This window comes from Telopea speciosissima, chromosome 1 (assembly GCF_018873765.1).
Source record: "Telopea speciosissima isolate NSW1024214 ecotype Mountain lineage chromosome 1, Tspe_v1, whole genome shotgun sequence".
NCBI classification, from domain to species: Eukaryota; Viridiplantae; Streptophyta; class Magnoliopsida; order Proteales; family Proteaceae; genus Telopea; species Telopea speciosissima.
In genome coordinates this window covers 20,590,694-20,662,192 of record NC_057916.1, presented here as the reverse complement: position 1 = coordinate 20,662,192, position 71,499 = coordinate 20,590,694, and the positions used below count along the sequence as shown (strand labels likewise).

At 39.8% G+C, this 71,499-nt stretch overlaps 5 protein-coding genes and 1 long non-coding RNA gene across 9 annotated transcripts; 2 read left to right on the top strand and 4 right to left on the bottom strand.

The window, feature by feature from the left end:
* Positions 1-8,958: 8,958 nt before the first annotated feature.
* LOC122667343 (putative receptor protein kinase ZmPK1) lies at positions 8,959-11,576 on the bottom strand. The gene has a single exon (XM_043863639.1). The coding sequence runs from the start codon at positions 11,416-11,418 to the stop codon at positions 8,959-8,961; it is 2,460 nt and encodes an 819-aa protein (XP_043719574.1). The 5' UTR covers positions 11,419-11,576.
* A 2,350-nt stretch (positions 11,577-13,926) lies between these two features.
* LOC122649039 (putative receptor protein kinase ZmPK1) lies at positions 13,927-16,433 on the bottom strand. The gene has a single exon (XM_043842387.1). It carries the CDS (start codon positions 16,421-16,423, stop codon positions 13,964-13,966), a length of 2,460 nt encoding a protein of 819 aa, XP_043698322.1. The 5' UTR covers positions 16,424-16,433; the 3' UTR covers positions 13,927-13,963.
* A 5,886-nt stretch (positions 16,434-22,319) lies between these two features.
* Positions 22,320-24,811, bottom strand: LOC122652191 (putative receptor protein kinase ZmPK1). The gene has a single exon (XM_043845873.1). The coding sequence runs from the start codon at positions 24,800-24,802 to the stop codon at positions 22,343-22,345; it is 2,460 nt and encodes an 819-aa protein (XP_043701808.1). The 5' UTR covers positions 24,803-24,811; the 3' UTR covers positions 22,320-22,342.
* Positions 24,812-28,732: 3,921 nt separating this feature from the next.
* LOC122648511 (periplakin) lies at positions 28,733-58,009 on the bottom strand. Of its 3 annotated transcripts, none has more exons than XM_043841716.1 (15): positions 57,845-58,009; positions 57,676-57,760; positions 57,537-57,574; positions 56,421-56,510; positions 56,269-56,322; positions 55,840-55,917; positions 55,688-55,756; positions 55,453-55,608; positions 55,263-55,368; positions 52,775-52,815; positions 51,509-51,598; positions 51,302-51,406; positions 45,652-45,831; positions 29,026-29,135; positions 28,733-28,914 (listed from the first exon to the last, which is right to left on the bottom strand). In XM_043841716.1, the coding sequence occupies exons 1-15, from the start codon at positions 57,878-57,880 to the stop codon at positions 28,824-28,826; spliced, it is 1,329 nt and encodes a 442-aa protein (XP_043697651.1). In that variant the 5' UTR covers positions 57,881-58,009; the 3' UTR covers positions 28,733-28,823. The 3 variants fall into 3 exon arrangements, with proteins under 3 accessions (XP_043697651.1, XP_043697652.1, XP_043697653.1); XM_043841717.1 differs by having other exon boundaries at positions 29,026-29,129; XM_043841718.1 differs by lacking the exons at positions 51,302-51,406; positions 51,509-51,598.
* Positions 44,989-45,611, top strand: LOC122648512. The gene is made up of 2 exons (XR_006331092.1): positions 44,989-45,213; positions 45,402-45,611. It is a non-coding gene; the product is annotated as an uncharacterized LOC122648512 (long non-coding RNA).
* A 3,639-nt stretch (positions 58,010-61,648) lies between the features above and the next one.
* Positions 61,649-71,121, top strand: LOC122661666 (protein NEDD1). 2 transcript variants are annotated; one of them, XM_043857154.1, is made up of 12 exons: positions 61,649-61,739; positions 62,094-62,291; positions 62,430-62,542; positions 62,787-63,047; positions 63,164-63,268; positions 63,441-63,506; positions 63,675-63,896; positions 68,531-69,112; positions 69,669-70,292; positions 70,414-70,596; positions 70,689-70,826; positions 70,903-71,121. In XM_043857154.1, the coding sequence occupies exons 2-11, from the start codon at positions 62,132-62,134 to the stop codon at positions 70,794-70,796; spliced, it is 2,424 nt and encodes an 807-aa protein (XP_043713089.1). In that variant the 5' UTR covers positions 61,649-61,739; positions 62,094-62,131; the 3' UTR covers positions 70,797-70,826; positions 70,903-71,121. The 2 variants fall into 2 exon arrangements, with proteins under 2 accessions (XP_043713089.1, XP_043713083.1); XM_043857148.1 differs by having other exon boundaries at positions 70,689-71,121.
* The last annotated feature ends 378 nt before the right edge of the window (positions 71,122-71,499 follow it).

The window sequence follows — 71,499 nt, the reverse complement described above, 5'->3', positions numbered from 1 at the left end:
ACCTTAGGGGTGGTATGTGTAAATTTCCCTAAAATATATTATATCACTTATTATCTTTATATATAATATATTATATAACAGAATGTGAATGAAGTTTAAAGTTTATAATATATATATTATATCAATATAAATTTTGGGAAGCAGTTTTCAGTTTTCTACACGGGAGTGTGGCCTACGCCAGCACTCCCATGTGTCTATCTCTCTCCTCCTTAAAACAAGGAGGCAAATGTGTCTTTTCACATGGGGAGGAGAGAAATAGACTCATGGGAGTGCTGGCGTAGGCCACACTCTCGGACAGAGAACTTTTCCCAGGGCCTCAACCCTGGCCCAATCCGACCCTAACCTAGGACTAAAAATTTCTAGTCCTCACCCGCCGTTAGGGCCAAATATCTCAGCCCAGGCCCTGTTCGGACTTAGGACGGGCCACCGCGGATTGGGGCCAGGGCCAAACTTGCACCCTAATACCATCCTCTCCATTCGAGTACTGGACACAGCCGCTAATTTCAGTAAAGCCAGCTGGGTGCCCAACCCTCTCTAGGGTTGGTGTACCTCAAGATTTTGCATCTTTGCCTGGTTTGGGGAAAGCAAAGTTGATACGTGGCAGTGTTGTTCGAAAGAATCTTGAATATTGATTCACCCCTGATACTGATAAAGTCCCTTGCGATCACATATATAAAATCTGATAGTTTAGAGATTGCCTCGGGTCTTCTATGGGATGTAGATTTGGGGTCTTCGTGCAAGTAGGATCCATTGCAATGTGAAGCTTGCGGAGAGATGAAGCTTTGGCCTTGCATGCTCGAACCAACAAATGCAGGGAATTACATAATATGGCAGATACTTAGAAGCTTCTAGAAGGTCAGGCACTACAAAACTTCGCTGGTTTTATTTAATTTAAAATTAAAAAGATATATATACTCATTGGTGTTTGTTGATGAATTGGACCCAGAGATAGAATAGCTCCATGCTTTGTTGGTCCTGTTGTCAATGGAGATAAAAGTGAGAGGTTATGTTCCAGAGCCCAGTGTCCCTAGACACCAACTTCGTGCTCTATGAGCTTGATTAGAAAGAAAAGTAACAAATATACAAGGGTATCGCGAGAAGTTGGCTCATCGACAGTAGTAATGGTCAGACAATCCCAATCACCAAGAACCTGAGATTATATGGAATTTATTTCCAAGTTTAGAAAAATAGAAATTCTTGCTGGTTCTCCTTTTTTTTTTTTTAATTAGGCTTGAATGTCGTGAAATATCTTGTTGGAGCTAACAGAATTTGTGATGTGGAACTTCGCAATCCCAATTTCAATCAGGAAGTGGGAGTTCAACATCAGAGATTTAGGTTTCTACTGATAATCCCCTCTTATGAATAATTTTATGTGTTTTGTGATCATATTGGTTTGACATCACGGATATTCTACTTTATGGGGTGCATATGCTAGTTTATATTGACCATCAAATTGATTGGTTATCAAATGAAGTGCATTTTTGCTCCTGTTCTCCTTCATATAGATGATCATATTATTAACATTGAGATTTTTGTTATCTACAGTATTGAACATAATCTATGTACTGTATGAAAAGTGAGAATGGAATTTTCTGTTTCCTAGTTTACACTATCAACAACAACAACAACTCAGCCTTATCCAAACTGAATGGGGTCGGCTACATGGATCCTTGCAAAGACAAAAACAATTAAACATACTAGTAAAAAGAAAAGAGCACAACAATATCAACAAAAACTCAGAGATATCCCACCTAAATGGGGTCATCGTTGCCCTCCAATCTGCTTTATTCGAAGCCATATTTGAGACAAGCCCCAAACCATGCATGTCTTTCCTCACTACTTCTCCTAGGGTCATTTCAGGTCTGCCCCTAGCTCTTTTAGATCCTTCAATCTGAATAAAATCAATCCTTCGTATTGGTGCATCCCAAGGCCTCCGTTGAACAATGACCATGCCATCTCAAATGACTCTCTCGTAGCATCTCATGTATAGGGGCTACTCCCAACTCAGCTCTATTATGGTCATTCCTTACTTTATCCCTCCTGGTCTTGCCACACATCCATCTCAACATCCTCATCTCCGCCACACTTGGTTTATCTACGTGCCACTTCTTAACTATCCAACATTCTGCACTACACAAGTATGGCAGTACTCTAAAATTTTCCTTTGAATTTTTAAGGAATACGCTGATCACACAATACGCCGGTTGCACACCTCCACTTCATCCATTCTATCTTAATTCTTTGGGAAACATTATCCTCTACATCGCCTTCTTTACTTACAATAGAGCCTAGGTATCTAAAATAATAACTTTGAGGTATCCCTTTATCATCGATATTGGCCACCTCATTAACCGTCGTAGTGTGGCTAAAGTTGCACACCATGTACTGAGTCTTTGTTCTACTAATCTTAAGACCTTTTGATTCCAAGGTAGATCTCCATAACTCCAACTTGGCGTTACTCCTTGCTTTTGTCTCATCCACCGACACCAAATGTGGGTGACATATAAAGTTTATAATATATAAATTATATCAAGATATATATATATATATATATATATATATTTTAATAGTATAACTTAAAACAGGGTCGGGCCGGGCAGGGCCAGGCTGCAAGGCCTCAACCCTGGCCTGACCCAACCCTGACTTAGGGCTAGAAATTTCCAGCCCTAACTCGTCCTCAGGGCCAAGATATCTCAGCCCAGGCTCTGTTCGGGCTCAGGGTGGGCCAGGGCGGGTTTGGGTCGATAGGGCCAAACTTGCACCCCTTGATTTTATACGGTTCCTGTAAAAATCTGAGAGAAAAAAGTATGGGCTTATATTTACTATGCAGTACACATGTAGGATTTTAAGCCAAAAAGAGCTTAAAAAGCCTCTTTTTGATTGATTGAAATCAATATTCAAGGTAAAGCAATGTTGCATAGAAAGTGTGTTTCTACACATCCACACAAAGAAGTACTTATATTGTCCCATGAATCAAGCAGTTTTGAAAAATTGAGGGAGAAGAAATGTCGGGAAAGCTCTTTCGATGCACGTCCTAGGTGTCAAACACTTGACCTCCCTGCTTTGATACCATGTTTGCTACCGTTTCGCCTAAAAGCTCGAACTGTTAGGGAATGGCAGCGTTAATGATGCAGATTCATCACCAAATAGGGCTTGTTTCATTGAGAATAAGTCAAGGGTTAGGTTACATACATGTTGCGCCTTTGATCCCATAGGTTTTTAATGTAATAGACCACTTTTATGGGCCTAAAATATGGGTATATAGGTTGCATACGGGATTAGCTCAATACTTAGTTTATTTTTATGCTTTTTAATTGAACCGGTTCAAATTGGTTGCATCCAATTGGTTCAATTTAAGTGATCATGTGACTTGGTTAAGTAGTCATGTGACAACTTAAGTGGTCATGTGATGTAAGTTGGGCTGGATTAGGACTCTATAAGTCCAACCATGTTTTGAGTCTATTTCCTTTAGTATTCTAGTTTCCTAGTCAGTTTAAGTTACCTAATAGGTTAGGGATAGGGTTAGGCCATTCCTTTTTAGTGTCTAAGTCTATTTTTGAGTCTTCTATATAAGTTTGTAAGGGAGGCCAGCATTACATACGAATTTGATTAATAAAAATTAGCTTTATGCTTGCTGCCATTGCTGCTGCTCTTTGTGAGTGTATATCCTTGTAGATCTCAAGGTGGATAGGGTGGGTGGACTCCTGCGACTCCTTGCATTGTGAAGATCGGGAGGTTCTCTCAAGTCATCAAGCTGCTGCCATTGTCCTGCAATACAGTGAGTTTGAACCTGTTTTCTTATTTTAAACCTTCTTCTATCATCCTTTATCTTCCCTTAGACCTAATCCACATTCCCCTCCATCCATCAAGCCCTAATCTCCATTAAACCTGCAACTCCTACCTCAACTAGGACTCCCCCATAACTCTAGATTTAGCCTTCACTTTCAAACCCTACTTCCAGCCTACATTCCCCACATCATTCCCCACACTCGACCTTAACCCTAGCCCTTAGTCTCCACTATAACCCCTCCATTCCTCCACTTCATTAAAACCCAAAATCTGCAACTCAATTCTGTCCAGAATTACAGAATTTTAAAACCTTCCCAAATCCTATTATTTTTATACCATATTGACCCCCTAGGCCTGCCCATTAAAGCCATATAAGACCCATTCCCAAATTCCCATCCTAAACCCTAGAATTAACCTAAAACCTAGTGATGTCCATTTGAACCAGCAACCCCTTTTTGCTATTGATCCTGTTATCTGGCTCCTAGTAGGTCTCCTACCTATCTAGGACTACATTAATTGGTATCAAAGCTATGGCGGAGGGAAGCTCCAACCAAGCCTCAAAAGACCCACATCCATTCATTTTCAAGACCCGAGTTCGTCTACCCAATGGGAGTACAACCATATTAGTTGTTGATGAAAGGCGACGTAACAACATTATTTCACAATCCATGGTGGATATGTTGACCCAATTAGGAGAGATTTGCATCATGCCTACAGGTAAAGTCTTTGTGCAATTTGGGTGTTCTTCATACCATGATGGTGCTTGGTGTCAGCCGGTACCACATTCAAAGAGTTTTATTGCAGTAGGTGGTGATTGGTTAGACACGCGACAAGGTTGGATTGAACCTGAAAACAACTCGTGTGTCCTACCTGATTGACACCGTCTATACCATTGTTTTATTCTAAAAGGGTTACAACCAAAGATGACCACATCGACTGTACAGCCACAGGGACTGCCGAACATGTCAACTCAAACGCAAGTGGCATCGACTGTGTTTGAAGTTTCACCAATGGTGGATGCACCAACAGAAGATTCTACTAAGGCAGTTTGTGTTGAAGAGATTCAAGAACCTATAGCTAAAGAAACTCAAGTAGACCAAGCTGCACCAGTAGCTAAGATCATGGTTGAGAAGCTCAGCCATCAAATTGATGTGGAGGTCCAAAACACAATGGTAGAAGAAACTACTGAAGAGAGCAAAGTATACAAGGCTGAGGACATGGAAGATGAAGTGGTGGTTGAGAGTACTCCACAAAAAATTATTGGCATTCAAGATGCTGTTTTTTAAGAGGTGGAGCTTGTGTCTCAAGTATTAGATGCGAAGGTTGCTAACACTGAAGACTCTATGGATAGGACATTCATAGTTGCTGCTGATTCAGAAAACGAACACATAGAGTTTGTTATGCTACCATGGTTCTTCGAAGAGAAAGCTCCACACCTTAGAGATTTTATCCCCAATGTTCCTGCTTCACTGGAATTCTGTTTGGGGATGGTCAAAGCTGGTGATCACATGTTGATTCCTCTTCATCACTACAAAATTCGAGGACAAATTTTTTCAAATTGGGGAGAGTTGATGCAGATTCATCACCAAATAGGGCTTGTTTCATTGGGAATAAGTCTAGGGTTGGGTTACATACATGTTGGGCCTTTGATCCCATGGGTTTCTAATGTAATAGGCCACTTTTATGAGCCTAAAATATGTGTATATAGGTTACATACGGGATTAGCCCAATACTTAGTTTATTTTTATGTTTTTTAATTGAACTGGTTCAAATTGGTTGCATCCAATTGGTTCAATTTAAGTGATCATGTGACTTGGTTAAGTGGTCATATGACAACTTAAGTGGTCATGTGATGTAAGTTGGGCTGGATTAGGACTCTATAAGTCCAACCATGTTTTGAGTCTATTTCCTTTAGTATTCTAGTTTCCTAGTCAGTTTAAGTTTCCTAATAGGTTAGGGATAGGGTTAGGCCATTCCTTTTTAGTGTCTTAAGTCTATTTTTGAGTCTTCTATATAAGTTTGTAAGGGAGGCCAACATTACATACGAATTTGATTAATAAAGATTAGTTTTATGCTTGCTGCCATTGCTGCTGCTCTTTGTGAGTGTATATCCTTGTGGATCTCAAGGTGGATAGGGTGGGTGGACTCCTGCGACTCCTTGCATTGTGAAGATCGGGAGGTTCTCTCAAGTCATCAAGCTGCTGCCACTGTCCTGCAATACAGTGAGTTTGAACCTGTTTTCTTACTTTAAACCTTCTTCTATCATCCTTTATCCTCCCTTAGACCTAATCCACATTCCCCTCCATCCATCAAGCCCTAATCTCCATTAAACCTGCAACTCCTACCTCAACTAGGACTCCCCCATAACTCCAGATTTAGCCTTCACTTTCAAACCCTACTTCCAGCCTACATTCCCTACATCATTCCCCACACTCGACCTTAACCCTAGCCCTTAGTCTCCACTATAACCCCTCCATTCCTCCACTCCATTAAAACCCAAAATCTGCAACTCAATTCTGTCCAGAATTGCAGAATTTTAAAACCTTCCCAAATCCTATTATTTTATACCATATTGACCCCCTAGACCTGCCCATTAAAGCCATATAAGACCCATTCCCAAATTCCCATCATAAACCCTAGAATTAACTTAAAACCTAGTGCTGTCCATTTGAACCAGCAACCCCTTTTTGCTATTGATCCTATTATCTGGCTCCTAGTAGGTCTCCTACCTATCTAGGACTACATTAGTTAATGTATACATCAACGCACATCAATGGGAAACACTCTAGAGCCTTAGTGTTGGGTTATCTTTTTCTCGTGAGTTTCCACCTTTGCAACTCTAATTGGTGAAGTTCTTCCGCGTCAAGGAGGAGATGAAAATTATCTCTGCCGCACGGATCTAAATTTTACTCTCAGTTGGATTTCATCATCTCTTCAAACTAATGTTCAATCTATCTGAAAATAGGGCCTTGGTTTTGGGTCTTTGAGAGAGAGCTTTAACCTCTGCAACTCTGGTCGGTGAAGTTCATCTGACCAATGACAACAACTTCAACAGCCACTCTCTCTCTTTCTCTGCTGCAACTGCAAATCCCCTTCTCCTTTACCGACCATCAGCAACGGAACCAAATCCCCTCCTTCACCGAGTCAGTTGGCAAGCCCTTCACTACAATGGCTTGATTTACCAAGTACCACCATGTTATCCTCGGGTTCACATGCCTTGTGAAGCTCGGATGGAGAGGGAGAAGTTAGACGGAGAGTGTTTTTTTTCCAACAAATGGATTGCAGATATTATACGTACATAATACGGGTCTCCATAATAGATGTGATTTTTTCCTTATTATGGAAAAATACGTTTTTTGAAAGATATTTATAGCTATGCATGTAATACACGAATTTACTAATTGGGGGAGGGGATAGAGAGATTTTGTACTTGGTCTATTTTGCTGGACAATCTGAAGGGTACATCTACGTCAATAACATGTTTTGTATTCTTGCTATAGAGAGATTTTGGACTTGGTCCATTGTGGCGGACAATCTGCAGGTACGTCAATAATATGTTTTGTATTCTTGCTGTTAGAAAAATAAATAAATAAAAGAAGAAAGACGCACACATCTTTTTATTTTGGGCACTACAAAACCCACTAGTGGGGCCAGAAGATGGGATTGGGTGCCCAATGGGGCCGCCCTTAGAGGATGGGGGGGGGTGGTGCAACCACGAAACAGGTGCACTTTGTGAGGATTTGATCCACTGACCAAACCTCAGGCATGCTCTTAAGTCAGCAGAGTCAAACAGCCCGGGCAAGCCTGGGTATGCCACATATTCACTCATTACGATACATTTCCTTCCAGTTTCTTAATGGTTGTTGTTAATGTGTCACTGTGAACAGCAATTCATTGGGGAAACTGTTTAATCAGTCATGAAAGAAAAAGAAAAAAAAAGAGGAAAAGTTATTTGCAGGTCGTTTTGTGAAGATTGGTAAAACTGTATGCATTGTATTCATTTAGATGGGAATAAATACAGAAGAATTGGATCTATACAAGGTAGGGGAACGGAAGGAGGGGACAGAAGGAGGTGCTTGCGGGTTAGAATTTGCAGGGGCAACAGCAGCACAAGGGGGAGGTGCTTGCGGGTGGGAGTTGCATGGGTGGGTTGCAAGGAGGGCAGGTGCGCAGGAGTGGGTTGCAGGGAGGGTGTGTGTGTGCAGGGGGGTGCAGGGAGAGAGGGACTGGTATGCACAGGGGGTGCAGGACAAAAGGTGGTAGGTTGCAGGGATGGAAGGAGGTGCTGTGCGTAGGGGGGGGGGGTTGAAGGGGATTTGTGGACAACCAGCAGGTCTAAGGAAGTAAGGAGTGGTCCAACGTATGTTTCAGGGAGGATTTGCTGCACTCAAAGGGGGTTTCGGGAAGGATTTCATGTGGAGTTTCAGGGAGGGTTTGTAGGATTGGAGTGTGATGGCATCGAACAACGGCAGCAGAGGGACAGCAAACAGCGACAGTGTTGAGGGCAGATAGCAGCAGGGATAGCTTGGGCTTGCCGATGATGGTGGAAGTTTCATCAGGAATGGCTCGGGGGTTTGACAGGAGAGTATGAAGGCAGAGATGCTTACAACCAAGATTCTCACGGCTTTGATACCATGTTAAGATTGATAATATTGTATGCATTGTATTCATTTAAATGGAATAAATACAGAAGAATTGGACCTATATAGGGTAGGGCTTCACAAGGAAAGAACTATACAAGCCAACATAAATATTACAGAGAACTGTAGAAGGAAACAGAAATATTACAGAACGCATAAAGCTAGCAGTTTAAATATAGATATGAATTGTTATTAGAAGATGTTTTCTGTATGGGCGTATGACTCATCTTCACATTCTAATAGAGCTTACAACAGGAATGGCTCGGGGATTTGACAGGAGACTGTGAAGGCAGAGATGCTCACAACCAAGATTCTCTTGACTCTGATACCATGTTAAGATTGGTAAAACTGTCTGCATTGCATTCATTTAGATGGGAATAAAAACAAAAGAATTGGACCTATACAGAGTAGGTTTTCACAAGGGAAGAACTATACAAGCCAACATAAATACTACAGAGAACTATAGAAGGCAACAAAAATATTACAGAACGCATAAAGCTAGCAGTTTAAATATTGATATGAATTGTTGTTAGAAGATGGTTTCTGTGTGGACCTGTGGTTCATCTTCACATTCTAGTAGAGCTTGAACTACTGCATCCATGGTCGGTCTCTTGCTTCTGTCCTCCTCTACACAGGAGATCCCTATCTTGACCATCATAGTTGCCTGGTTCCTGTTGAACTTTCCCTTCAATTGTGGATCCACCACATCCTCCACACAGAAGTCTTCTCCATTTCCAATTTTCCTTTTCACTTCCCTGAGAAACCTTGTGAGCCCTGTCATTTCTACATCCTCATCCCCCAGAACCCAACTGGAGAGCCGAATGCCATTGACAATCTCTAAAAGCACAACTCCATAGCTGTAAACATCAACCTGTGCAGTGATAGGAAGGTTCAATGCCCACTCTGGAGCCATGTACCCCTTCGTTCCTCGGATCCTAGAGAACTCAGAACCAGATCCTCCTCTTTGAGACAGTTTTGCAAGTCCAAAATCTGCAATCTTTGGTTCAAAATCACTGTCCAATAGTATGTTTTCAGGCTTCACATCACAGTGAATTACCCACTCAAGACACTCATGGTGAAGGTACGCCAGACCCTTGGCTGTCCCTATAGCAATTCTGAACCTCTCCTTCCAATCTAGCGAAGTAGATATACTAGAGCTGTGGCTGTTACTCGTAGAGACATTGGAGAACAAGTGCTTATCCAATGAACCATTCTCCGCATACTCATATACCAAGAGTTTGTGGACCCTTCCTGAACAGAACCCCCATGTTCTCACTAGGTTCATATGGTTGATTCTCCCAAATGTAGTCACTTCTGCCCAAAACTCTTCCTCTCCTTGGATTACATCTCCCAATCTCTTCACTGCTACTACTCTGTCATCCCTTAAAACTCCTTTATAAACAGCCCCTGAGCTTCCCCTTCCCAATTCATCTTTGAAGTTATTGGTTGCTTTCCTCAGCTCTTTGTAAGTGAACTTCCTGAACTGACTGGATATTGCTTGGTATCCATCCTCCACTGATGTTGGCACACCATGTCTCCTAAAAAGAAACCACCAACCCGAAGAAACAAAAAGAACTTCAATTGCACCAATGGCCAGGGCAAATGAGTATAGATATACCCAATTTGTCCTTCCACTCTGTGTGCCATACATTACAGAAGAACCCAAAGGAATTTCTGGTTTAATGGATCCACAAGTGGGATCAGATACTTTGGGGGCAGAGTCTTCTGATGTATCCAAACTTGTGGGCACTTTCAAATAAGTGTTTTCTGGGACGTCTGGAGAGTTGTACCCATTGAAGAGTATATTCTTAATATAACATTCTCCATCCCCTGTTAACCGGTACACAAAAGCCTGACAATCACAACTATTCATGCAGAGGTTCATGCAAGTTTCAAATGATACAGATTTTTCGAAATGAAGGTCATATCCAAAGAAATCTGTTTGTGGTATCTTCATGAATCTTACTTTCTGAGTTTGGTTGCAGCTCTGGTTGAACTTAGCCTTGCAACCTTTGTTCCAGTCACGTGGGTCAGATATCTCATAACCTGGGGGACATGAACACTGGGCTTTTGGTGTATAGGTACAAATTCCATTTCTGCCACACAGCCCATGCACAGAGCACTGCTGTGAGAAAGCTTCCCATGATACAGCCCAAGACATGGTTGACTCGTTCAAGCTATAGAGTCTCAGATTACCATCATAATCCATCACAAGTCTCCTCCTAATCCCAGTCCCCATATCAGAAGCAGAAAATCCAATTCCATCACTGGATAGAAACCTACCCATATCATCAAGAATGGCTATTCTGCTACTATTATAGGTTGTTCTCCCATCCTGAATTACTGTATATGTAGGATTGGGCCAATATATACTAGAAATCTCAGGCCCATCATATATTAACTTTAAAACATTGTCATTGTCAAAGAAAAAACTATAATATCCTGAAGAATACATACCTTCTCCCTTTGCGGAAATCAGCTTCTTAGTCTTTGTGATTGGTTGCATAGGGAGAAGTGTATCTGTGGGAGAATCAAAGCTTTGCCATAAGATTTGGCCTTGTGGATCTGTTAGGATGAGGTTTCCAGAGTTCAAGAGCTCTGCCTTTTGCACATTAGTTCTGGTGGTGTTGGTGGACCAAACACTTGTGCCGTCAAGATCGGTTAGGATCATTGTTCCATCTGTCTGCAGCGAAATTCTCGAGCCTCGGCCATTAACAGGCCTTTCTCGATTAGCCATCCATACGACGGTTCTGTTAGCCATATTGGTGAACCAAATTGCGAAACTGAATGCGTTTGTGCCAACTGGGTGGAATCCACAAGTGAAGGATTTGTCTGGAGAGATGAGGATATTTGAATCATCTTCCACTGACAAAGAGGAGCCTCTGTATAAAGAATTCTGGGGAGTTGAAGATACAAAAGAAAAGAGAATGGACAGAAGGAGGAGCAGAGAAGGAAAAGATAAAACTGAAGAGCTACGGAGGTGTCTCATGCTTGCAGAGATGAGAGAGGTGGATTGTTGTTTGAACTTTTAATTGTTCATTTAACAGTTACCTTCTAGTTATGCATATATAGAAGATAGAAAATAGTATATGATGAAGAGGCTGCTAAATCCCATTACGTGTTGGATCGAACTGAAGCAAATGAGCTCATTGAGTCTAGATTCAGGACAGTCTCTACTAAATCTCTTTCTGTTTTGCTTGTACAATTATATCCCATCAGGAAAGGATGAGGTGGGATCTCCTTTTCATTTCACATTGCTTCGGTTTGATCTCCTCTTTATATGTTATTGTTTGCAGGACCCACTTCCAAGAAATCTGTTGATTGGAGACTGTTTGGTTGTGATGTTTTAAAATCGGACCAGACTTCTATCATCCAGGTTCACTGATCAGCCGTCTGAAGCAGGAGAGGAGGGGAGAGCCCTCCATCAAGGTTCAAAAGCTATCCTGTTCAAAAAGCGCTTTCCCATTAAAAGAATGGTGCCAAACAAAGCCCAAGACAAAGTCTTCAATTCAAAGTTCGGATTAAGCCATTGGTTCCTGGTCCACAACGGTAGATCATTCTTGGTAGAAGAGCCAATACCACAAGAAATGAAGTGTGGTCATAATTATAGTCAACAGATTTATGATAACAGCATTGAGCATGTGTTTTTAAGGTAGGGCCCAAGGAGAGTTGAATACTTGACCTCTTGGTTGTGGCATGGTCCTTGCCATTGAATTATTATATTCCAGCCAAAACAGTATTATGTAATACTTAATTAGGTAATATAGTAGTAGATATCTCATGAAGAAACAGACTTGATTGCATTTTTTTTTTTTTTTGGTAAGGACTTGATTCGAGGATGCATAGGTAATGTTCTCCATGTATCCTCAAATAAGAGTGGTTCCTTGGGCATTGTTGGAAATGATACCAAATAAATTGAGAACATAGAATTTGTCTTAATGACTTAACACTTGAAATGATAGCAACCATGAACTGTGAGAGAGCTTGATACATGAATGAAAGATCATGAACGCTTGGTGGGGCTGAATCATGTCAAAAGTTACTCTTCCTAAGATCATAGTTGCTCCTTATGGAGCAATTTGGGCTTTTACAAATCAACCTCCAAATGAAACATCCTCTTAGGTCTTCGAGTAGTTGTTGCACTCGTTTACTGGGCCATATCAAGATACAATGATACACTTAGGTTGTGCTCAATCAATAAGAGGAATGGAACTCACAAAACTCTCAAAACAGTAAAGCAAGAGGAGAGAGAGAGAGAGGTATAACACTTGGAATCATGTTTGAAATGTTTAGGACGTACACTATTTATAGAGGAGAGTGATGGCAAGCAGTGCCTGACGCAGCGGAGGATTGAACTGACATCCCCTTGCATGCAAAATTTCTTGTACAAATAGTAATGGTGGAGGAAATGAGTTACCTAAGGACCGCAATTGTAGTTTTTCCATGCGATCTTAACTCTTCCACATTTGAGCAATCGAAGGAAACCGATCACCGCAGCCTTTGTGTTTGTAGGGAGCATATACTGATACTCTCTCAATTAGAGTTTCACAAAACCCTAATGCACACCTTCCACACTAAAAGGGGAGGAGAGAGAGAGAGAGAGAGAGAGGCCAAAACTAAGTTTGTGTCTTTAGGATTCTTAATCCTATACAAATACCAAGTTGGTACTTCCCTAAAAGTGTCCTTGTTTGATACAAAGAGGGTAGAGGTAGGATCTCATTGGGTATCTTACCTAATCCAAATATCTTATAGTATACATTAATCCAATCAATGGTATTATTAAGATATTAATAGATAATTTAATATCATTAACTCCTCAAAGTAGTAGATATTCATAAGTTAATCCAATCAAAGTCCCTCCACTAAACAATATCACATAATGGATTATAGAGCATTTAATTATATTACTGCCAAACCCCAGTCCATTGAACATGTTAATATCGATATTCTGTGTCAACGATTGGACCAAAACAATTTTTAAAACTTGTAATAAAATAAAATAATTAATAAACAGTTTTTCTTTTTTTTTAAAAAAAGAAAAGAAAAAAGAAAGGGCACACAAACACATCTTCACTCATTACTTTGTTATTACCATACATTTCCTTCCAGTTTCGCAGTGGTTATTATTGTGTCACTGTGAGCAATAACTCATTGGGGAAACTGTTAATTAATCATTCATGAAAAGAAAAAAAAAGGGAGCGTCTGAATAATAGGTGTATTTAAAACTTGACACCTTTTAATTGCCCCTTGTCTTTTTCTCAAAAGTTTTTTGAAATAGATGTATAAAAAAGTTTTGAAAATAATTTGAAAGTGACATATCATTATGTCATTATCAAAAGGTGTTGTTGACATACACATTTTCCAAGTACACATGAAATGACACTACTACCTTCATAAGAAAATATTTGACTGTCACAATGCAAGAGCAAAGAAGAAAGAATACAAATTATATGACACCTTCAGGAGCATCAATAAGAAATCTCAAAAAAATATTACAAGTTACATGCACGTCGTTCAAACATACATATTGATTATTATGAGTGCATTTTCGCTGTTAGGACCTGTGGCTCATCTTCACACTTTAGTAGAGCTTGAACTACTGCATCCATGGTTGGTCTCTTGCTTCTGTCCTCCTCTACACAGGAGATCCCTATCTTGATCATCATAGTTGCCTGATTCCTGTTGAACTTCCCCTTCAATTGTGGATCAACCACATCCTCCACATAGAAGCCTTCTTCATTTCCAATTTTCCTTTTCACTTCCCTGATAAACCTTGTGAGCCCTGTCATTTCAACATTCTCATCCCCCAAAACCCAACTGGAGAGCCGAATACCCTTGACAATTTCTAAAAGCACAACTCCATAGCTGTAAACATCAACCTTTGCAGTGATAGGAAGGTTCAATGCCCACTCTGGAGCCATGTACCCCTTTGTTCCTCGGATCCTAGAGAACTCAGAATCAGCTCCACCTCTTCGAGACAGTTTTGCAAGTCCAAAATCTGCAATTTTTGGTTCAAAATCATTGTCCAATAGTATGTTTTCAGGCTTCACATCACAGTGAATAACCCACTCAAGACACTCATGGTGAAGGTATGCCAGACCCTTAGCAGCCCCTATAGCAATTCTGAACCTCTCCTTCCATTCTAGTGAAGTAGATCTACTGGTGCTGTGGCTGTTACTCGTAGAGACATTGGAGAACAAGTGCTTATCCAATGAACCATTCTCCGCATACTCATAGACCAAGAGTCTCTGGGCCTTTCCTGAACAGAACCCCCACATCCTCACTAGATTCATATGGTTGATTCTCCCAAATGTAGTCACTTCAGCCCAAAACTCTTCCTCTCCTTGGATTACATCTCCCAATTTCTTCACTGCTACTACTCTATCATCCCTCAAAACTCCTTTATAAACAATTCCTGAGCTTCCCCTTCCCAATTCATCTTTGAAGTTCTTAGTTGCCTTTCTCAGCTCTTTGTAAGTGAACTTCCTGAACTGACTGGATATAGCTTGGTATCCATCCTCCACCGACCTTGGCACACGTCTCCTAAAAAGAAACCACCAACCCGAAGAAACAAAAAGAACTTCAATTGCACCAATGGCCAGAGCAAATGAGTATAGATACACCCATTTTGTCCTTCCACTCCCTGTATCATACATTACAGAATAACGTGAAGGAGTTTCTGGTTTAATGGATCCACAAGTGGGATCAGATCCTTTGGGGGCAGAGTCTTCTGATGTATCCAAACTTTTGGGAAGTTTCAAATAAATACTGCCTAAAATGTCTGGAGACTTGTACCCATTGAAGAGTGCACTCTTTGTATAGCATGCCCCATCCCCTGCTAGCCGGTACCCAAAGGCCTGACAATCACAACTATTCAAGCAGAGGTTCTTGCAAGTTTTAAATGATACAGGTTGTTGGAAAGCAAGGTCAAATCCATAGTAATCTGTAAGTGGCATTTTCATGAATTTTACTTTCTGAGTTTGATTGCAGATCTGGTTGAACTTAGGCTTGCAACCTTTGTTCCAGTCATGTGAGTCAGTTATCTCATAACCTGGGGGACATGAACACTGGGGTTTCGGTGTATAGACACAAATTCCATTTCTGCCACACAATCCATGCACAGTGCACTGGTCTGAGACAGCTTCCCAAGATACATCCCAAGACAGGGTTGACTCGTTCAAGCTATAGAGTCTCAGATTACCATCATAATCCATCACAAGTCTCCTCCTAATCCCAGTCCCCAAATCAGAAGCAGAAAATCCCATTAAATCACTGGATACAAAACTACCCATATCATCAAGAATGGCTATTCTGCTACTGTTATAGTTTGTTCTCCCATTCTGAAATACATCCAACCCAGGATCTGGCCAATATATACTAGAAATCTCAGGCCCATCATATATTAACGTCAAAACATTGTCATTGTCAAAGAAAAAACTATAATATCCTGAAGAATACATACCTTCTCCCATTGCAGAAATCAGTTTCTTATTCTTCGTGAATGGATGCATAGGAAGAAGTGTATCAGTCGGATAATCAAAGCTTTGCCACAGGATTTTGCCTTGTGGGTCTGTTAGGATAAGGTTTCCTGAATTCAAGAGCTCAGCCTTTTGCACATTAGTTCCGGTGGTGTTGGTGGACCAAACACTTGTGCCGTCAAGATCGGTTAAGACCATTGTTCCATCTCTCTCCAGCGAAATTCTCGAGCCACGGCCATTAACAGGCCGGTCTCGATTAGCCATCCATACAACAGTTCTGTTAGCTGTATTGGTGAACCATATTGAGAAATAGAAAGCGTTTATCCCAACTGGGTAGAATCCACAAGTGAAGGATTTGTCTGGAGAGATGAGGATATTTGAATCATCTTCCACTGACAGAGAAAAGCCTTCATTCAAAGAATTCTGGGGTGTTGAAGACACAAAAGAAAAGAGAATGGACACAAGGAGGAGCAGAGGAGGAAAAGATAAGAATGAAGAGCAAGGATGGTGTCTCATGCTTGCAGAGATGAGAATGATGCACTCAAGCAAATGAGCTGTTTGAGTTGAGATTCAGGACACTCTCTACCAGATCTCTTTTTTCCCAACAATTTTTCCCAATTTTATAGCAAAGAAAACTGTTCTGAAAGCGCTTTCCCATTAAAAGAATGGTGCCAAACAAAGACTAGGAGAAGAGCCGACACCACAAGGCACAAGATATCAAGTGTGAGCAAATGACCAATAGTTGGGGCAAAAGTCCTTGCCAACTGAGCCGCCAGGGGATACCTAGCTTATACACTATAAGAGTGGTCCCGGAAGCATTGAATTATTATTTTCCAGCTTAATATTAAATTAGGTAACATAGTAGTAGATAGATTTATGAGGAATAGACTTAATTAGAGATGTAAACGGATAGTCGAAAATTCGTATTTGATTCGGGTTCGTATTCGTTTATGAGGATTCGTATTCGGAAATTCACTATCCGAAAACTATCCGAATTCGTCCGAAACTAATCAAATATTAATATGGTAATCCATGTTTCCAGTCGATTATTATCCGATTCGTTTAGCTATCCGATGGTATTAAAATATCCGAAATAAAATATTTGTATCCGTCTATCCGATTAAGTTGCCTTCTTGAATTTTGTATTTTATTTATATTTATAACTTAGTAGCTACTAAGTTAGAAAATATGATTGTTTTATATATATTACTATTTGACTAAGATAGATGTTATCATATATCTATTAGAAAAACATATAAAAACAAAACAAAAAGTAGAAATACATAAAAAATGTAAATAAGACCAAAACAAGGAATTAGGAAAGCCAAAAGTTTAGATGGAAAGCCAAAAGTCTCGATGGAAAGCCACAAGTAAAAATATAAATAAGACAAAAAAAGATAGGAAAGCCAAAAGTCTCGATCGAAACTTGGAAAGCCAAAAACCTCTTTGAAAACTGAAATCTCGGATTCTCGGTCTCTCAACTCTCAACTCTCAACTCTCAAGACTCTCAAGTATAACCCTAAAGCTCAACGTTCTCTTTGCCTTCCATTCGCTGTGACTACAAATCTACAATCCCTCTCTCTCTGGTTTCATATACATATTGTTTCATGCCTTCTTGCGCACATCTTCGTTGTTACAAGAGACATCGTTCTGCATGCGCAATCACCAGTAGCAACTGTCAAAGGTAAGTCTCTCTCTCTCTCTCTCTCTATTGTTTCATATGCATCGTTTTCTTCTTTATAGCATTACCCCTAATGCCATTTCTACCATTCTAATTTCTAGCGAATCCATCTCTTGGATCGTCCTCTAAAGTCCCAGAACTCATTGTTCAGGTTGTCGATCTCAAGTCTATCGGCAACAGATTTATGTGAGTTTCTATCTTTCAGATTCTGTTTTTTTTTTTTTTTTTTAACTGTATGAATCTGGTTGTTGTATGTTGGATTTTGTTATTAGTCTTATCTATAGTATCACCTATTGCTTTATATTTGTTGGGTTGTTCCATATTCGGATACTGCAGGTTTAGTTGGGTTTTAGATCAAGCTTTTCTGTTTTATTATATTCCTTGCATTTTATGTATTATGTGATACATGATTTCAAATCGGTTTGAAAAACGGAGTGTAATGAAGTCATTTCTAAGAAGAAATAAAGCTCAATAAATAGAAAACAGTAAACGGACAATCAGATGGTAATCGGATAGAAACATTCGGATATTTGGTATCCGTTGCTAAACGAATCGAACCGGATAATATCCGGAATCCGTTTAACAAGTCGAATTTGAATTTGGTATTGTGTTATTATATTCGGCGGATATTCGGATCGAATTCGGATAGCGGAATTGTAAACGAATTCAAATTCGGATAGTACCCAATCCGATCCATTTACATCTCTAGACTTAATTCGATAATGCATAGGTAATGGTAAGGGTGTAAAAACAAAACCGAAACCGTTTACCGAAATTGAATCGAACCATTTAAACTTGAACCGATAGACCGTTTAAATAAATGGTCCGGTTATGGTTTCTGAAATGCCATCGTTTAGCTAAACGGTTTGGTTCGATTTTAACCGGCTAATCCAACAATTTCAGGCCGATTAATCTTATTACAACCGATTATAACCAGACCATTTTTAAAATTTTTTTTTTTTTGGTACGACTGTTTTAAAACTTAACTACTAAGTTACTAACCACTAACTCCACCCTCTCCCCGTCTCCATTTCTTCAATAAATGCTTTTCTTTTACAAAAAAAAAAAAAAAACAAATAACTAATTAGTAATTAGTAAAATATGGAATTATGGAAGGTAAACAGATTTCAATAAAAAATAAAAAAAAAACTGGGTAAACCCTAATTCCGTAAAGTCCTAAACGGCCTAAACAACAATGTTCTTCACTTCTTTTTATGGGACCCAACTCAATTTAATAATGGAGGATCATTTACTAATTACTAATTAGTTATTAGTTTTTTGCATCATTTGCATATCAACTTGTTTACTTAGCCTATGAGAGGAAATCTACTTCTTTTAGGAAATCTACTTCTTTTAATGAGATCTAACTCAATTTAATAATGGAGGATGCAAAATTGCAAATTGCAGCATTTTCATGGGGTCCATAAGTCCATTGAAAGATTAATAGAAAGTCCAATTTTGATTAACAAAATGCACGAGGTTTGGTTTGAAAGCTATAAGTTATTTAGTAAATTAGGAATGTTATTCATAATCGGCTAGCCTAAATCGTGTAAATCCACGTAATAACTATGGAACCGAAACCATGTAAAACCGCGTAATAACCATTTAACCGAAACCGTTTTAAAACCGTATAACCGAAACCGTTTACTAAATGGTTACGGTTTTGGATATGCAACCGTTTATTTAAATGGTCTGGTTACGGTTTCTACCCTCAAGCACTCAAAATCGAACCGAACTGGACCGTTTAACCGAAACCACACTGTTAACACCCTTAGGTAATGGTATCCATGTATCCTTAAATAAGAGTGGTTTCTCAAGCATTATTGAAAATAATATCAAATAAATTGAGAATATATAACTTATTTTAATGGCTTAACACTTGAAATTATGGTAATCATGTACTGTAGAAAAGTTGGATACACAAACGAAAGATCATGAACACTTGGTGGAGTTGAGTCGTGCCGGCACCACCGATCACTCTTCTTAAAACTGTAGTCATACTTTATATTGCATATATGCTTTTGTGAATCGACTTCCAAAATGAAACAAACCCTTAGGTCTTCCGGTAGATGTTGCATTCATTTTTTGGAACATTAAACCAAGAGGCAAAACATGGAGAGAGAGAGAGAGGAATATAACACTTGGAATCATGTTTGGAATGGTCAGGACTTACCTATTATAGAGGGGAGTGTGTTGGACTTATTGATATTTTATGTGTTTCCAATGAACTTAATTTAATGTGATTAAATTAATTATTATAATTTATTTTGTGTGTTTGTTATGATTATTTTGATTATGCGCATAATCCACTTTTTACCGTTATCAAAATTGGACACTCTGTTCTAGCGTTGCCACATTGTATATTTCCTCTAATGGCGATTGGTGAGAAAATGTAAGTGTGAGCACTATAGTATGTTGAACATTGATTCATTGAAATTTTCGAATGGTACACCGCCTATTGTTTTCAAAAGGTCGTACCCAGTGCACAAGGTTCCCGCGTTTAGCAAGGTCTAGGGAGGGTCAAATGTACGCAACCTTACCCCTGTTTCCAAGACTTGAACCCGTGACCAAGCGTTCAGCAAGTGAGCAATTGACCAACGCGCCAAGCACAACCTTCTATTATTTTCACTATGGGAATTTTTAGTAGTTTCTTTTTTCTGTACCTAAGAGGCACTTACTGTTGCATTTATATTTTATGCATTGTAGTGTTCTAATGGTGAATATCTACAGACAAGACTGACTTTACATTGGATGTTCAACATGTAGGGTATAAACATGAATGAGGGTGTCCTCAATAAGGTTTCTACACCTTGTTTAAGGTGAACATCCAAGTATTTGAGTTGTTGAATTTTGACTGATTGGAATCCAAGGCCTCTATAATATTATATGTAATATTATTATTTGAAAGATGTTTCGAATAATTTGACTTGGTCAACTATTCTTGACACTCACAGTTTTGTGGACGAAGAATTATGGTTCACAATGATGTTTTTTATTTCATGCATGTGAGGTCCATCATGGGTGCTGCAAGTGCAGGGGGGTAAAGTGTAATGAAACTTGTCTACCAATGGGGTTTTCAGGTTACGCCTTTTGTATAGATGTCTTTTAGTACAATTAAGGATAACTTAAATGGCCACCCTTTAGGATGATAACACTTGGCGCAAACATGTCTGTTAGATTGGAGTCTTCTATAAAAGAATGACTTCGGCTCAAACCTTAATTTACACATCACAATTAAGAGTGGAATTTGAGGAGAGTACAAGAGAGTCTTCTTCTCCCTCAAGCTAGGGTTTAGAGAATTGAAAGTGATGCCATTCAATAGAGTTCGTTACCTTGTGCTACATTCCTCTCAAGGAATGTGTCACTTGTGCGTTCTAGGTAACCTTCAAACCTTAACAGGAATTTGTTATGCATGTGTTCATTGATCGAGTTCGTTGGTCTATGATTTTTATGTGAGATACTTGAATCCAAGCGCTTTTGCAATGCCCTTCATTCTTCCTGATTTGGAATCTAGCTGATTTTGCAGACTAGGTCAAGAGTCAAGACTTGAACTTAAGACCACTTGAAAGTGAATTACATAAGAAGCAAAGGGAACATTCATAATCTTTTATTATGAATAAAAAAAAAACCATAATCCTAATTATCATGACTAAAATAAATTACAGATATTGTTCCTACTCAAAGTGCAATTTACTTTCTCCTTTCCTAGTTTAACACCATGATCATAAGCATGAGAAATAAGGTGTCTATTAACCTTGTTAATTGTTACACACACACACACACACAAGATTAGATGTTTAATGTCAAATAGAATTGCATAGAGCTCCCATGCAACTGAATGTCCTCCAACTCTAACCAGTACTTCATTTGCTAGGAATTTGTCCATATCTCTATCTTTTATTCTTGAACATCCCCTGCAAGATGAGAACATTTCAGCATTTATTTTTTTGGCAGCAGTTTCTCTATTTGTGTATATCATTTACTTGTTTTTCTAGAAGAAAATAAGTAGTATATCAATCGGGGTTCAAATTTTGTATACATGTAGTTGATGACCAAGATCTTTCATCTCAAATTGTTGGTGAAGAAAAGTAACTGATAAGATTCTTAATTCTCTCATAATCATCACTAGCAATAATCTATTTTTTGGGTAGAAAGAAGGCAATTCATTCATGGTGTTCTTTTGAGTTTTCGGAAGAAGAGAAGGTCTGTTCGAGAGGTTGGGTTCTCAATTTGGGGATTTTTAGTTTCCTAAACGATTTTGAATCCTAGTTTGGTTTGAGTGTCGATGGGTTTTGGTTGGGTGAGTCACATCTTCACTCATGACTTTGCTATTATTACCATACATTTCCTTCCAGTTTCTTTAAAAATGGGTGTTAATTGTTACTAGGTCTGACCGACCAGCAATTCATTGGGGGGGAAACTGTTAAATCATGCATGAAAGAATAACAACAGAAAAAAGTAGCAAGTTACTTGCAGGTCGTATATGTCAAGATTGGTAAAACTCGAATGAAGACCGAAGAATTGGATCTAAGATTGTGAAGGTAGAGATGCTCACAACTAAGATTCTCACATCTATGATACCATTTGAAGATTGGTAAAATTGTCTGAATTGTATTCAATTTAGATGAAATAAAAATACATAAGAATTGGACCTAGAAGAAAAGAATTATACAAAAAGCCAACATAAATATTACAGAGGCAACAGAACATATATATACAGCAAAAGGTTTAAATATAGATATAGATTATTGTTATTACAAGATATTTGCTGTATGGACCTGTGGCTCATCTTCACATTCTAGTAGAGCTTGAACTACTGCATCCATGGTTGGTCTCTTGCTTCTGTCCTCCTCTATACAGGAGATTCCTATCTTGACCATCATAGTTGCCTGGTTCCTGTTGAACTTCCCTTTCAATTGTGGATCCACTTCATCCTCCACACATAAGTCTTCTCCATTTCCAATTTTCCTTTTCACTTCCCTGATAAACCTTGTGAGCCCTGTCATTTCAGCATCCTCATCCCCCAAAACCCAACTGGAGAGCCGAATGCCCTTGACAATCTCTAAAAGCACAACTCCATAGCTGTAAACATCAACCTTTGCAGTGACAGGAAGGTTCAATGCCCACTCTGGAGCCATGTACCCCTTTGTTCCTCGGATCCTAGAGAACTCAGAACCAGATCTACCTCTTTGAGACAGTTTTGCAAGTCCAAAATCTGCAATCTTTGGTTCAAAATCACTGTCCAAAAGTATGTTTTCAGGCTTCACATCACAGTGAATAATCCACTCAAGACACTCGTGGTGAAGGTATGCCAGACCCTTGGCTGTCCCTATAGCGATTCTGAACCTCTCCTTCCATTCTAGTGAAGTAGATGTACTAGTGCTGTGGCTGTTACTCGTAGAGAGATTGGAGAACAAGTGCTTATCCAATGACCCATTCTCTGCATACTCGTATACCAAGAGTTTGTGGACCCTTCCTGAACAGAACCCCCATATTCTCACTAGGTTCATATGGTTGATTCTCCCAAATGTAGTCACTTCTGCCCAAAACTCTTCCTCCCCTTGGATTACATCTCCCAATTTCTTCACTGCTACTACTCTGTCATCCCTCAAAACTCCTTTATAAACAATCCCTGAGCTTCCCCTTCCCAATTCATCTTTGAAGTTATTGGTTGCCTTTCCCAGCTCTTTGTAAGTGAACTTCCTGAACTGACTGGATATTGCTTGGTATCCATCCTCCACCAATGTTGGCACACGTCTCCTAAAAAGAAACCACCAACCCAAAGAAACAAAAAGAACTTCAATTGCACCAATGGCCAGGGCAAATGAGTATAGATACACCCATTTTGTCCTTCCACTCCCTGTGTCATACATTGCAGAATAATCCAAAGGAATTTCTGGTTTAATGGATCCACAAGTGGGATCAGATACTTTGGGGGTGGATACTTCTTCTGTCTCCAAACTTGTGGGCAATTTCAAATAAGTATGGCCATTGAAGTCTGGAGACTTGCACCCATTGAAGAGTGCACTCTTTGTATAACATGTCCCTTCCCCTGTTAACCGGTACACAAAAGCCTGACAATCACAACTATTCAAGCAGAGGTTCTTGCAAGTTTCAAATGATACAGGTTGTTGGAAAGCAAGGTCAAATCCATAGTAATCTGTTTGTGGCAGTTTCATAAATTTTACTTTCTCAGTTTGATTGCAGATCTGGTTGAACTTAGGCTTGCAACCTTTGTTCCAGTCATGTGAGTCAGTTATCTCATAACCTGGGGGACATGAACACTGGGGTTTCGGTGTATAGACACAAATTCCATTTCTGCCACACAGTCCGTGCACATTGCACTGGTCTGAGACAGCTTCCCAAGATAAAATCCAAGACATGGTTGTCTCGTTCAAGCTATAGAGTCTCAGATTACCATCATAATCCATCACAAGTCTCCTCCTAATCCCAGTCCCCATATCAGAAGCAGAAAATCCCAGTAAATCACTGGATAAAAACCTACCCATATCATCAAGAATGGCTATTCTGCTACTGTTATAGTTTGTTCTCCCATTCTCAAAAACAGACAATTGAGGATTGGGCCAATATATACTAGAAATCTCAGGTCCATCATATATTAACCTCAAAACATTGTCATTATCAAAGAAAAGACTAAAATATCCTGAAGAATACATACCTTCTTCTCCCATTGCAGAAACCAGTTTCTTACTCTTTGTGAATGGTTGCATAGGAAGAAGTGTATCAGTTGGAGAATCAAAGCTTTGCCACAGGATTTTGCCTTGTGGGTCTGTTAGGATAAGGTTTCCTGAATTCAAGAGCTCAGCCTTTTGCACATTAGTTCCGGTGGTGTTGGTGGACCAAACACTTGTGCCGTCAAGATCGGTTAGGACCATTGTTCCATCTCTCTGCAGCGAAATTCTCGAGCCACGGCCATTAACAGGCCTGTCTCGATTAGCCATCCATACAACAGTTCTGTTAGCTGTATTGGTGAACCAAATTGAGAAATAGAATGCGTTTATGCCAACTGGGTAGAATCCACAAGTGAAGGACTTGTCTGGAGAAGTGAAGATATTTGAATCATCTTCCACTGACAGATAGGAGCCTTTGTACAAAGAATTCTGGGGTGTTGAAGACACAAAAGAAAAGAGAACAGACACAAGAAGGAGCAGAGGAGGAAAAGATAAGAATGAAGAGCAAGGGAGGTGTCTCATGCTTGCAGAGATGAGGGGTGAATTGTTGTTTAACTCTTAATCTTTCATGAAGCAGTTTACTTCTAGATATGCATATATAGAAAATGAGAATAAATAGTATATGTTGGAGAGTGTTGAATCCCATTGCATGTTGGACTTGGACCAGGTCTCCCTGTTTATTTTTGTTCAATTATATCCAAATCAGAAAAGGAAAGAGGTGGGATCTCCTTTTCATTTCATCTTTCTTCAGTTTAATCTCTTTTCTTTATAAGTTAATGTTATTTTCTGCAGAACACATGCAAAAATTCTGTTGATTGAAGACTTTTTGGTTAAGTGTTCAAAACTGGACCAGGCTTCGATCATTTAGGCTTAATGATCGGCCATCTTTAGCAGTAGAGAAAAGAAAGGAAGACCTTTCCATCAAGATTCAAAAGTCTACATAACCATCCAAACAATTTAGAAAGAAGAAATATGTTCAAAAAGCTTTCCCATTAAAAAAATAATGTCAAACGCAGCCTAAGGAAAGTCTTCATTCAAAGCCCGGATTAAGCTCAAAATCAAATTTGAGTTATAGAAATTATAATCTTACTTTTTTGTCCTTTTAATTTACAACGAAAGTAAATCTTGTCATTACAAATGAATAATGATTATTTTAAAAAACGACACAATGACAAGTCACTTTGAAATCGTTCAAATCTGTTTTTTACTCTTGACGTGAATAACTTTTGAAAATAAAACAACGGGCAATCAAAAGAAGTTTGCAATCTCACCTCACTATCTTGATGACAACAAGATGCACCCGTAAGTAATATAGTAGTAGATAGATATGATGCATGGGATCTCCACATATGCTTAAATAAAAGTGGTCCCACCATTGTTGATCAAATTATAATTAGACATATATATCATCTATTTGTTGACTGAACCATGTCTTCCAAATTTGGAAAATTTGGAATCTGCAAGCAGATTCTGCAGACTAGGTCAAGAGTCAAGACTTGAACGTAAGACCAGTTGAAAGTGAATTACAAACGAAGCAAAGGGAACATTCAGAATTTTTTTTATTATTAAAAAAAAAAACAAATAATCCTAAGTATCATGAATGAAATAAATTACAGAATTTTCAGCACTTTTTTTTAGCTGCAGTTTCTCTATATGTGTATATCATTTTCTTTTGTTTAAAAAAAAATTAAGTAGTATATCGATTGAGGGTTCAAATTTTGTGGATATGTTCCTGACACAACGGTATGTACATTTGGTAATTCTCAGTTCCAATGTCCATTCCACTCCCTTTCTTTTAAAAAAAAATGCTGGTCTAATAGGTCAGCGATCAAAGGTTTGCCTTTCACCACTTTGAAGGTTGAAAATACAAAAGAAAAATTAAGATGTAAACAAAACAATTGGATCTTGTTGAATTCAAACCCAATTAGCATATACAGTTTTTTTTTATGTGAAGTAGTTTTCTGTCTGGGACTCCCTTCTGCCTATCTCTCCTCCTCAAAATAAGGGGGTAGAGCTGTCTTTTTACAAGGGAAGGAGAGAGATAGACTCATGGGAGTACTGGTGTAGGTCACATTCTCGAATAGAGTTCTTTTCCCCTTTATTTATATATGACAGATATTTCATCGAATAGCACATCCTTATCTAGAAGTAGAATAGCTCACCCTTCAATAACTGCCACGTGGCAACTCAGGTGGGGCGGGATTTTTGTGTATAGGTGGACCCCGATGTTGTTGTTCAACTATCAAGTTTTAACACAATTTGAGTTTGCCAAGTGACAAAACAATGTATTGGAAGAAAAACAAAATTTATCAATGGATTACAAATGACTGATAGGTGTATACAGGAGAGTATGGAATTTTTATCCGAACAGCAGCGCTGCTGTGCCATTGTACGGCGCAGCAACGGCCATGTGTGCACAGCGGGTCCCACTGTACACACATGGCCGCTGCTGCACCGCACGATGGCACAGCAGCAAATAAAGGTCCAGAGTATGCCTACATATCAGAGGATATACTAAATCTTGATCTAAAATTTGACGTGTCCAATCCACTTCAGTTTCTAATACATCAAACCAATTATCTTTCCATGTGGCAAAAAACACAAGACTTATTGGTCCATTTCTATCATTTTCTATTAGAATCAATAACGGATATTTTCAAGAGACATGATCAAGATTTTGAACTATCCATCTATCTCATTGTGACAAAATGTTGAGTACTCAATAGAACAAATGGTTGAGACAATAAACAAAATTCAAGTCCTCCCAAGTCCATGTAGAAATTAAGGGACCATGATTCCCATCTTCCCAGAGCGAAAGTCTCAAGTGGTGGCCAGTCACAGGCCTGTCTCGATTGGTCATCCACACTACGGTTCTGTTCACCGAATTGGTGAACCAGATCGAGAAAAAGAAAGCATTTGAGTTTGAGCTCACCTCGTAAAACCCAGCGGTGAATGTGTTGTCTGGTGAAGTGATAAGGTTGGATTCATCCTCAACGGACAGAGGAGCCTCTGTACAAAGAATTCTGGGTTGCAGAAGCCGTGAAAGAAGAAAGGAAGTAGGAGACGAGGAAACAAAAAAGATAGGAATGGATAGAGAGGAGAAGGGAACCTCATGCTTGCAGAGAAGAAAAGAGGATTTGTTGGTATGAATTTTGAGCTCAGATAGATTCAATCAACACTGTTTTGCAGATACATATAGTGGGAACGACGAAGATGAGGCATTTTCCTACGTAATTAATTATGTAGGTTTAGACACTAGTGGGAAGATTTGGAAATTTAAGGGCAGTTAAATGGGACCGGAGGCGGAGAGCTTTTGCCTGGGCCCTGGGGCTCAATTAAAAGTAAAGACAAGACTAGTTGAGAGTTGAAACCCATCCAGGAAAATATCAGAAAAGTTCCATTTTTTTCCTTTGGGTATTGGTTCACCACCGAAAATATCAGAAAGTTTCCATTTACTTTGGGTAATGGTTCACCTTCTGACGAATATTTTGTTAGGTAGAGAACAAGAAAATATCTGTAAAGTTCCGTTCTGTCCGTTACTGTGGCGTCGGGTACTTTTGTTTTGGTACCATGAGTTGCTTATTCTAATTTTAAACAATGACATGGGAGCAAGGGGCAAGGCTTAAGGAAGCTGAAGGTCCTGAGTTCGACTCTGCCTCCCCCCACCTTGGGGTCATCTACCTGTCTGAGAAGAAACTCCCTGGTAAACATGGGGGGCCAGTACCTCTCAATTCGTGTATTGCAGGGTCGTGCACGAGCCCTGGGGGATTTAGCTTGCCAAAGGCCAGATACCTTCTGTTCCCAAAAAAAAAGCGAAAAAAAAATGACAAGGGAAAGTCAGGGCAAACTTGAAATTTTTTCATTTACCCTACTGAAATTGACTTCTTTCCTCCCTTCGCGGCCTGGACTTAGAGATTTGCTTGCATATATTTACTTATGAGCAAGGATCTAAAAATCAGAAATTGGAACAATGAATCGGCTCAGCTAAAAGAGTAGGGTTACTCAAATTTCAATTTGGGCCGATCGTTTTCGATCTGTTTAATCTGTCCGACACCCCTAGAAAGAACCTATGAAGTACCACTAGAGGTAAGAGGCGAGGCTGAACCACTAAGAATCTAAAATAGACTCTCATTCACAAAGGGAAAATACCTATAAGCACGTATGGCATAACCAATCAAAACACATTCGGACATTCTGCAGAAATCACAAAAAAAAGGGTACAGATACAAACTTTCACTGGTTCATCTACTTTCACGAGAAAAAAAAGGAAAAGGGGCCCCGGGGGGGGTGGTGAATCCCCACACCAGTAGTGTGGAATTCCTTCTCTCTTACCGACACTCTCCGCGCCTTGACATGCAGTCCCCTATTGATGAACAATGCAGCGGCCCTTCCTGTGCCCCCATTTGCTAGGCATGGGGATTCTATCCCACACCACCAGTGATCCATTGCCCAAAAATAAAAGCCCTAAACCCTATAAAGATTGTACATTACTATCAATATACATTTGATGAAGATGCATGAACCACATGAAATACAAATTGGTCTACCCATGAACAACAGTCGGGGCTGTGGGAGAGCCATCTTGCTTCATTTTCATGAGATTGTTCTCAATGTTCCTGAGTACTGGTTTGTACCTGCATTCATATGGGGAGAATATCAACAAACCCTCCAAACTGATTAACAGATAACAGCAAATGAAATAAAGGACAAACAAACGAGAGAGAGAGAAAGAGAGAGAGTATTACAGGCGTGTGAGACTGTTGTATGCTTGTAAAGAATGTTGTAGTTTAGCCGAAAGCTGCAAGACTTCTGCAGAAAGTGCCTCTGCTCTGCTCTGTTCTTTTGTAAGCTGCTCCTACATTGAGATCCATATAAAGATTAGTAAGGCTTCTTAAACATTAACCACATGTCCCTTCATTAATAGAAAACCAATAATTATGCCGGGATGAAATAGATAACGCCAGTGCCACGAAGGAGAGGGAAAATCCCCAGTTAACTACTAATATTAATGGACCAGGTTAGCCTAATCAACGCAACCAACGTAATAACTTTCCTACATTGGACGGGTGGAGGCGAGCATCCCTCCACTGGAGAAATTTCACAAACAGGACAAGGCATGGTGGTCCCAAAACTCAAAATGAAGAGTTGCATATTTCACCATAATGGTACTGGTGAAGGATGCCTGTCCTCTCTCCCACCATAACTGGGAGCCCTTGACAAGAATACTGCATAAAGCAAACATACTAAAAAGAACTAGGTGTAAGGTTGGCTTGCCACCAGTTGAATTAATAGTAAGTTTATTCCTTTTACTGCATTGAAAGGTATTCCCAAAGGACCCATCCCCAACCAAAGGAGGGATAAAAGATAAATAAATAAAGAATGGGACAGGGTTCTCTAAGCCAACAGGGTGGGGGAGCCAACCAATAGGAAGGGCAGAACACAGTTTGTCAATAGGAGGAGAGGAGAGAGACTGAGATAGAGAGCATTGGCGATTTGGCGTAGCATACGCGGTTTGCTCAGAGAGACTATTCCCACAAGGGATGATAATGAAATGAAGCCCTCTCTAAGGGTCCCCAGCATCACTGGGGCTCATTTTACCCCTCACACCACTCAACACAAAAAAATAGGGGGTTTTGAATACTGAGTAATAGTCTGATGCAGATCTCATCACAAGGGAAAATAAGATCAGCAGCAAGCGCAAGCCCAGTCAGCCTAGTTCATTCATGGAATGAGGTATCGGTATCAGATCGGCTGGATTGTATCTGCTGATACCGATACATGGCAGATCCTGGATCAGGAATCGGTATCGGATCGAGGGTAAAATCATTAAAAAAAAACAAATTTATTAATGAAAAGTAGGGGCAAAATTGACCGACACGGACATCCAGATCAGTATCGGCGGAGACTGATACCGTCCCTTGCAGTTGAGTTTGGTCCAACTTTAGGCCAGCTTTGGGCCCATTAGCGTCCAACTTTAGGCCAGCTTTGGGCCCATTAGCATCTATATATTAGATGGTCCTTGCGTGGAGACAATAGTAGTTTCTACTTTTTTATGTTAGTTTCTAATTTATGGTCCCTTAATAGTTAGTTACAGTTTGACTACTTGTTTCTAGTTGTTAAGATAGTTTCTATTTTTGGTGCTTTGTTTGGTTTAGAAGGCTGGACTTTAGTAAGCCTTATTAGTCTCCATTATGTAAATGCTTCTAATTTTGAAGTAGTCTAAGGTTGTAAGGAATCTCCTCGGCCACACAGGAGGTTCTACAAGATTCTGTTCTTAAAGCTATTAATAAGGAGATGTGCTTGCTCTCATCCGTTGGGATTTCATTTGCGATGTGCTTGCTCTCATGGGATTCCCGCCTGTCTTCATTCGTTGGATATATGCCTGTATCTCCTCTCCCCCTTTCTTTTCTCCCTCGCCTTGGAAGTCCTCTCCAGGAGCCTCCAAACCAAAACTGATCTCCACCTTATTTCCCTGCTCCCTAAGTGCAAGCACATCAATCTCTCTCATCTAGCCTTCACTGATGATCTGATGATCTTTTCCAAGGCCTCCCACTCTTCTATCTCGGCCATTATGGACTCTCTCCATCTCTTTGAATCTCTCTCTGGCCTCCGTGTCAATCTCCTCAAATCCAAAATCTTTCTCTCTGACATCTCAGACTCAGCTAAAGAGAACCTTCTCCTCCTAACTGGCTTCTCCATTGGCTCCCTCCCGGTCAGCTACCTTGGTCTCCCCCTGATTCCTGCTAGGCTCTCGAGCCACCATTGCACTCCAATGCTTGATAACATTCGCAAGCGTCTCCAGCTTTGGAAAGGCAAGCTTCTCTCCTATGTTGGTAGACTGGAATGCATCCGCTCAGTCCTCCAGGCTTCCTACATCTACTGGACTGGCATCTTCTGCATCCCTAAGGCTACCATCAAGGCCATTGAGCACATCCTCTGTGCCTTCCTATGGAAAGGGAAAGATACTACCAGATTTCTTCACCCTGTCAGCTGGAAGTCTATCTGCCTCCCCAAATCTGAGGGAGGCCTGGGTCTCCGTCGCATCTCTCACTCTAATACAACGGGCATCCTTAAGCTCATCTGGAAAATTTCCTCCAAACAGGACTCAATCTGGGTTTATTGGGTCCAATCTCATCTCCTCAAATCCGACTCCATCTGGACCGCTCCCATCCCAAAGGACTCCTCTTGGATCTGGCGCAAGATTCTCTCTCTTCGCCCCCTCGCTCTACTTGGGATCTTCTCTACCATTGCTGATGGCACCTCCACCTCCCTCTGGCTCGACCCCTGGCACCCCCTTAGGATCCTTTATAATCTTCTCAGTCCCAGAGCCATCTTCTACTCTGGTCTCCCAAAAGATGCCCCTGTCTCCTCCCTCATCTCCTCTGGTTCTTGGACCCCCCATCCTCATCTCAACCCTGACATCATCTCCCAGATTTGGACCGCCCTCCCCCCTGCAGCCTCCCCATCCCCTTCCCGCGAACAAGGCTATCTGGCTTCCCTCTTCCAATGGGCCCTTCACCACTTCTTCAGCTTGGAACCTTTCTCGTGATCCTAGCCCTTCTGTCCCTTGGCACAATTTAGTTTGGTTCACTGGACACATCCCTCGCCATAGCCTCACTGTTTGGAGAGCTCTCAGACTTTGCCTGCCTACCCAAGCCTTCCTCATCCACCGCACCATCCCTGCCCCTCCCTCTTGTAACCTTTGTTGGATTGGCCAAGAAGATACCCCTCACCTCTTCTTTGACTGTCCCTTCACATCCCCCATCTGGAACAAGGCCATGTCTTCCATCTGGCCGCGAAGCAGAAGGGCCTTGAATTTTGATCGTGAATGGCTTTGGATCCTCAAACTTTTCCAGGGAACTTCATTTGTGACACTATTGGGAAGCTTGTTTTCAACGCTGTGATTCACCATATCTGGCTAGAGAGAAACCTCAAGAGATGGACTTCCAACTCTAGGTCTTTCGACGTGATTTGGAAAGCCATCTCCTTTGATGTCTCCTCCAAGCTCAGCTGTATCCGTCAGAGGCACTCCAAGGACAACCTCAAGAACAGGGACATTGTGAACTTTTGGGGCCTCAACGTAGACCTTTTACGGCACTCCTCCTCTGCGTAGGCTGGTTGGTTGCCCCTCCCCCTCCCCCCTTCCTCTCCCCCCTTTCCTTTTTCCTTTTTCCTTTTTCTTTTCTTTCCCCTCCTGTATATTGATTCTCTTTTCCCTACACCCCCTTGGGGTTTGGTAATATATTCATTTACCAAAAAAAAAAAAAGGAGATAGGGGTAGAACTATGCAACAATTTTGACAAACTACAATAGCTATGTGCTGCTTTCTCTTATGAAGTAGGAACTCTCTGTGAGATGCAGAAAACACTAGCGAGAAGCTAGAGGTGGCTTCTGAGAAACTACCAAGTCTCGAGTGAAAAGCTCATTATATCCCCCCCCCAATCTCTATCCCCTTCTTTCATTCTGTTCTCTACAATAAAAGTTTCAAGTCTATATTTCAGCAATACTAGTTCATTTGATAGTTGTTTGAGGACCGATTGCTACACATTATAAACTTGATACCTTGTTCAAGGTTTAAAGTATTGGTATCGAGTATCCTATCGATCGGGTGATTTTAAGAGATGTATCATATCGTATTGTATCGTATCCGAAATACGTATCGACCAATACAGACACGCATAGAAATGGTCAAGATACACATGGAAATACACTTTTGGAACAAAAAACAATATAAATAAGCAATATATAACAAGTGTCATGCATAAACACTAAAATGGTGAATAATGTCAACCAAACAAGTGCATTAAATTGAAATTGTTATAAAAGATCAGGTTTCTTACATGTTGTAATCGTATATAGCCATGAAGTGTATTGGATGATGCAAAGGATGATGTTGTAGCACTCCTTGATTCATTTTTTAGTCTAAAAGTGTGAAAAACCAAGATTTTAGACTCTTGGGTGAGAGTTTTCCTTCATTTTTTCGTTAGATTAGGAGTTGTATCGAGCCTGTGAGTGCAAATGACTTTTTCATGGAATGTATCGATAGTATCGGTATGTATCATCAATGTATCGGTATGTATCGAGCCTTATCGGCCAATATGTAGCGATAGATATTAAACCACCCATAGAACCCTTTAATGGACATATCGATGGTATTGATACATATCGGTATCGGCCGATACATTGATGATACAATTCGAGGCAGTACATTTAAAAAAAAAGAAGAAATGTATCAGTATGTATCATATCGGTATCGACCAATACTGATTCATATTGGTCTGTATCGTATCGTATCAGTCGATACTTTAAACAACAGCTGTTGGCAGACTCTGCTTGGAGGTGACAGAGCCTACAATATACTCTTCGTTGCTATTTTGTTAAGTGTTGATCTGTGGAATCCAGCAATAGATGTGGACTGGTTCTGGAGTGCTGTGATCCATAGATCTAGAAGGGGGTTTGACCAAGAGTAGGTGCCCATCTGCCAAACAGATTTGAGTTTCTGTGGGAATTACTAAATCTGAGAATTAAAATTTCAATTCTGGTTACCTAGTAATATCCGCAGATCCAACAGTTGGATCAGTATCAAACTTTGAAGGTTTGGAGTCCAAGGAGAGACCTATATTAGAGTGTAATTTGGGCCTGATCTGAGCTCTAGATCTTAAGTTATTCATTTTCTTGTGTTCTGGTTGTTTCCATTTTCCAACACCCTGCGATTCAGCCTTTGGGAGGGATTCTAAAACATGCCGTAAAGCTAAGTTAGGATCCATCATAGTCATTTTATCCTCCCTTGTCCTGTTCATTGGCCAAACCCTCTCCGTCCTTATCCCATCTTCTTCGATCTATCTCCTTGACATCTGGCAGCGGTGGTCATTCTCCCTCTCCCTACATCTCAGGGATATGCTCTCTCTCTCCGTCTCCCTGCAACTCAGGCTTCATTTGATGCAGTTGCCTTAGCCTGGCTGGACCGGCATGACCCACTTTGGAAGCCCAAACCAAGGACTGGTCCTAAACCGGTTTTCTGGTCTGGCAAGGGCTGGTAGTTTAGTTAGGATGCAATATTTGTTTTATTTCATGAGTAGATTACGTAGGAGCTTATTAGGTAGTTTCCTTTTCTTAGATATGGTCTATTTTAGTAGTTTCCATTTTGGGTTGTTTCTATTTTAGTTAGGTTTCTATTCCTATGCAACGCTATTCTCTATTTATTCATTGTAATCGTAGGAGAGCGATAGACTTGAAATTTTGATTAATGAGAAGATTTATTTGTGAAGCTCTGTGAGAGTGTGTGTGTGAACGTGAGTTCCCTCTTCCCTTTCCCTCCTTTCTTCTAATTCTTCTACTGTTCCCTCTGTGAAGCCCACCATAGCAGACCACCTCCCCCCCTGGTTCTGCATTATCATTTTCCCTAAGCCTCACCCCCACCTTGCAAGTCTGGCAATGATCCCTCTTCCAACAATTCCAGTGATGTGTTCTTTCACTCCTGTGATAACGTCACCTCATTCACGGAGGGGTTCTATCTCAAGTGACCAAGTTCACAATGTGATGCAGATTCATCACCGAAATAGGCTTATTTCTTTAGAAATAAGTCTAGGATTGGGATATATATATATATGTTGGGCCTTTGATCCCAAGGGTTTTCTATGTAATAGGTCACTTTAATGAGACTAAACTAGGGGTATATAGGTTGCATACGGGATTAGCCCAATACTTAGTTTATTTTTATGTTTTTTAATTGAACCGATTCATATTGGTTGCATCCAATTGGTTCAATTTAAGTGATCATGTGACTTGGTTAAGTGGTCATGTTACAACTTAAGTGGTCATGTGATGTAAGTTGGGCTAGAGTAGGACTCTATAAGTCCAGCCATGTTTTGAGTCTATTTCTTTTAGTATTTTAGTTTCCTAGTCAGTTTAAGTTACCTAATAGGTTAAGGATTGGGTTAGGCCTTTCTTTTTTAGAGTAGAAGTCTATTTTTGAGTCTTTTATATAAGGTTGTAAGGGGGCAAAGCCTTGAACACGAATTTGATTAATGAAAAGCTTTTGTTTGCTGCCATTGCTGCTGCCCTGCTCTGTTGAGTGTGCAACCTTGTGGTTCTATCAAGGTGGAAAGGGACTAGTGGAATTCGGTTGACTCTTTACGCCGTGACGGCTGGGAGGATCTTCTTCAATTCGAAGGTGGTTCTATCCTTCACATTTGTTCAAGCTGCTGCCAGTGGAATCTCCAGTAAGTTTGACACCCAATTTCTTCTTCTAACCCTCTAATCCTTTCTCCCAATCGATCCCCTTTATTTTTGGTTTGAATCCCATAAACCCCAACTCCATTAAACCCTAGATCTTGCTGCCCAGCCATATTTAACCATTAGAATTACTTCAAATTCAAACCACAGCCTCTCCTTAACACCCCCTACACTCAACCCAAGCTGCTGCCCGTATTTGTCTTTCAAACCCCTAAATTTGACCTAATTTCTAAACCCGAAACCTTAACCCTAATTTCTGGAATTTTGAATTCTCATCTAAACCTAACCAAACCTAGCTTTCTAAACTCCCCAAAACCTGCCTAGTTTAGTCCTATAAACTATATTCCCATTATCCTACCCTAGCCCTAGGAATTGACCTAAATCCTAGTGCTGTCCATTCGAACCGGCAGCCCCTTTTGTTATTTGATCCTGTTGTTTGGTTCCTAGTAGGTCTCCTACCTATCTAGGACTACATTACAATGAGGTTCACTGGTTTAGGTTTTAAGCTTCGATTTCATGTTTTAAGGTTTTATGGCAGCGACTAGAGAAGATATGGCTTATGAGGTTCACTGGTTTAGGTTTTAAGCTTCGATTTCATGTTTTAAGGTTTTATGTCAGCTACAAGAGAAGAAGATATGGCTTTCAAGCTTTCCAGTTTCCAAGATGAAGATCTATAAAGGGGGGGGGGGGGGACTGAAAATGACAGTTCAGATTTATTGCTGATAGTTGTTCACACTAGTACAGACCCAATGACTAAACAAAGATTAATAATGTTATCTTATACATCAAATGGTGCCACAAAAGAATTGCAACAGTGATGTGGAACCTAGGTCACAAAACCCGATTTGAGTTCACTATGGGTCCACCCAAGGTACTAAACTTGGGTCTCGGTACCAACTTGGCCCTTGGAAAAACTGAGTCGAGTTGAGATCTCGCTGAGTTGGTGCATTATTATTTTTTCAACTCGAAGCCTCAACTCGGTGGGTTTTAGACCTAGTTTGAGACTGAAACTTGGTATTCAGCCTATTTTAGGCCATTCAAACACAATGGCACTATCAGATTTTTCAAAAACAAAGTCCAAATATGAGTTTCAATTCGGACCATAGGTTTGTAGGTGATGACGTACTAAAATACCCTACTCTACACATAATTTAGTAATAGAAAGCAAGCAAAACATTCAATTAATAGCTAAACAACTTAAATAAGAATTAGAAATGTTAAAGTGATACATTAAACTGTTTAACAATGTTACAACTATCATCACATAAAATGACTTTGAATCAAGTATTCAGTCCCCGCTACTGTCACATAGTCTTCCCATGACATAGTGTTGTTGTAATGTTGCATATAGTGCTCCACAGCTAGCATATAAGAGTTCTGTCGAGTTAGGTAAGTAAATACATAGTAGATGGGTCATTTCCATGGGTCAACCCGAGATCTCGCCGAGATATGTCGAGTTCTGTCGAGTTAGGTAAGTAAATACATAGTAGAAGGGTCATTTCCATGGGTCAACCCAAGATCCGAGATCTCGGCGAGTTATTGCACTTTTATGTACCGTATACCATCTCGTCTCGGTTTCTCAGAAACCCGAGAAACTCGCTGAGATCTCGTCAAGTCGAGACAAGTTTTAGAACTATGGGTCCACCCAATCACCAAATAACTCAAATCAAGAATGGAGTGGCAGAATTTTAATATCTCCAAGTTACAAGGGAATGGCAGGACCATAATTAACCTAATAGGAAAGAGTCACCAAGATAGAATAAAGACAAAGGATTCATAGGGAATTAGGATTTATAAACTATGCATAAACTTGGAAGCAAATAATTAAAGGATAGAAACTTGAATAATGAACAAAAGGCAAGGGAACTTTTGAACTTGAGTTTTAAAAGGGTTTAATCAAAAGGGAAAAAAGAGGGATCATCTTCTACCTTGGTCCAACAATGGCAGAAGAGACTCTCAATTTGGAGGAGATTACTCCCTCGATGTGGGTTTGTTGAATCTGAAATTATATAACAAGGTTCCCAATACCAACCACCATCTACTCCAAGCATCGATCCAACGAAATAGCAAGCAACAAGTCAAAAGAAATTTTCTGAAATAGCAAATGGCGGTAAGAACAGAGATAACAGTGACCATTGACTTGGTTCTCAAAACATAAGAAGATTTTGGGGCCAAATTCTAGGGCTTGAATCTCCCTGAGGTAAGGAAGCAACACCTGAAATATGAGCCTGATCCGAGAAAATTTGGATGAGTTCTACCGAAATATTCGCATCCCAGATGTATCATCATATCACAAGGAATAAGGCTAACAGCAACAAGCAAGAAGAAATAGGGGAAGAAGCGAAGGGGTAAGGGATAAGGAAAGGCAGGGAAGAAGTAGAGGCAATGTACCTTAAGGGAGGGAAGGAGGACCAATGGATGAGAGAAAGCGGGGTGGAGAAGGGACGACAGCCAAGCTGCCAAGCCACGCAGGCACACACTCAACCAAAACTCAATTTCAATCTCTATTCTGAAATTTCATCCTAGGTACAAGGCTACAAACTATATAAAAGAAGAAAGCCCAACCAACATAGGAAGCCTATTTGACTAGGAAACAACCTCAAATAAGGAAACTGGAAAAATAAATTTAATCTCCTACGTGACCTACCCAAATAAAAGATAACAGGATTATCCCAGTAAAAGTAAATAAAATTCTAAACATCCTACTAGACCCAAATACCAATTCGGGCCTGGTTCTTGATAAGAACTCTCATACAGTTTTGGCCCGGTCCAAATAACTACTCCATCATCAATTCCCGCGGTGTTGAGAACGAGTTTTGTAGAAGGAAAAGAATAAAAGTACTCGAGCAGGGGCTAGCTGTTCCTTGTTTGCAACTTGAATAAAATCCAATATATGAAGCCTCAATGTTGCATTTGTGTCTTGAAATATGTGGGGAATAACAAACTCAATGTGTAGAACGTTCATCGCTGTCGAAGTGTCTGTTGTTGCTTCACCCACAATAGCTGTCTCGTCTCCCTTGATTGTTACTCCTTTTCTCACATTTGAGCAGTCTTCCTCTTGTGTTGACCCATTCAGCTCGTCCCGTGGATGCACTGTCAGTATCACCTTCTTTGACTCTGAGCATACTTCGTCAACCAATCCTTGAAGAACAAATGTTTGACACGTGTGAGAAGTTGTAGGGTGCACAAATTTCTAGTCCAATCAATGATGCCTCTTCGTTCTTCCAACCTCTCGACCTAATTTATAGGTTAGTTCTCTTGTTAGTCGTGAAAGACCTTGAAAATGTAAAGCTCATTAATTGGTCAAAAGTCTACGAGGAAGTCCCATAAAAGTCTAGAATCATCCTAGCACTCTATGTAAGGACTTGCCTGCAAGCTAATGGAAGAACAGAATTGATAAATTTTTTTAAAAAAAAAAAAAAAGAGTTAGTTATTAACCAATGACTGTGAGAGGCAGTGTAGGAAAGAGTCCTATGTGAGGTGAAAGACGTAGGTTGAGTGGAAAGCTCAACCATCTAACCATCTATCCCCTTTTCTCTATTTTCTGTTTTATTTGCTTGTTTCTATTTTCTGTTACTGTTGATTTCTTCCAATCCATCCATTGATCTAATTTGAGATTTTGGGCATTCAACCAGCTTAACAGTACCTTCATTTGAAGGAATTCCAGTCACATCCAGTGGTTTAATTTAGACTTATTAGTCAATCTACATTCTGTCCACATATATTCAGTTGAGTTGAGTTTGATTCACTGTGAACCTGTCTTGTGGATTTGTAGCCCTTTAATTTGTCCTACAGGTTATTGGATTATTACATCATTGAGACATGAGAAGGATCAGTAATGGAGGAGTATGATCATGATTCTAGTTTTGGGTCAATTTTCTGATTCACAACTGAACCTATTGTTCAAGTTTTCGATTCAGATTTGGGTTATAAGGTTTATCCAACTTGTTGAGCCTAGTTTGAAGTCGTTTACTTGGCTTGCGGCTCCTATTTTATCTTCATTGGTTTTTTTTGTTTTTTTTTGGGGGTGGGGGGGGTCTTATCTTTATGATAAATACCGAGAAAGTCTTTTGTGGTGACATGGACTTGCAATGAAGGCTTTAGAATGCTCTAGTAAGGAGGGGTGATTTGATTCAGATTGAAGGAGCTAAAAGAACCAAAGGTAGGCCTAAAATAACTCTAGGAGAAGTGGTGAGGAGAGACATGCATAGCTTAGGACTAGCAACGAGTATGGCTTTGAATAGGGCTGATTGGAAGAAAAGGATCCACGTAGCCAACCCCATTTAGTTGGGATAGAGCCGAGTTGAGTTAATATTAATGCAATAGTGGCTGGCTGGAATAGGAATTCTATGAGTCCAGCCTAATTTCAAATTATCTTAATTAAGTTTTATGATCATTTTAGGACTCCACTTTTTTAGTGTGCGGCTGGAAGGGGTACTATTTCTTTTATTATTAAATTGATTGCGTCAAGTAGGAAGTTTAGGATTTTTTTTTTTTGGGGGGGGGGGGGATAAGTTATTTATATTAAAAAAATGAAAAAGGGAAAAAAGAAATATACAAAAACAGGCAACCACCTAAACTCCCCCCTTTGAAATAGGCTCAAAGAGGGAAAAGAGAGGCCCCAACAAAAGCAAGATAGGCCTTGCATCAACAAAAGGAACAAAAACAAGGAAGTTACAACCGATAGCAGATACAAAAATCAGCATCCCCTTCACCAGTTTACAGAATTCCTCTGGGAAGTCAACCGGTTGGAGAATAGTCTCCACATCACCCATAGGTAAGGAGGCAATGTAATCTGCTGGCTCATTCACCTCCCTCCACGCATGCTTATATTCCACCTAAGAAAGAGAGGCACCCAAATGGATTATTTTGCTTTTCAACCACTGTACTGCCCAAGGACCTTTAATCTTTCCACTTAGCAAGTCCACAGTCAAATTGGGATCTAACCGAATGGCCACTTCATAGAAACCTTTTTCAATACATAGAGTCCCACCCCGGAAGATAGCCTACAACTCCATAGAAAGGACTGGTCTATCTACACCCAAACCTACAAAAGCAATAATGGGGGAACCCATAGCATCACGAACCAAACCATCATAAGTTGCCTTATCTTGGGATAGAGAACCATCACAATGCAAAGCAAACATAGACTGATGCAGTCAAAACCATGAACATGCCTTTGAAACCTTAGAAATTCAGTACGCATTAACTCCCCAACTATCAACAAGAAACTGAGTTCTAGGGGTGTAAGTACTAGTAAGAAAATGGAGGTACACCTTGAACGCAGATCTTCTTTAATTGCAACAACAAGTTGGGGTCTTGTTCTTGTCTTATTACAGAATCATCTAAAATTCCTTTCTTGCCACGAATGCTGAATAGTAGAATAGAAAGCCAGCTTACCAACAACTTGAATGGGGTCATCTCCGCTGAACTCATATCTAATCCAAATAGCTTCATCTTCCACATTCTGAACTTGTCTTCTACTTTGGTACAAGAAGAGAGAATATCCCCCCATATTTTCGAAGTGAAAGAACAATCAAAGAAAAGATGGTTCCGACTACGCAAAACAGGCCAACAAAAAACACAATTGGGATTTACCCCAACCCGTCGTAGAATAAGCTGGTCCTTGGTTGGCATAGCAGCTACAATGCATCTCCAAGTGGTAAAAGACTGTCTTAGGATATTTCCAGAAAAACAAACCGCAGCAAACCACTACACATTCCTCACTTTATTCCGAAAAGGATAACAGGCTGATTTAGTAGTAAATAGCCCAGTAGAATTGCCTTTCCAAACTATCATATCAGATTCGGAATGATGAAGTTTCTTCAAATCGGGTAATTCCCTCCAATAGATGTAGTGGGTCTAGGATGCCATTGACCATCTTGCATAATTTCTTTAACCAAGGCTAGGTCAATAGAACCAGCATCATACCGAATTTTGTCCCCAAAGCAATTGAAAAGAACTCCCATTGGATGCCACTCATCCAACCATGATCTTGTGGAGAGACCATTCCCAATAATTTACTAAACCAATGGTCCCATTTTATCTCTATACTTTAAGATTTTCCTCCATACCTAAGAACAATTTTGGGGAACTCTAGCAGTCGAAATAGAGTCATGCTTCAAATATTTCTTATTGACCCATTTAACTCACAAGCTATTTCTCCGCTATATTCATGTCTTTAATGTGTTTAATTCCTAAACCTCCTTCATCCTTAGGCTTGCAAAAAGTGTCCCAGGATAGATAATGGATTTTCCTCTCAAGAGAAGGACAACGAAAGGAAATTAGAAAATAAAGACTCAAGTTGGTAATTACATTACTCGGCAATTCGAAACGTCCGGACCAGTAAATATAACATCCTTGAAGTACTAAGGAGATCAACTTCAGGTGACCGGCAAAGGACAAGAATCTGGCTTTCCACCCCTCCAATTTTTTCTGCACCAAGTCCAAGATTGGAGCACAATCCTCTAAAGATAACCTCCCTGAAATAAGAGGTATACCAAGACACCTAATAGGTAATTTGTTGTTAGAGAAATCCGTTAATTCCAAAAGTTGCAGTCTGCTCGTTTGAGTAAGGCCCCCTAAGATAATAGAAGACTTAGCTTTATTCAGTTGCAACCTAGAGTAGGTAGCAAACTCTTCTAAAGCCCCCAAACTAGCGGTAACTGATTCATGGATGGCCTTCACAAAGATCATTAGGTCATCCTCGAAAATAAGATGAGAGAGATGTAACGCCCTACACCGTGACAACAACTGTATACCACCCTCCACTTCCAGCTTCCTCATCAATCCTAAGAAGACATCCATAGCAATAGTAAAGAGATAAGGAGAGATGGAGTGCTTGCCGAATACCTCTTCCACCAAAGAAAAAACCTACAGGGTTTCCATTAATAAGAATAGAAAAGCTTGGGGAGTTAACACAAGCTTTCACCCAACCAAGAAACTTTCAGGGAACTCCATCCTTTCCATTACTCTCAACAAAAATTTCCGGCTCAAGGAGTCATACCTCTTGTGAAGATCGATCTTTAGACTTCTATTTTATGTCTTTTTCTCTTTTTATAAATACTTGTAAGAGGCTAGAGTTCAGGCACGATTTGAATGGAATGAATTGATAATTGAAGCTCTCTCTGTCCCCTTGATTTGGTAAGGAATTTCTCACACGGTAGGTTGTTTCTTCCCTCTTTTATCTCCATAATAACACCCATCAATAGCCCCTTTTATCCACTCCTCCATTCCACCTCATTAAATTTAAATATTTTCCTATTTCTAAATTATTTAAATTCTGGAAATTAATTGTTAAGATCTCATTGTTTCCATCTTAAATTTTGACTGTTAGATCTGAATCAGATCTGACCCACATCTGGCCATCAAATTGGGATCTCTTCCATTCCATTAGTGGGCTCAATGGCTACATACATAGAGATAGAATGTGAAGCCTCAAATTTAACAGAATATAGGCCCAAATAAATAACAGAATATGGACCTGAACACCCATGAATCGATGGATAGGAAAAGGCTTGGCTGCCGCTTGGTCCATTGATCTACATCAACAAGCTCCTTCTCAAAGAAAATTTGGCCTCAAGTTTTAGACATTCAAATGATCACCTTGGTGTGCTGGTCAAACTTTAGTCCATAACAGAAATCCGGCAACTCTTGGAAGTGGGGAAGATTTTCTAGGCAAGGGCTCCGCTCTTCATAATAATTTGGTGGGATGACAAACTCTACATGTTCGTCTTCTAAATCAGAGGTGTAGTGAAGTGTTGTGACCATAGAGTCCTTAACTTTGGGAACTTTCTCATCAAAGACTTGAACTATGTACTCCATCTCTTCAAGGACAGCAGCATGTTTGTTGATGATTTCTTAGGGAATGTTCTCAACCGCTACATCATCGATCACTGTTTCAGTTGTGTCTGCTTTGATGTCTTTGACATAGACCTCTTTGGTAGGACATTCTACTCGTTGCTTTTCCATCTTCAAAACCTCAACAGCTGCCACGGTAGCATTCCTTGCGTGTTGAGGGCAGAACTTGGTTAGGTGACCAAACTTTGCTTCAAACTTTTGCTCAACAGCGGTCATGTGGTCTGATAAATGCTTCAACATCTCAATTACTTGTGCACGAAATTGAGAGGTCTGGTTTGGGGTCTTTGATGCACCCTTATCCATAGCGCTGATACCAAAATTATGGGTTTCCTAATCAACTATGTTAGGGACAAGGAAAAACAAGAATAACCAGGATCGAAGGGCTAAATTAAACCAGAAATAAGGTCTGTTCTATAACTCACAGCAGATTAATCTGATGGGGACAAGATTCTGTTTCGAAGTTACCAATTGATGTGAAGAACAAAGTCTCAAAAATCAGGTCTAAATCCCACAGTTGGATAGCGAGTTGTGTATTGTCATAGAATTAGTCAGTAACCAAAACCCGGAATTAGAAGGTAAGGAAAACAGAATGGAACAGTGATCAGTAACCTGACAATAACAGCAATCAAATCCATAAAGAAGTCTTGCAGAAAACAGGTTAGATTGCAAGGAAAAACATAAGTTTCTAATTTTGGAAAAAAGTGCTGGAAACAGCAACTAATATTCTATAGATCTGTTGCACCATGCGCGGGTCATTAAACTTCAAAGGTTTGATTCCAAATAATAGAACAGAACACTCAGATGGGAATCGACAGAATACAGACGAGACAAACTAAACCTGAAATAGAGCTAACAGAAATTAACAGAAGACTAACTTACCAACGGAAAGATACAGAATTGCAGATGGAGAAGAAGAACTGAAACAGAGAATGAAAGAAGAAGAAGATAGAAAAAAAAGAAGTGATATGAGCCTCCCACTAGAACCAAGGTTAGAATCCCACTAAACAACCTAGTCTCCCACTAAGGTTCCTGCTTCCCACAGTAACAGCATAGACCCATTCTTTTATTAAACTTCAAATTGTGGCCTTTGTCCAGCCATTTTCTTTATTAAATAACAAAGCATCTATTACAACAATGCAAACTTCAAAATAGAAACTAAAATTCCAATATTGCTATTATATAAAAATGGAAAGTCTACCTTCTGAAAGAGAAAATTGAAAATAGAAACTGCCTACTAACTAAAGACTTGGTAATCAAGTATTGTACAAGGAACTAACTAAAATGGAAACATTTAAAGACCTTGACAGCATCTTTCCTCCCACACAATCTGGAATGGGGTCCAAAGAATATCTCCTATTTCTTCCGGAAATTCTTCTCCACGCAAGGCCTATAGGATACACTAAAACAGCCAAAACATCACCTTTACCCGATGCTGGTCGATGGCTACATAGGGACAGAAAGTGGGCCTCAAATTTAACAGAATACGGGCCCAAATAAATAACAGAATATGGATCTGAGCACCCATGAACCAATGGATAGGAAAAGGATTGGCTGAGCTTGGTCCATCAATCTACATCACATTACTAGACCGATCAGATCCATCATATCTGATCAATCTGGTATGAGTGGTTCTAGAATTTGTATGCGGACATGGGGATAGCAAGACTGAAAAAGAGGAAGTTGGTTCAAATCCAACTGAAATGGAACTAGTAAGAAACCATTATAATCCAAAAATTTTTCCTTTTTCTTTGTATTTTTCTAATACTAATAATTTGGCTAATATATTTTTCATAGTACCCAATGAAAAAAAAAATATCCCTCACTAGAATGGTCAATAGGTTATGGGCAAGCCTTGGCGTAGCGGTTAAGTTGCAGTATTGCAACCTGTTGGTTGCAGGTTCGAAACTTAGCAACAGCCTCTCCTGGGAAGCAGGGAGTAAGGCTGCATACATTTGCCCCTCCCAGACCCTGCAGTTGCGGGAGCCTTGTACACTGGGATGCTCTCTATTTTTAGAGTGGTCAATAGGTTAGGTTCAGGTCCACCAAAACCAGTTTTTGAGACAAAACAGTGCCATGGTGTAGCCCCGACATGTGAAGGCTGAAAAGATAAAGGATGGGAACCAAGCCCACTCTTACGTACCCACCTGTTTCTACCAACATTTTGCTGTTGTTGGAGAGTAGCTCTGATGCTTTAAAATGGAAATCAAATTCCTTTATCAGGAACGCTCAAACCCACTAAAAGCAATGATCCTTCTATATTTGGTTTAGGGCCTAACCTTGAGAGAGAAGAGTTCTGCTGCATCTCCCTGCATTCTTGATACATGATCATTGTTATTGGCTTCCAACAAGCCTCCTTGGACCTTCTTATCATTTGAAGGCTGGAGCCTAGCCTGTTCCATTCTTAATGTATCCAGCAAGCCACGAAGCTCTTCATTCTCCTTCAGACAGTTTTTAACCTGCAAGTATCATTTGATCAGGCAGATTACATTTCGAGAAAACAATATAGATGTGTCAATTGAACTGCAACATTATTAAGAATACCCAGATAACATTGCCATAGAACAGAATTGCTCCAGTATTATTGAGATGAAAGGCAACACCAAAGCAACAAGATATCACATCAACTGAAGTGAGAGTTGGGCAAGCAAGGCGTTATTGATGCAGTCGGTAGGAAGAAAGGGTAATAGGCCTGATTCATCCCTGTTTTGGCCTGTTTGGGTCCATTTCTACAGGATTCTACTAGCAGCAGCTTAGCAACCTAGAGTTTTTATATTTTGCAAATTAGTTTCTATTTCTGTTGTTATTGTTCTAGAAGTTTATTCACAGATTAGAGTAGCTTTTAGCTTAGTTTTTTATGTAGACAAATATTACGGCAAGCAGTATTATTGCAAGCCCAAGAAGAACAAGGCCCATAGTTCTTCAACTAATCTTTTGGACCCGGCCATACCAAGCCCATGGTCTGGGTGTTAGTTGGTTCACTAAAAACAAGAATTGTGGGGGGGGGGGGGGGGGTTTATTGTAGTTTCTAATTTGAGTTTTATTTAGATACTACTTAAGATATTAAGTTAGCTTTCCTTTTGTTCTTATTGTACAAGACTCCTACATCATGCATGGGACTCCTTTTATTTACTGAAAGGACTATGTTGCCCATACCCTACGATTTAGATGAGTAAAGAAAGCTTAGTTTTTTTACCATGGATGCTGTGAGATGCAGTGCAAGATGAGATACTAATGTAGTTCTAGATTGGTAGGAGACCAACTAGAAGCCAATAACCAGTAGCTGCTATGAACTGGGTAATTCGGCTAGGTCAAAATAGGTGAAAATTGTGAAATTAGGGTTAGGGTTTGATGGGACGGGTTTGACGGGTTAGGTTAAGTGGATGTAGGGGAGTCTATCAGTGAAGGTTACGTTAAGTTTTAATGGTTGGAAGTGCACTGGAATGAATTGGCAGGAGGTTAGGTTTAGGGTTTAGGGTTTTTGAAAAGAAGAAGAAGAGGGAATCTAGAGTTTAAAGTGGTCAACTAGGGCTGGGGCTTGGATCGAGTTTTCCTTAGAGTGAGGGGAGAATTCAATCCAAATTTGGAGGGGTTTTGATAGTTGAATTGGTCTAGACAGAATTTGGGTTATGGAAAAAAAAGGTTTAGAGATTGAGGGGATGCTAGGGTTTGGTGGTTTAGAGGATTAGAAGAAGAAAGGTTGGGGTTGGGGTTGGGGATGATTCAACTCACTGTAGTTGCAGAATTTCTTGGGCAGCAGCTTGCTTGACTGTAGATCTTGAATAAAAATCAAAACTTGAACTAGAACATGAATGTAGTGCTTCAAAAGAACCACCCGGGCTTCCGCAAGGTGTCAATCGGATCAAACATCGTTTCCTTCAAACGATCCACCTGGGCTTCATAGTGCAAGGTGTCGATTGGATCAAACACCAATCCCACCAGCCTTGACCAAACACAAGACAAAGATCTTCAATGGAGAAGAAGAACAGCAAAAAGTTTTTCATTAATATCAAAATTCGTGTTCAATACTTGCCCCCTTACAAGTTACAACATTATATAAAAGACTCAAAAATAGACTTTTACCCTAAAAAGGAAAGGCCTAACCCAATCCTTAACCTATTAGGTAACTTAAAATGACTAGGTGAAATAGACTCAAAACAAAGTCTTAATCCAGCCCCAATAAATACTTAAAAGAAAACTACTAAAATCACTTAAATCGAACCACTGATTTAAATCAGTTTAGGACCGGTTCAATTTAAAATATTAAAACATGAAAATAAATTAAGTATAGAGAGTAATCCCATATGTATCCTAATTACCCATACTTTAGGTCCATAAAAGCGACCTATTACATTGAAAACTCATGGGATCAAAGGCCCAACATGTATAGAACCCAACCCTAGACTTAATCCTAAGCAAAGAAGCCTAGTTTGGTGATAAATCTGCATCAGATACCTAATAGGTTAGTGAGAGACTGCCATAGGTGACAGGCCTTTGTCATATCCCCCCTTCTTCCTTCCCCTTCTCTTCTAAACTTCTTGCTCCTTAGTTTCTATTTTGTTAAACTTGCAACCAAGACCCAACAGTGAGGGGTATTGAGCCTGCAACTTCCTCTGTTTTGCAGCTGTTTGATCACTTGAAGATTATCCCATCGATCAACCGGCAAAAGTTGATATTAAAGTCTCATTCCAACCCTGCAGCAATGCTGTTTGGTCTCCCATTGCAGTCACTTCAAGTCCATACAATTCCAGATCTGTCCAGCAGTTTCATCTCAGATTTTGAGGGTGTATACCTCCATTGATTTGTTCCTTCGAAATTACCTTCAGGCTTCAGCACTATCTAATGGCTGATTGGTGTTGTGGTAATGCAAACCAAGGGGTGATCTGCTATGGTGGGCTTCACAGAGAGAACAATAGAAGAATTAGAAGGAGGGGAAAGAGGGAACTCACGTTCACACACACTCACGCAGAGCTTCACTAATCAAATCTGAGTTCTCATAGCACGGTTACATCTATTTAAATAAAAGAATCCCAACAAGAAAGGAAACTAACTCTAACTTGGAAACTCAAATGAATAAGGAAACTAAATCCTAGTAGCTTTCTAAAACTGAAATAAAATCTTATGTACCTGACCCAAACAATTAGAAGACATAAAATAAATGACTAATTACTAACTAATTCCAACCCTTGGACTGGTTCTGTTTGGGTTTGGGTCTCCAGATCCTATCATGCTGGTCCAACCAGCCAAGTGATATTGCATCATGTGGTCTGTAAGTTCCTGTTTTACACCCTAGTTTCTATTTTCTACCTTGGGCTGTTGTGCCCCTTCCAGCCATCAATCTTGGCTGATTTTCTGAAGTCTTATAGAGTATGACAGCCCATCCCATCCCCTCGAGATGAGTAGTGGCTTCAACTGAGGTTTCCATCGGCTATTACTGCTATCTTGTGGTTATAGTTATAAGTTTTTATTTTGGGATTGCACTGTAACCTGTGTTCTGATCTTTTGTTGGTGGAGATAATTAAAGGGTACATATTGTAACTGAGACCTACTGTTGATATCACTTTTGGGGTATCCTACCATAGGGTTTGAAAGTTATACCTAGTTACTGAATTTGACAGCAAGCTGCCATATACTGTAGACATGCTGTAGTTGTCAATCCAACCATTGGATTGTGATCATTGTTTGTGGGTACAATACTGTTGCCGTGCCCTTACTGTTGACCTAATTTTAGGTCTGACCCAACCACTAATACAGTTATTATTAGGGCCACTATACTGCTGTATACCAGAATCTAATAGTCCTACTTGTGGGTTGGGTGTTTGCTTACTATTTAGTGAGCTTAACCCTATCAGTTTTAGAAGATTCTAAGCAAGTTTCTATTTTGATTCATGTCTCAGCTTTTCAAAAGTTTTGAACTTGGAGTCACAAGTAACAAAGTTAAAACCTTCCCTATAAACAGGGACCGGCCCTTCACTGTGAAGCATTGCCTTTGATTAATACAAATCTGCTGTTGCTAGTGTGGATTCAGTGCTCTAAAGGAGTGGATTCCCTAGACCATAACGAGGGTCTAAGCTGCTCTGTTACTGCAGTGTTACAAGTTCTATTCTGCTGCTTCTAAGTTCCTCAGACACCCTTCGATAGCCATCGACCAGGTTAGTTTTTCCAAGCCCTAGCACACCCTGTAGATACCCCATTTTGCCCCAATTTCAACTACCTGTAACTTCACATAACTCTCTCAATTCTGCTCAATTTTCCCAGAGATTTCAACCCTAATCCCTTCATACAACCCCCTGTCCGACCCTACCAGAAAATCCAACTTCTAAGCCCTAACCATACCCAACTTGTCACCATATTCTGTTCGGGCCGCAGGTTAGTTTCAGCCCAATTGCACCCCTCTGTAAACCAGAGAATTTCTCCAAATTTCAACCATCAATGCACCCTTTTGAACAGACCACTCAACCCCTGTTTCAACCTATTTTGAACCCTAGTGTTTGTCAACTTTCTTCCATCAAACCCTAGTTCTGCCCTAATTCCAATTGCATTGAATCTTCTTGTTTCTGTCCTATCTCAGACTTCACAGTTTATTTTCCATTGATCAATCAATTCCAAATTTAAAAATCTAGACCTAAACCCTAATCTTCCTTCTCTTAGCTTTTGGTAATTTGATTCTAAGACCCTAATTAGGGTTAGGGCTTCCATACTGCCACCATCTATTTTCTTTGAAATGTAGAATTCAAACTTTGTACAGATTAAAAGTCTTAAATAAACATAAATAGGATAAGGGAAATGTTATGTTTGGGGATTGCAAGGCTGATTATCCATCTAAAGATTTTGAACCCCCAATTCTGTTTTGCAACGCGAATTTAAAGCTATGACAGTGTCTCTTGCTCCTCTAATGTTCCTTTTTTCTTAATTCTTCCTGACAAACACTTTTACCCCAAGTTTGCCTTTTTCATTTGTACCAACTCTGCCACTACCGTCAATCTCCATCTTAAGCCTTCTCTTTCTCTCCCTCTCTCTCTCTCTCCCCCTTCAGGCTTCAACTACTAACCTTGCTTCTCACTTTTCTATAATCGATACATTTCCTCATTAGGACTCCTTGTCCATGAAATTTCACCATCAAGTATTTGACAGGTATGTCTTAAGTCCTTCTACAACTTTATACCCTACAATCAACAATAAATATGAAACAAAATAAATAAATAAACACTTGCCATTTGTAGAGGTTGTTTTGGAGGATGGGGGGCAGTGGTGGAGAGAAAACTGCTCTGGATGAATGCAAAATTGAACAAATTTTCATGTTAGTGATGCTGCAAACTCTGCAGCCATGTGTTTCATCCTTAAATCGTGAATTTTAAATTTCCTGATGCCACTACTCACCAATTAGAAGTCTAACTCAAACAGATGCTACCATGGAGTTTTGACTACACTATCCGGTGATTTCTCATTACAGATGGCCTTTCACATGCTTAGTGTCAAACGGTCTGGTTAGTTTTAGGGCTGAAGTCCCAAGGTTAGGGATGATGGACAGTGAATTTAAAGGAAATTGGTAGTGCTAATATATTGAATTGATCCTGAATCCTTATTGAACTGCTATGCTTCTGCTATCCTCTTTCTAGTACTTTTTAAGCTTAGGATTTTGTTTTCCCCTTATTTCACATAACCGTATGACAAATCTAACATAAAATGACAAAAAATAAATAAATGACCTAGTCAGCATCCTTATAACTAGATATGATGAAGAATAGAAAATTCAATCAAGGGCTCACCTGGGGCCCTTACTACCTGAACACGGGTCCCAGCCTAGGGAACCAAAGTGAGCACCTGATTAAAGTTGCTATCATAGCACATATTCAGGCAGCAGCCCATACTAACAAAAGACAAACATTCAATCAATCAACCAAAATTTTCTGTAGATCAGCGTTCTACCTGGTTCTCCCATTGAGCCACTACACCCATAGCATCTTCATATGAGACTGAGAGATTGGAATTTTCCTCAAACAGCCTCTCTATTTCTGAAGATTGTGAATCAATCTGCCACCAGGATTAAGAAACAATGTGATTAGTAGGCAATTAGGCATACTCCCAAAAAATCTAATCCAACAAAGTTAACATATTACTATGAGTGTACAATACCTCAATCAGAAGTTTCTGTCGACTACTTTCCAGTCTCTCAACCATCACTGCCATATCATGCAATTGCTGCTCAAGGGTCTCCTTCTCTTTCTGTGCGCCAAAAAAAAAGAGAGGAGAAAAGGAAATAAGAAACCCTAGGCATAGTTGCACTCAATCCACATGCTGCCAGCACATCATAATGTGACCAAGGGTTGTTTTGGTATGATTTCTATTTCAATTCCATGGGGCCATAAATTGAAATTATGCTATTTGGAATGCTTTTTTCACCTTTTAATGAGAATTGAAATCAATTTCATTTGAAATAGTGAAATAGCTGACGACCTGTTTCAATATTGAAATTGAAATCAATTTCAAGTCTATTATGTGCTCCACTTTAATGCATATTTAAAAAGAAATGAAAGCAAAATCACAATATTTTGCCACCGCCACCACCACCATTCCAAGCCCCACCTCCCGCCTCTACCACCACCACCACCCTCTCCCAAAAAAATATAGAGAATCTCTTCTCAGAAATTGAACTACCAAATGGATTTCTTATGCTTAAAATATTTCAAATTGATGCAACCAAAACAATTTCAATTTCTTGACCAAAAATCTATTTGTTAACTATTTCATGAAATCAATCCAAAATTGAAATCGAAATCTTACCAAATCAGCCCTTAAGTATCACAGAAATAATTTTTGCAAGGGGAAAAAAATAAGTGAGTTTATAGCCCTAGGTCATTATAGAAAAAGTTTGTTTCACACATGGTGGCGGTGCACAATGTAAAGTCCAACCAATGGCCATCTCTTGTAGTGTATGAGCAAATCAGTTAAACAACCCGAATCATTAGAATTTCTATTCTAGTCATCTACCAGAACTTTACTATTCATAACATAATTTTAAAGATATGGTAAATATTGGTTGGTTCATCTGATCTGCACTGGTATTGGACAGGACCAGTCTGATCTATCATACCTAGTGGATTGGCTGATCCATTAGTAGTATCAGGCTCTTCTTTCACTGGATTGGCTGATCCAGAACGATCCAGAGCAGTATCAGTTGGGAATAATCCAAAAACTGACACAGATTCTCTGAGTTAAAGCCTTATAGGATAATATGGAATCCAGAGATCCCAATTAATTTGGATGCTCCACAATCCAGATCAATGAACAAACGCTACCAGTTTGGTGGTGGAAAAGATCGCATCAATAATCATTATATTATGACAGTACCAGAGCTATGGCAATAATTCTGCAGAAATTTATCATTCCAGGATGACTCACCGATGAAAAAACCTTGCGAGCTGCTTCTTCCGATGCTTCTTCTGCATCAAAAAAAAATAAGCCTCACTGAGATGGTATCTAAACTACAATGATATGATGTATTTTTTAGAGAAACAAGTCCTTTTAATAGCTCCCGTTATACATAACATGTTCAAGCTAAATTCTTTGAAATTCAATAGAAGCTAATCGAAATCGAAGATGAGCCAGAATCAGACAAGGCTTGTTCTTGGAAGAACTTTATCAACAGTTTTACAGACAATTAAAGAACCATTATATGGGAGAAAAAGTGGGCAAGCCTTGGCACAACAGTTAAGTTGGCTATTGCAACCTGTTAGTTTCATGTTCAAAACTTGGAAATAGCCTCTCCTGCAAAGCAAGGGGTAAGGCTGTGTACATTTGCCCTCCCAGACCCTGCAGTAGCAGGAGCCTCATGCACTGGGACGCTCTGTTTTTTATATGGGAGAAAATAATGGTTTTCTAGATACATGTTGGAACCCACATTTTGTCTCCTGTCATGTTCATCATCTTTTGTAAGTAGCTTAAATTGTAAGGCTATACCTTTTCCCTTTTTTTGTACATTCAGATCTTTTACAGATTTTGTAACAGATCAATAATGACAATTGATGATAGATGTGACATTGACTTATACATGGGGCCACCAATGAAAGAGGAAATACTTGGAACACTATCCAGTTTCCACTACACCTATTTAGGATAGCAATACCCAAGCAATCTGCCAACCTAACACGAATACAACCTATAAATCCATGCTCAGGTTGGGTATTTTCAGTTCAGGTCAATTTCAGATCGACAAATAATGGACACTAAGCAAAAAAGGTGATTTTTGTGTTGAACAAGCCAAACCCAAAATCAGCCCGTCTTAACCCTTCATTACCTTCTTACTACCTTTTTCTGGGATTCTTTTCTCCATGTTTTATCATACTCATGACACTTTTTGTTGTTTCAAATCATTTCAAGTCATGTCATGCCAACCCAAACACAACCAATTCAAGAAACAAGTCTTGTTCAGGGTAGGGATTTCTTTAGCAAGTTGTGTTCATGTCTTGCCACTTGATCTATTTATAATAAGCGGATTGTACTTGTCAAGTCGGGACATTTGTGCCATACAGTGACCTGTGTCTTGACATAACCATGGTTCAAAATTTCGCGATATATCACCGATATTTCGGTATATTTCGGATATCCCAACACTATTGAGACGAGATGACCATACGAAATAAAAAAAGTCCAAATTTCGGTATATTTCGTGAAATTTAGTCCAAATTTCGGTATATTACTTAAACAATGTGTATTTAACTATTTATACATCAGGGTCCAACCGTATACTGTCAATCAAGGGTGCAACCCAAAACACCACTTTGAGTTCATTTTTTTGCAATATGAAGGTTTAAATGTGTTTATTTAGCTTAAATAAGGGTGTACATGAAGTATCAGGCCTTAATATGGCCAAAAACCCACCGAGATGGACTGCCGAAATATGGCAGAAAAAATACCATATTTCGGCGAAATTTCGGTAAATTTCAGATATTTCGGAAATCTCGACCTGCCCAAAATGGTGAGACGAGACGAGATCTTGAACTATGGACATAACTGACCCACTGCCACAAGTAGGTATATCCAGATGGTTGATCACCAATTGGACTGCACATACTGATGAATCTGCCCGAAATGGCGAGACGAGACGAGACGAGATCTTGAACTATGGACATAACTGACCCACTGCCACAAGTAGGTATATCCAGATGGTTGATCACCAATTGGACTGCACATACTGATGAATCTGCCAAATGTAGAGCAATCCGGATTGGCTCACCGAGAACAATATGCCTCTGAATTATCATACTTTCTCCTGATACAAAATGTCACAAGGATGGACAGAAGGAAGGCCAAAGATGACTGGTATTGAATTGGTGAAAAAGGGCATGACACCTTAACAGCATCTACGTTCTTAAATAGAGAGGAACTCTGAAAAAAAAAATCATATAGAGGAACCAAGTTAGTTGAGATGAGGTTTCGGTAAGATTAGAATTAGTTGAGCTGAGCTCACCATACAATCAGACACTCCACACTGACAAGTCTACCACATTTAGAGCAATTGGGATCAGCTTACAGAGAACAAAAAATCTCTGCATTATCATACTTTCTCTTGATACAAAATGATACAAGAAACAGATATGAGAAAGGCCAAAGATGACCAGGGTTGAAGTGGTGAAAAAGGATATGACTGTTGTAACAGCATCTATGGTTTTAAATGAAGTGGAATGGTGAATCAAAATCCATCTACTGGACCTCAAATAGTAGGTATAAGGCTCTCTTTTTTCTCTTTTTTTTCAGAGGCTCGAAGGAGGGGGGGAGAAGGGGGCTAGAATGAGATAAGATTTAGTTGAGCTGTGTTGACTATACAAAATCATATAAAGAATATGCCACTGAGACCCAAACTCTATTCCTAGACATTTATCGGAGGTACCTGAGGCCTTTTTTGATAAAGCTGCAAGTCTTTCTTCCAATGCAGAAGTTCGAGCTTGTTCCTCCACTAATCTCTGTTGTTCTTGCTGCCTCAATACTGACTCTTGCTGGCATTTTGAGCAACCATGAAAAACAGATTAGTACATCATCTCAAGGATGCAATCTGAAAATACCAATATACAAATACTCACCTGTAACTCAGATCTCAGATTGTCCAACTCCTTTTCCATGGCTTGCAAATGATCTGGAGAGTTACCCATTGCGGGGATGCTACCAAGTGGATTCATCATTGCTTGTTGCTGCATCGAATTTAATTCTGACCTCAGTGCTGCCGCATCTTCTTCAGCCTAGAACAGGAGAACCCATAAGCACAAGAATAGCCTTTGACATGCTTTTAGAATCTTAACATAGAAATCACTTGTATACTCTGTATTGTTCCTCTTCTGCCTCCTTCAAGCGTTTCTTCATCGTCCGAAGCTGTGCTGAGAGGTCCTCCTACACTCAAATATCAGAGATTGTGGATGAAGAGTAGAAAAAAATATATTATTTAAAAATTTGTATGGTAACTTAGTAAGTACCCGTGCAACAACTGCAGCATCTTTTTCCATCACAGCATCCCTGAGAGATTTCCTTAGAGATGGCAAACTGTTCTGTTCCTGCAATCAAGCACAAACCCAAAAATGAAAAAATAGGAGGCGAACATGTCTGAATTTCTATGAGTCAAAACAACTGAAATGCAAAGTTGGCTCCCAGGCATGTTGTCATCGAAAAGCAGTACAAATGGCACAGATAGAAGAGATGGGACCCACCATTCCGTCGATGCCACCTAAGAGATATGCGTTGTTCTATGCCAGATGATCATCTATTTCATTGGGTTCCATTCCCACATATTTGTGCAATTTATACTCCTACACCAGTGCTGCATTGACCTTGCGGTCTACAGTCTACTGGGAAGATCGCCTCATTTTCTTAAGCAACAGGAAGGAAATTAAAGACCTAGAGCTTACCAGATCATTTAAACGCTTCAGCAGTGTATCATTCTCAACTTCCTTCACCTGAAGCTGAAAGCATGAGATGATAAATTTTCAGAAAATATTATATCAAACTTTTATTGGCATCAAATAGTAAATCTAAGGGACTTAAATCCAATAACACTTACCTTTGATGTTTGCGTCAGGTTCTCATCCTCTAATTCTGAATTCTTCTTCTCAAGATCTTTAAGCTGAGAAACCAGACCATATATGTCCTTCTGCAGTAGTTTGAGTTTTAATGAAAAGAAAAACCATCAATAAATTGGGGTTTCAGGAATTGTATAAATATAGTTATAGGCTTATAGCAACACACAATTACTATTTCTATCTTCCAATTCAACCTCATTCTAGATTCCTCGAGGGACCATTCCGGCTCACCACAAAATCTACTTTATGTGCATCTATATAATTATTGAGAGAGGGTTCCCCATGACGCCAGTTGGGGGGGGGGGGAATCTGCACGCCACACTAATGGCAGTGCAGAGAACATTATCATCCGCATAGGGACCAGAGAGAAAATAATAAAGAACCCCATGTGAGAAGGAAATAGTAGTCTAGTGTCATGGCAATTCTTTTCCCAATAATTATTACTAAATACCTTCAACAAAAACTCAGGGCAACTCATTGGTTTATCCCAACTAATAAGGGTTGGCTACACAAGTCTGATTGCCCAATCCTAATTTTCAGACGATGTCAAACTGCCCATGCCATCTCCAACTACTTAAGCACAAGTTATGTTTTGGCCTTCCCCTCGTCCTTTCAAGACCTTTAATTCACTCCATTCCCGATGGAGAATTCATCAGTCTTTGTGCTACACAATCGAACATCTACCCCAGCTTTCACTTTGTCACCCTACAACTCAAGTTAATCAATCCATTCATTTCTAGCTACAACCTTCTAGTCAGCCTCAGGCCTCTCATCCGGTTGTACATCCATGAATCAGCCAGAAACATTTTGTGAATGTGTTGTGCTTCCCTCCACTCAAATAAATGTGTGCTATAGTTATTGTAGTTATCTTCTCATTCTCCTCATGAAATATGACAATTTTTTACTTGAATCGCATCGTACATGGATTGGTATATAACTTGAGAATATTGTCTTACCAAGAAATGCGTTGAAAAAACTTAAAACATGTCCGGATTAAACGAGACTTGGTAGAGATTCGTGATAAACTTCAACAACTTATAGATACAATCTGATAAAATTAATAAAAGAAATCAAAACCTAAAGAGCGTCAATCTTACCTCGGAAAGTTGATTTCCGCTCTCTGATTTAGGTATTCCTAATTTACACAGAAAATGTGATTAAAATAAGATAAAATCACTAGGCAATGGATATTGAAATTCAACAAGAAAAGAATTGAGAAACAATGAGATGATATACCGGGTTGATTCGAGGCTTCCAGATCTGATCCAGAAGAAACTTTGCTTAACCTCTCTGCAGCTCTCTTCTGACGGATCTCTTGCAACTGAAATTTGTCGAATAAAAAAAAATTTATAGAGGAAATCAGGCAAATAATTGAAGGCGAAGATGATTGCGACGCATCATATACCGTTCGTCGTCCTAGAGATGCATGACGTGCCTCCATCACTGAGAGAATCAAAAAGATTAATTCAGAGGTCGCCGGAAAGTTTTTTCCGTTTCCTATCCCGTTTTACGCTCGCTCGTGCCCAAGATCAGCGCCCTGTTTGACGGAAATCCTCTGTCAACGGCTTTCAAAATTCACTATTGCGAATGTTATTTGCCGCGTCATTCGTAAGGTACCTTTATTTGACAAATATTTGACAAGTAGGAAAATAAAATAGAGGGAAAAAGCTGCGCACGCCGCCAAGGTGTCCATCATGTGTCGTCCACTCGTCCTCTCTTTTCTCCCTTCGGTAATGCTCTTCAGCATGTGCCATCGTCTCTCAGGTCTACGTCCCCTTTGGAAAATACCCATTGGCCATTGCCTTCCGGATTAAAATTTTCTACGGTGGGGCCATGTGGCGGTGCATTGCAATGCAGCCCCTCAGAGCTAAACACGTGGAAGAAGTTTCATCCAATAGTGCGAACTCGATGCAATGCATTTTTTTTTTTTGTCTTTTCTTTCTTTTCTAGCTTGGCACTGTTGGATATTGCATCTTCCAGGTATCAAGCTCTCAAGCCCCAAGGCATTGCAAAGGATTTTTTTTCCCTTGTCCTCCTGTGTCCAATTGTATGACTAGTGTATGCTGCTAATTTATCATAAGTTGATGTCATACTCATTAACTCTCTTCCTAAAATAAAAAAGGGAGAAAGAACGCCACTCGGTCGTGTGTTGTGGTGTGTACCTCTATGCCCAGACACAGTCGAATGTGAAATGATCTCTCCAGGGGGTGGGGCGGTAATTTCGTGCCCGACTGTGTGTGGGTGTAGGTACACACCGTAGCACACGACCAAGTGGCTTTCATTTTTCCAATAAAAAATAAGGGGAATAGAATGCTACCCGGTCATGCGCCTTACGTGGCTCCTAGGCACACAAACCACCTTGGTCACCTGGGATTTCCACCTTCACATGGGGCAATGCAGTCATTTCTAGGCGGGCAAGACAGTTTGTCTGGGAGCCGTGCAAGGTGTACAACTGGGTAGCGTTTTTTGTCCCAGAAAATAAATAGAGGAAAGAACAACCTCGCCTAGTTATGTGGCATGCACCAATTTAGGGACCAATGAGGGGACTTCTAGGGGCATTGACAATGGGGGGATTTTTCATTTTTGTAGGAGGGCAAAACAGTCATTTTAGGGGGACTATGTATGGGCACAGGGAACGCAACCCGGTAGCATTATTTTTCCATATATAAAACAAGGGAAGAGGTTGGGCACAGTACCCACGAGCCACGTACCATAAACTAGCTTACCGCACTTGGGTAGTATGCCTATACGTTTTTAGGTTTTCAAGCAACTCACAATCTTTGGGTGTCCCTATTTGATGAACTTGTCTATGCTTCCCAATTGGTGGGGGCGTGTATATATCAATACTAAGCAGGCAGCGTGAAAGGGGTTTTAATGAGGAGAGAGAATGTTGGGAGGGCATGCAAAGGAATCTACACACTTGCATCATAATTTGTGTAGCTTAGCCCCCGCTTCATGGCGGAAAAAATTCCTCTACAGTCCAATAATCTTGCGGTGCCTTGAAGTTTGGGAAACAACTTTTTTTTTTTTTTGCTCGAGTTCGACATAGTTGGATGTTACATCTTCCACATGTCAAGCTCTCATGTCCAAACTACCAGGCACTGAAAGATGAAGGAATTGTAGAGGATTTTAATCCTTTAAGGAGAGGTTGTTTCTTGACTCAAACCCATGACCACTGGTTGCAATGGAGTAATCTTACTATTGCATCAAGGCCCTCTCTCGGTGCTTTCATTGTTTAAAACAAAAAAATTACTTATAGTTAGCTTATCTTCCACCAGGCTACGAACTATGTGTTGGGATATCCACGCATAAGGCAAAAAATATAGTTCTACAACGGATATGAAAGGGAATGTGGGTGGGTTAATAGGTACTTGGACACTCTCTCCTTAACAACTAACTTTTGAGGATGAGAACCAAGTCCCTAACAAGTGGTATTAGAGTCGGAGCATTGAAATTCCCATTTGGTCGAGGATTCTCGGGTTTGATCTCAGGCTCCACGTCGGCTTCTGCGTGGAGGGGAAATCGGGATCTCAGGCTCCACGTTTGCCTTTCACGTGGAGGAGAGATTATTGGGATCCACGCATATAGCAAAAATAATAGTCCCACATCGGATATGAAAGGAGATGTGGGTGGGTTAATAGGTACTTGGGCACCATCTCTTTAACAGCTAATTTTTTAGGATAAGACCCAAGTCCCTAACACTATAATGGTTATTCATGAGTTACTAAAATACCTACTTTGAACTACCGTGGTTGGGTCCCTTCATAATCTAAAATGGAATGCTTTGAGCCAGTCCATATGCGAGTCTACGATGCTATACTATACTCTTTTTGTTGGGAGTGGTTTTTCTTAACTGCCACATCCATTATAAAAATTATTGACTAGACATCTAGTTAAACAAGGTGTTGCATTGGATAGACAGAAATTTTGTGAACAAATAGACTCCAAAGATCTTTGCTCATGTGTCAAGTTTCATTTAAAAGAATCAAAGCAAACACGTAGAATTTCATCTCTCAATTGTCTAGGTTTTGAGAATCAACAATATTTTTCAAACAAGACTTGGGAATGAACCAAAAAGGTATCATTTCTCATTTTTTAAGTTTGGTTTCTTAGGCTATCCACCAAGGAAGTGTTTTATGAATGGCTTAAAATATCTATCCAAAAGTTGTAGAAAAATAAACCCTAAAATTACTTGCTAGCATGCCAAATTTCAGCCAATTAAAGTTGATCATGTAGCAAACTAAACCCTTCAAATTCTAGGACCACCAACAATAACCCTAATGTTTGGGCTACTGGAGGCTGAATGCCAATACAAAGGAAGGTATATGATTCAATAGGCTATAAAATTTGACACGTGAAGCAATCAATATCGTGTACCCAAAAATAAGCAATCCATGTCATATGCTATATTTGTCCTCTAACGTAAATTGCTACATTGTCCTTCCAATTGGCACAACTTAGTGGGCCACTGGGCCACATAGGAATCCATATCGTTGGTGCAGAAACCACACAGCCTGCCAACGATCCCTATCTCTAAAAATTAATAATTTGAAAGTGAACTTTTCTCTTTAAGGATAATGGACATCACAGTTCGGTGTGAGATGGTCATATTTACTTGACTTTAGCATTTTCGTTTTAGAGGGAAAAAAGACCTTTTTCTTTAGCAGTTTCAAAAGGGTTTTCCCAGGGTTTCAAGAATCAGGAATCAGATCAGTGATTCGACTAACACCGATCCTGATTCCCACAGTTCCTAGTCGTTACTACTTGAATCGGATCTTCGAAATTGGACCAATTCTTGATTCATGAACTGACTACTGAGTCTATTTTCACCATAAAATAGTTTAGAACCAGTTGGATCAGACCGATTCTGGCCAATTCGAAGCTGTATCAGATCGGAATTAGCGCTGAATGATTCCGTTCTGATTACGATTTTTAAAACCAGGGTTTACCTGTACAACCGCATGGACCTTTTTTTTTTTTGGGTAAAGCAACCGCATGGACTGAGGCCACCCGACTCAATAATATCCGGTACGGTTTGAAGACGCCGAAATCCGAATAGGTACATGATTTATCCAAAGTATTTAAGGGAGTAAGAAAAGAAAAAAATTTGAAAATGTTTTTTGTGAAGCAAAAGTGGCAAATGCACCGAGCTTTCGATTTTCAATTTATGTATACACCTTTGGCTCTCTGCACTTTCAAACCTCCTTCACTCTGTCACTCAGCCCCTGGTAGGGTTGCGCACTGAGACTGAGAGGCCTAAACCCTTTTTGGCAAAGAAGAAAGCGGCAGTATTATCAAAGGTACCCTTTTATAATGTTTTATTTCCTCCAACATGCTTTTTTGTAGAATTCGTCCACTGTTCTGAACCCCAATTTGTTTGATTTGGTGCTCAAACTATTTAATCTAAAGTATTTCATCTGAAAAATGTTCTTTAATGTTGGTTTCCGGGATCCCTTTTGCTGAATAACGAGACTGCAGATTTCGTATGTATTCTCCTCGCCCCATTTCAAATCAGGGCATTTGAGTTAAATGTCCTTACAAATTTCGAGTTTTTCCTCCCTGGGGGCGGTGGGTGTGGGAAATTCAGATTTCGTTATTTGTTGTCCATTGCTTTTGCACCATTGTTGCGTAAAATTCTGAGTATTATTGGTTAGGAGGGGCAAGTGTGACCTGAAGAATCGCAGAAATCAGGATGATGAGCTTCAATGACCCGTCAACAGCCCTCCTAGCAGCTTGCGGTGGTGACACTGTTAAGCTTTTCGATGTTTCTGTCGACCCAGGTGATCCCTGCATATTAAGCTACATACCTTCAGCAGGGTCCCAAGTGAATTCAGTGAAGTGGAATCACACCAGTAAGTTACAATTCCCATTCCCTGGTTCTACATTTCTTAAAGACATCAGGTCCAATTAGTTCCTCTTTTACTGGGTAGTCTGTGTCGAACTTCTTGTTTATCAATCTTATATATTGCTTGTCTGTCGTATCCTTGCAGATTTGGTTGTTGCTAGTGCTGGAGATGATAGAAAGATCTCATTGTGGAGGAAAAATGGGCAAAGCATGGGGACGATTCCAGTTTCTGGAAGTGACAGTGGAGACAATATTGATGTAATTCAACTAAGTGCAGCATCTTATCTATATATAAAACTGATTGGGTTTTGTTATGGTAATTGATACTTGGACTGAGTAGTCTGAGTATTCATTAATTCAACTTAACCTTAAATGATTTACACTCTCTACATTTATTAAATCTGGTCTAACATTTCCCATTATATCTTTCTGCAGATTTGACACAGGAGACATTTGTCTGCATAAGGCACTAATTTCTATTATCATATGTTTCTCATTGTAGGAATCAATATTGGCAATTAGCTTTAGCAGTAAAAGCTCTAGGTATATCTGCTCTGGAGGCAGTGGTCAAGTTGTAAGAATATGGGATTTGCAAAGGAAAAGGTGTATCAAGTGGTTGAAGGGCCACACAGATACAATTACGGGTGCAATGTACAATTGCAAAGATGAGTACTTGGCCTCCATTAGTTTGAAGGGGGATCTTATTCTTCATAACCTCAGTTCTGGAGCAAGGGTTGCTGAATTCAAGGACCCCAAAGAACAGGTTGTTTGGTCGATCAGAACTTTGAATGTAGCATGCCATTCTAACTACAATGAATTCAGATGTTGGTTTTTTCATCCAATGAATCCTAATTATTTGTTGATGATTTTGAAGGCCAGGTACTGAGAGTGCTTGATTACTCCCGTATCAGCCGACATCTTTTGGTTACGGCTGGAGATGATGGATCTGTGCATCTGTGGGATACAACTGGCCGCAGTCCAAAGGTTTTCTAATAAATCCTTTTCTCTTTAAATACAGAATTAAGTTCAGACAACTTGAAATACTCATGCTGGTTACATAGTTTCAATCAGTGATGAATTTTGTTGGACCATTTAATTCGTGCATGTTATGGAATTGGAATCCATGTTTGTTGAATGAGTGATTTGCTCCTGGCAGATTTCTTGGTTGAAGCAGCATTCTGCACCAACAACTGGTGTTAGCTTCTCACCTTCAAATGACAAGGTTGCCTTTGTGTTTTGAAATTGCCTGTTCATTCAGTTACTTGACCCCCCTCCCCTTAAAAAGAAAGTTCGTAATCAGTAGAACTGTTTATATATTTTGTTTAAATTCCATATAACCAAAAACTGGTTTAAAAAACTGTTAATATCTCTCTCCTCCCTCTTGTGACAGATAATTGCTAGCGTTGGTCTGGATAAAAAGTTGTATACTTTTGATTCCAGTACTAAAAGATCCACATTTTGCATTCCTTATGAGGCACCTTTCTCTTCATTGGCATTTAGAGATGATGGTTGGATACTGGCGGCTGGCACAAGTAGTGGGCGGGTTGTATTCTACGATGTTCGTGGAAAACCACAGCCGTTCACTGTTCTTCGTGCGTATGGTAGCTCAGAGGTATTTTTTCCCCTTTTCAATTTTGTGTGGAAAGTGTGTTTTAATTTCAGAATTCAGTAATTCAGGAAATAGCTATTTGTTTCTCTACAATCTACACTTGTTTCATTCAGGCATTTGCGTAATTGCGTGCATGTAATATAACTATATGGTTATAGGATTCCTATTCCCTAAGTTGTACCAAGGGAAGCAATGATGCGAACTAGACAATATTCCTTGCCTTATTACCTCTAAGAATTGAATAACTCCTTGGGTTCCCCCCCTCCCCAAGGCTGCTAAAGAAGGTTATTACCGTATTAGAACCCTTCATTTGGTGGGTTCATGTAGGAGAAATTCTATATCTGAAATGACCTCATCATCATCATCAAAAACTCGTCCACCCTTATGTATTACAATACTTTTATCTATAGGGGTAATTTCACGTACTCCTACGTTCTCATAACCTCTTTTTTTATACATGCCTTAGTTACAGTGTTATTCAATCTCCACTAGTCTAGCATAATCAGTATTAAAAAAAAAAAAAAATCTTCAACACACTCCAAGTATGGTGACTGGAATTTTAAGCCAAAACAATTAAATCTGATACTTACCTGAACAGGTTTTCCCCCTCCAAGAAGATTGGTTGAGTTTAGATGCGTTTGTGTTTGATACCATTTTCTCTCCTGTCTTTACCCTGACAAATAATTTGGTTAGAGCATGTCCAATACTTATGAGGTATGAAGTATGCAGGTTTCTTCTGCAGCTCTTTTGACAGCAGACCCAGTCGAAACAGTCCCATAGGAACATAAGGTTGGGTTCTATTTTTGACAAGTTAATTGATGTGTCCAATAAGAAATATTGAAGGTTTTTGTATTACAGGTGTGATGCTAGGTCAAGAGTCAAGACCACAATAATAGGCTTTTGTTGGCCAACATATCCCTAGACTCATTGGTTTCAAACTGTGTTTTCATATTGGAAGGATATTTGGTAGCAATCTAACTGAAAGTTGCACTTCCATTTTTGTCATTATTCAATAGTTAAAAGCAGATGATTTTACCTTCATGATTCTTTAATCACATCAATTTGGTGAAAATTCTGTTCTTTTTCTGTTCCTTCTGTGCTGCCTTCTTTAGCATCCTTCTTGTTGAAATGGATGATTTGTTTAAAGTTATTATTAGATGGTATTTACATCTTCTTGTCCAAAATATCCATACATGTTCTCTATTTTCATTGGCTTGTTGTCTTAAAGATGCATGGCAATGCTATGGATTGTTAAAGGTATTCGTCCAGTTGGATATAAAGTAAAGCAGCATGCTGAATTTACTACCTTATCACTTTAATGGGCAATGATGATTATGAATGATGCAGTTGCATGTGTGCAGCTGGTCCAGTATGACCAGATTTGGAAACCCAGACCAAGATGAATGGGGGTTATCTTGTAATATTTATTTTTATTTTATTTTTATTTATGGAATGTTAGATACGTTTCAGTAGCTTCCTTGTTTGAGATAGTTTCCTAGTTGGAGTCAATTTCAGTTTAGTAGAATCTATTTATGCATGTCATTGTAGTTGATTCTCAGTTGATTGGAATGAATTGATTTGAGTTAATGTCTGTGGAGCCAAGCCCGGCCATGTGGTTCTTCCTCTCCTTTCTTTTCCTCCCACCTAGCTCGATTCATATTTGAGTCCTCTTCTCAGGTTAGATCTTCTCTTCTGATTTTCTCCTATGTTCTGTTCTTCCACTTCCATCTTTCCTTTATTCTTTCTTGCTACACTGTTATAGTTTTCCCGTGTTCTGGGCGGTAGTTGCAGCCTAATAAGATTGATCAATCTCCTTTGTAATCGATTTATTAGGTCTGATATTCTTAGCCTACGTCACTCTTCCGTAGGCGATCAATACCCTAAATTTGGTTCCCTAATAGTCTTCCTGTACAGAAAACCAAATCCATTCTTATAGCAGGTTTCAATCCTTCCACCAGGTTCTTTTTAGAGATTCAATTCAGATTGATGTCAGTTGGATTCAACAGGGATGAGTGTTGTGATACACCACCTAAATTTCAGGTCAGTTGGTGGTCATTTGAGGTAGTTCTTCCCTTCAAATTGAATCTGGTTTACCGTCCTGTTTATGCTTTCGTGAGATAGGGGGGGGGGGGGAATGCTTTTGTTAATTACAAGTAAGGACATCTGCTGTTAAATTATGTTAAAGCCCCTCATTGTCTGATATTGTTCTGCTTAATCCCCATATTATTTTTAGGGTCCTTCTATATGTCACTATAAAGAGTGAAGTAAAATGATTCACTATGCTTTTTTAACCTTGTTTTTGCATTTTACAGTAAGTTAATAAGATGGGTAAAAATGTAATTCATAGAATGGTACTTCATCTCCTTCCTTCCATTTCCCACCCCGCTCCGACTCTGGCTCCGGATTCCCATCTCCATCCCCATCCCTATCCTTTCCCTCTCGTTCCCCTCCGCCGCCATCTACTCCATCTCCCCCTCTCCCGCTCCTCCCTCTCTGAAATATAATACTTATTTCAGCCACTGTCTGTCTCTCTCTGCTTCTTCTGTAAGGCCCTAAGGACTGGACAGCACGTCACCCTCAAAACAGAAAGGCCCGTATCAGAGAACCGTGCAATTTCCATAAACCAAAAAATCCATCTTCTGGTTGCGCCATTGAAATCGAACAGATATGTGAATGGATTGATTCAACCTCAACTGACGAAATCTTTGGCTCCACTCCAAATAGCATAGTCTGACGCACAGCCATGAGCTTGACTTCAAGGATTGAGCGGTACCTGATATGAAATAGCTCCCTTAAATTGGGTATCATTAAGGAAATCCATTATATCAGTTCCAACATTTCTGTTGTAGATTACTCCATACAACGCACTAATAAAGAGCTGATTAGTTTTTTCGGGTCCACACCACTCTCTCTTGGCGATGGCAGTTCTCTGAATCTCTGAAGCCATTATTGGCGTTATGGGTGTTCTCTCATTGGGTCTTAATGGTGGGATCTTGGGTTTTGGTCTTCGTCATCTTACGAGCGGCACGAAGGGCCGTCGCCATGTCGCTTCTCTTTGGTTTGCACGTTGCGGGGAGTGGAGGAGACAGAGACAGAGGGTGGGAGAGGGAAGGCGGAAGCTCTGTTTTGAGGTTTTCGCCAAGGAATGCAGGGCGTGCGTGGGGACAGACATTTTTTGTCATGGACGACAGAGAACTCGATTACTCGAACCAAGTTCAATTGATCTTCTTGAGTGTTTAACCTCAATTTCAATGGCAGAAACACAGAGAAGGAACCCAGGAGAGCTTGACTAACTCAGACATGGAGGCATCTTAGAATTTTGTTCAGCTAGATGGAGGAGAAGTTGCAGAAGAAAACGAGATCACTGTGTTGCAGAGATGGAAGCGACAAAGCAGTTTGATGATTCTGAGAGAAGAGATGACTGGAAACCCAGGAGAGCTTGGCAGTTCAGGTGCTTTGGTCCAACTCTGTTTGACCTAACTTCAGGGCGATGGTGCAGGAGTTCACAGCGATCCCTGTGTTGCCCTTTTTGGCATCACCATTCCCTCAAGGCAGGCTTGACCTCTTCAGTACTGCCTCCGCCATTTGGGTCTTGAAATATTTGATGTTTTTGAGGTTGATGCCCACGTTATTCTGGTCGAGATTATTGAAATCTGTGTTTTCACTGGTATAGAATTCGACGGCTACATGAGGAGAAACGGGAGGTTGTGTGTTCATTCTTATTTAAGATGGGTAAGCCGGCGGGGAGAGGGAAGGAGAGGAAGAGAAAAGGAAATTGATAAATTAATTCTTTAAAATGTGAATTTACAAGACTTGCCCCCTTGATTCTAACTCAACAAAAATATTTATGAGGGTAAAAATGTCATAATGAAGGGAACTACTTCATTAGGTGTAGTGATGCGGAAGAATACCCTTATTTTTATATTCCAGAAAAGCATGTCGTCCAAATTTTAATTCCAGTTTGTTCCTGTTACTTGATTACTTTACTCTTAATGGTCTGAACTGTTACAGAAATTATGAAACTGCCACTTATCCTTCTATTTGAGAATTTCATCACTTCAGTGGGCCTATAGTGACCCAAAAGCGAGGTTTTGTGACATGGGGCTGCATTAATGTACTGTTTTTTAATATTTATATGGAACTTTGTCGTAATGAGATGTTGAATTGTGTGAAAGTTGTAGCATATAATGTTTTTTGCAGTTGTAGGGTATGATGCACCCTACACTCTCAATACTTTTTTCCATAATGTGCCATCTCCCCTCTCCTCTCCCCCCCGCCCCCCCAAAAAAAAAAAAAGATACTCTACATGTGGTCCAAAAATGAAGGTTCATGACTTAGGCAGTTTGATAATGCCCAGTTCAGCAAATGATTTAGAGTCCACAATTTTTGTGTGTCCTCAGAGTGTAGATTTGTTTGGGAACTATGAATAATGATTCTCAATCGCTATTATATGTCTGTCACTTGTACACTTTATTTTGTATATTTATAGTCAGAAATAATATCTTAATATTATTTACTGATAAACATGCCTAACCAGTAATCCATTTGGGCTACACAATGTTGTCCACTTTTACTGATTTGGTAGATACAGCTCATTTCATCTTTTGGTGATACTAATCGCTCTCAATTTTCAGCAGGCTGTTACAAGTTTATGTTGGCAAAGGTCAAAACCCATTACTATCAATGAAAGTAATTGTAATGCTGAGATTGCACTTCTGGGAGGTGCTGGGGAAGATTCAATCCTTATGCCTGATCCACTTCCTTCCGTGACATCATCAAGCCTTTCTCTTGCTACAGCAGTCCCTGGTTCTCGAAATCCTGGCCGTTCAAGTCCCTTTGTTGATTCGTCTTCTCTTATGCCAACCAGCAGTGGATCTACATCAAGCACAATGTACTCATCTAACGCTGAGGAAACACCAAACCGAAATCATCTTTGGACTGGTGCAACTTTGTCGAGATTACAAGCTCCTCGTACTAGTTATAACTTCAAGGATGATATGGAAGTATTCTCTCCACTTGTGGATGTTCAGCCAATTACACCTTCGCTTGATAAGTTATGGGATGATCATGAAGAGGGAAAGAAAGATAATGTATCTGTTGATAAAAAACCTGCATCTCTGTTGTCCCCTTCACCCGGTAGAAGATATCCTTTTGCAGATGACGGTGGAAATATTCCCCATCCAATCTCTGATTGGAAATTTAATTCCATTTCCAGACAGGTTTGCTTTTCACTTCTTAATTACGCAGAAAGCAACTACTTTTCCTTCTGTATTTCGTCATTATTTATGATTAGTTATACTTTTTACTACTTTTTAATCTGAAGGAAACTCAAATCTGTGTTTTATGCTTGAACTCGTACAGATGAACAGACCTAATGTTGCTACATTTACTTACTGGACCATTGATGTACTAGTTATATCTAGAAGTCTTTCTTCCTCTTTCCCTCTCCCCAATCTCATTCTTTGCTGCATGTACCTGTCACGTGATTTTTGAGCCATGGGACATGTACTGAAAGGCTTGGATTGTTTGCAACTGGCAAGCCATATACATTGTATAGTATTGAAGGCAAAACATTTACCCATGCATAATCTTACAATACAATAGCTTTTATGGGATTCATGTATATTCTGTTTGCATGATTGCCTGGGACGTCTATTCGATGGTGCTAGCAATCTTGAGGTTGGAGACCTGGTGGTCCAATGCTAACAATGCCCATCAAAAGAAAATGTGGATCTTGTTTTCTAATAATACCCTAATTAGACCTACTTCATGCAGGATGATGCTCGATCTTCCTCATCACTATCAACCACTACACCTGTTGCCTCATCCAAGAGTGAAGAGTCTTCCACTACCCCTCCTGAAGTTTGGGGTGGCGAGGCATTGCATGATAAATTTAACCACCATCGTCAAGCTGGTATTTTGCCATCTCGCTTTGGAACATTGATGCCAGGATCCATTGCATCAACTTCCAATTTTTCTGGCTTACAAGATTCATCCTTGCCCACAAGCTTTTCGAGTACGAGTTCCCTGGCAAATGCAAACCTGAACTATCCAAACCTGAGAGCAAGAGATACCTCCTCCAGCCAAGAAACATCTTTGGGACTACCAGAACATGTTCGTTTTAGTTCTCTCTCCATGTCCCAGGGGACAAAAAGCATTGCAGCACAGGCTAATCTGGAACTTCCTGTGTCAACATCTCTGACCCTCCCTCGGAGATTTTCCACTTATGCAGAGAGAATAAGTAGCACTCCCTCCTTCAGTGACGGGGCAGCCCTTGCAACAGGTTCACCAAAGGCCAAAAAAACAGGAGCTGAAACCAGGGAAGAGCTTATAAGCAGTTTCTTGTCTAGATCGGAAATACAAGCAACCACAGGATCAGGAATTCATCCTGTGATAAATGTATAGAATCATTTTTTTTTTCCTAATTAGTCCTTGCTCTTATTTACTTGTTTGAAGCTATTTTTTATATCTTAATGGACGTTTATGGATAGGGTTAAAAAGTATGCTATCTTGTTAACAGGGAGAAACATCACAATCCCATAGAATACCTTCTCAGCCAGATATGCAGCAGGGAACCTCTTCATTTACACTTCAGCTGGTTCAGCGCACTCTTGAGGAGACTCTAGCGTCAGTACAGAAATCCATCCATGAGGATATGAGGAACCTTCATATTGAGATATTGAGGCAATTTCATTTACAGGAGGTATGACTTGGTTGATTGATTGCTTTTAACCTTATTTTTTCTTTCCCTGTTTCTCTTTTGGCTAAAGGTTTTCTGATGGGATCATTTGACAGATGGAGATGACAAGCGTAATGAACTCAATTCTTGAAAAGCAAGCCGAGTTGATGAAGGAAGTGCAGTCTCTACGGAAAGAAAATCAGCAGCTTCGCCAGTTGCTTTGAACATTGATTGAAGGTTGTTAACCCATTCTGATATTCATTTTTGAGATTGTTAGCTGAGTTGAAGAAAGAAGTCCAGTCTCTACGGAAAGAAAATCAGCAGCTTCGCCAGTTGCTTTGAACATTGATTGAAGGTTGTTAACCCATTCTGATATTCATTTTTGAGATTGTTTTATGGGATCGTTCATTCAAAAATTCACGGTTCCCATATGATTTGTGCTTATTGATAAATGGGGAGATTTTGAATGAGGTTGTTATCCGGCTCCTAGGGCCAGGTTTGCTGTAGTGGTGATTGTTATTTACAAAAGGTTGTTTGTTCCAGAAAAAGGAAAAAATTGTACATGTACAGACCATGGAGTTTATAAGCTTTGTGATGTTGCTGTCTGATTTTGTTTTGTAAATCGCTTTTGCAATGTGCATTCATGATCTAGAGTTGAAAGTACTTTATAAGGGAAAAAGCTAAGGGTGTTAATTTAGAACCGAAACTGGCCGTTTAAAACTGAATCGAAATAAATTGGTTTTGTTTTGGTTTAAAAAGATGGAATCTTTTACTGGTTTAGTTTTTGGTTTTATGACAAACTGTTGAAGTGAATCGAATCACTTATTTTCAAATTGAATAAGGACCCCTATAAAATTACATTTAAAAAAAATATATTTTAATCAATGTGGATGGTATATTTTATTTATTTTTTAATGTTTGAAAAAG

Bases quoted from the DNA above. Each gene is read 5' to 3' on its own strand.
- LOC122667343 (XM_043863639.1), bottom strand. From the start codon at position 11,418: ATGAGACACCTCCGTAGCTCTTCAGTTTTATCTTTTCCTTCTCTGCTC.
- LOC122649039 (XM_043842387.1), bottom strand. From the start codon at position 16,423: ATGAGACACCATCCTTGCTCTTCATTCTTATCTTTTCCTCCTCTGCTC.
- LOC122652191 (XM_043845873.1), bottom strand. From the start codon at position 24,802: ATGAGACACCTCCCTTGCTCTTCATTCTTATCTTTTCCTCCTCTGCTC.
- LOC122648511 (XM_043841716.1), bottom strand. From the start codon at position 57,880: ATGGAGGCACGTCATGCATCTCTAGGACGACGAACG. The intron at 55,918-56,268 runs GTAAGCTCTAGG...GCTTGATTGCAG, and splicing joins TGAAGCGTTTAAATGATCTG to GAACAGAACAGTTTGCCATC. The intron at 45,832-51,301 runs GTAGAACGCTGA...TGATACTTGCAG, and splicing joins TGGCTCAATGGGAGAACCAG to GTTAAAAACTGTCTGAAGGA.
- LOC122661666 (XM_043857154.1), top strand. From the start codon at position 62,132: ATGATGAGCTTCAATGACCCGTCAACAGCCCTCCTAGCAGCTTGCGGT. The intron at 63,048-63,163 runs GTTGTTTGGTCG...TTTGAAGGCCAG, and splicing joins TCAAGGACCCCAAAGAACAG to GTACTGAGAGTGCTTGATTA. The intron at 69,113-69,668 runs GTTTGCTTTTCA...TACTTCATGCAG, and splicing joins TTAATTCCATTTCCAGACAG to GATGATGCTCGATCTTCCTC.